The sequence below is a fragment of the Danio rerio genome, chromosome 10, assembly GCF_049306965.1.
Source record: "Danio rerio strain Tuebingen ecotype United States chromosome 10, GRCz12tu, whole genome shotgun sequence".
In the NCBI taxonomy this organism is placed as follows: Eukaryota; Metazoa; Chordata; class Actinopteri; order Cypriniformes; family Danionidae; genus Danio; species Danio rerio.
Window position 1 is genome coordinate 4508495 of NC_133185.1, and position 72089 is coordinate 4580583.

At 36.0% G+C, this 72089-nt stretch overlaps 3 protein-coding genes across 11 annotated transcripts in view; all 3 read left to right on the top strand.

Annotated features, from left to right (window-relative positions):
* ttc28 (tetratricopeptide repeat domain 28) overlaps positions 1-5317 on the top strand; it is a 501039-nt gene extending 495722 nt beyond the window's left edge. For 2 of the 4 annotated variants that reach the window (XM_073914331.1, XM_073914334.1), the window contains 5 exons: positions 2069-2145; positions 2286-2309; positions 2518-2647; positions 2724-2831; positions 2981-5317. In XM_073914331.1, coding sequence (XP_073770432.1) covers positions 2069-2145; positions 2286-2309; positions 2518-2647; positions 2724-2831; positions 2981-4572 — 1931 coding nt within the window. In that variant the 3' untranslated portion in view covers positions 4573-5317. The remainder of the gene's footprint in view (positions 1-2068; positions 2146-2285; positions 2310-2517; positions 2648-2723; positions 2832-2980) is intronic. The other 2 variants (XM_073914332.1, XM_073914335.1) reach the window with 1 other exon arrangement.
* Positions 5318-10990: 5673 nt separating this feature from the next.
* Positions 10991-52742, top strand: pitpnb (phosphatidylinositol transfer protein, beta). Of its 4 annotated transcripts, NM_001328435.1 has the most exons (12): positions 10991-11082; positions 14803-14833; positions 24890-25035; positions 25893-25984; positions 26424-26431; positions 31830-31904; positions 32002-32085; positions 38188-38265; positions 38354-38464; positions 40904-41026; positions 45051-45139; positions 50716-52568. In NM_001328435.1, the coding sequence occupies exons 1-11, from the start codon at positions 11063-11065 to the stop codon at positions 45096-45098; spliced, it is 816 nt and encodes a 271-aa protein (NP_001315364.1). In that variant the 5' UTR covers positions 10991-11062; the 3' UTR covers positions 45099-45139; positions 50716-52568. The 4 variants fall into 4 exon arrangements, with proteins under 4 accessions (NP_001315364.1, NP_957214.2, XP_073769731.1 ...); NM_200920.2 differs by lacking the exon at positions 45051-45139; XM_073913630.1 differs by lacking the exon at positions 26424-26431 and having other exon boundaries at positions 11026-11082; positions 50716-52742.
* Positions 52743-59735: 6993 nt separating this feature from the next.
* Positions 59736-72089, top strand: part of mn1a (meningioma 1a) — a 40638-nt gene continuing 28284 nt past the window's right edge. For all 3 annotated transcript variants that reach the window (XR_012386073.1, XR_012386072.1, XM_695830.11), the window contains exons 1-2: positions 59736-60335; positions 60707-63847. Coding sequence is in view for 1 of the 3 variants with exons in the window: in XM_695830.11 (XP_700922.6) it covers positions 60748-63847 (3100 nt within the window). In the remaining 2 variants the exon portion in view is untranslated. The remainder of the gene's footprint in view (positions 60336-60706; positions 63848-72089) is intronic.

Genomic DNA, 72089 nt, shown 5'->3' on the forward strand with positions numbered 1-72089 from the left:
GCAAGCATATAAGTTTGCGACAGTGTTGCCAACTTATATTTAGTGACTTTTCAGACCCATACTGTACCGTCCCTACTCTTCTTAACGAGCTGTGGGTGATGCCGCCGGCCCCTCCCCCGCCTCAGAGCACTGACAGGCAGCCCAGTCAGTCCTTGTACAGCAGTCTCTCCCACCTGCAGCCTGAGAGCAGATCACTCCTCTGCGTACCGACAGCAAATGATTTAGTACAGGAAGTGTGAGGTATTTCCATTGTAAGGTTAAACCGATCTGCTTCTCTTTTACTTTAACAATTTAATATGACCTCTTATTCTTTTCTTGTTCACAATCACAGGTATTTCAGTGACAATTTCTGAACTTGTCTGAGTTTATTACATCTGGGAGATTACTGCAAATTACCTACACATCTATATTGATATACTGTATTCAAACAGCAATACATTTAGGTAAATTGACATGCTTACCTAAAGCGTAGTGCAAATATAAATGCCCCTTTATCAACCATAGGCTGTTAAGCAAACGAAACGGAAGAACGTGATGATGTCAGTAATATGCAAATTGACTTATCTAGCAACTTTATCGACTTTTCGGGCAGAGCTTAGTGCCTTTTCATTGAAAATAGTTGGCAACAGTGGTTTACGATGCAGTTTGCGAATGTTCGTTGGAATGATGGATTTCGGAAACGGCAAATGAATGAACTGTGTTTGTAACGATAAAACTTGCGACCGTAGTTGGCTAACGATGGTTTTCGGAAACGCACCCCTGGTCGATTCAATGATCTATGCCATGCTAAGCTAAAAGGGCTCCTACCAGACCCGGTGATTGGCTGAATTCAAAAATGATAAAACTCCATCCTGTAACTCTAGGGGAGTTGTATAAATGTTATTATGTTGGCTTGAGAAAGCCAACATACTGTTATACTACTCTGTCCTTGAAAACAAACATATCTCCTCCTAGGCCGTTCATGCCACAAGGCCCAAATGTGGTCAAAATGTGCCTTCTGCATTCAAGATTGTTGCTATATCTCCTCATGCCTGTAAGACTTATAATTTTTTAAATAAAAAATGTTAAACATACATTTTTTATAATCCGGGCATATAAAAAAATTATACAAGCCCAAAATTTGGCCAAAAGCTGTATTTAGATGCGTTAGGTTTTGTTGCTATATCTTTAAGGTTTATCAGACTTATAGTTTTCCAATAAATAATTTTTAAGCATTATTTTTCTCAAAATATGGCAAGCCATTTTTGACTTAAACTCCATATTTTTTACTGATATGGCAAGCCATTTTAGCATGTATCACCTTCACACTTAAGCATTGTATTTTCAAAAAAATACAGCAAGCCATTTTTACATAATGTTCATTCCCTTAGTCCCTTTATTAATCAGGGGTCGCCACAACGGAATGAACCGCCAACTTATCCAGCATTTGTTTTACACAGCAAATGCCCTTCCAGCCGAAACCCAACACCAGGAATACATAATGTTCAAGTCCAGTTTTTGACACTCATAAAGACTGTCATAGAAACATCGGGGTTGATTTAGATCACTCATATTGCCAAGAAGCTTGGCAAATGTCTAACTAACTGTCTAACTAAACTAACCTGTCAAATGTCCCCATAGCAATAAAACAGTATAACCTAGCAACCATTTAAAAATAGCAATATCTCTACATCAGAACATCGTAGGGACCTGGGCATTGGCTTGTTTGACTCATGCTAGCAAATGGGACTTCCTGTGTATTCTAATAACGTATGTTCTAATAAAGATTAGCTACATGCTATGAATGATTATCTAAATGCAATAACATATGCTAGAAATGCCTACTAAGTATTAGCATTTGATCAAACATGTACACGAGCATTGCCATTTAGCAACTGCTTAGCAACCACCTAACAATGCCATAAACGTTTGACTTTCTCAAGCCAACATCAAAGTTTATCAATGAACTTTAGGTTCTAGTTTAGTTTTAAAATGTGTATTGTTCCTTTTAAAATAAATATCAAATAACATGACATAAAACACACACACACACAATTAACTCTGAGATATTTGTCCTCCATGTTGGCAGGTCTGCCCCCTCCTGCTCTGCAGGCATTGTGTAAACTGATCACGGCTTCAGAAACCGGAGAACAGCTGATCAACCGGGTGAGATGTCACACACCATGAATCCAAAACACTTTAATATTCATTAAGCAACACTGCTCATGCGTCTGATCTGTATGTAACAACACTGCTAACGCTAGCAACTCTCTTTCCTTCTCTTTTTCCTAAACCTACCACTAAAGGCTGTTAAAAATGTTGTGGGAATGGTAAGAGCTTACAGATCTGCTTTCAACTAACTCTACACTAACACAATACTGTCAATGAACTCACTAATAATTTTAGCTGTGATATTTCATAGCATGAGAGCTACTTTTTATATCATTGATTTGATTGATTCCCAGTTTATTACTTTGACCTTGCTTGTCTAATAAAAGCCTGTTATATATTAAACGTCATTGATTTGATTTCCTGCAGCTCCATCAGGTTTTGGTGCAGTTGCAGTCTGGAGAGAAGGAGCATGATTTCTCTCTCGCACCTATCCAAGTGTCCATCAGCGTGCAGCTCTGGAGACTTCCTGGCTGTCACGAGTTCCTGGCTGCATTGGGTAAGAGGAGTTTCGAGGCAAAATGAACAGCGTGAGAAGCTTTACTCCATTCTGATGGCTCATCTGTCTGTCTCAGGGTTTGACCTGTGTGAGGTCGGTCAGGAGGAGGTGGTGTTGAAGACGGGCAAACAGGCCAACCGTCGCACTATGCACTTTGCCCTGCAGTCGCTGCTGGCACTGTTTGGTAAGTGTACAGTAGCTTCACCCTTACACTGTTTATGTTTGACAGTAATTTAATCATACCGTGGCTCAGTGGTTAGTACTGCGGCCTCACAGCAAGAAAGTCACTGGTTCGATTCAAATGTCTGACTTATTGTCTGATGTTTCCCTCAGACTCTACTGAGCTTCCGAAGCGTCTAAGCCTGGATAGTTCATCGTCTCTGGAGTCTCTGGCCTCTGCACAGTCTGTGTGCCACCAGCTGCCAATGGGCTACCCCAACCCGCCCTTTTCCCCTCCATGCCCTGACAGCCTGGCTTCGGATGCCATCTCGGTGTACAGCCTGAGCTCCATTGCCTCCTCCATGAGCTTCCTATCCCGTCCTGAGGGTGCGTCCGAGTTTATCAGCCAACGCTCAAGGCAGCAGGAACTGGAGCGGCATCGAGGGGGAGCTGGGCTGTTCGCATCCCATCGGCACACGGTAGTTCCTCGCAGCCGCTCATCTCCACATGGAGCCGTTGGAGGACATGAGGATGAAGAGTACGAAGGATACAGTATAATCAGTAGCGAGCCACTAGGTAGCCAATGTGACACACTCCCTCGTCCCGCAAACCACAGGAATCATCGAGGTGCTGCGCGTGGTGGGGCCGGTAGGGGTTATGCTGTGTCCGTGTCCTCCAGGGGAAGTGTAAGCACCCCAACGTCTCCTGTCAAAGCCACCTTGGTTCCCAGTCCCAACTCGCCCTTCCAGAAGGTTGGGAAGGTGAGCAGCTCTGACACAGGGGAGTCTGATCAGTCCAGCACAGAGACGGACAGCACTGTGAAATCCCAAGAGGAACGCACGCCCGGAGCTCCTTTGGACCCACAAGAACTGGCGCAAAAGATTCTGGAAGAAACGCAAAGCCACATGCGAGCTGTTGAGACGTTGCAGAGAAGTGTGCCTCTGGGTGACGGGATGAGTGGTGGAGGTCCCCCGACCCCAACAGGAGGGTCTGCTTTCCGATCTTCAGAGACAAGTGCATTCAGTCGTCCCAGTAGCAGGGCAAGCATCAAGGCACAGTCGTCGCCCCTTCCAGCACGCCCCAAACCACCATCCCGGACGTCCTCCCTCCAGAAGGTCAGCTCGGGATACAACAGTCCTGCCACATCCGAAACATCTCTTAAAGAAGGCAGCCAACCTTCACCTACTTCTGACAGTCATGCCCAGTTTAAACTCAAGTATCCCAGCTCGCCCTACAGCGGCCACATCTCCCGGTCACCTAGCAACATCTCACCTAGCTCAGGTCACCAGTCGCCAGCTGGAAGCGCTCCTTCTCCAGCTCTGTCCTACTCCTCCACTGGCTCAACACGCTCTAGTCCAGCAGACGCTCCAGATATTGACCGAATCAAACTGGCGGCAATTGACGAGAAAGTCCAAGCGATCCACAATCTTAAGACCTTCTGGGCCAACGCAACCCAACAGCAGCACTCGGGACCAATGCGGGCGCTACACGGCGGAAAACTGAGCACCGCCAAACGGGATGTTCTTGGTCTTTTGAACCTCTCTCCCCGGCATGGCATGACAGGTCAGGATTCCCCCAACCAGAATGTGGCACTCGAGCACAGAAATCCACCCAATGGCCATCGCAAGATCGATCCCAAGAGAGTTGCACCTTCTCCAACAGCTTCCACCAGAAGCAGTCCGGGTTTGCAACCTATCCGACTGCCTACAGGGAACGGCTACAAGTTCTTATCACCCGGACGGTTCTTCCCTTCATCTAAATGTTGAGATTCTCTCTCCCCCATGACTGGCTTCTCTTAATAAAGGAATATTTGGAGTATTTATAACTCTTGAAAACAGTGAAAAGGACAGTCTGGGTTAGGAAGTACACATTCCCAGAAGCCTCAAACTGCCTACTGTTTTATTTTCTGTGCAGAGCATATAATCGTTATGCTTCCACCTACACTGTAAAGGACCATTTATATACACAGACTGATCTTAGACTTGCACAAGGCATGTCAGACTTAAAAAAAAAAGAGATTATACCAAAAGGGTATTTCAAGAAAAAAAGACAAAAAGGCTCGCTGTTTGTGTTAGTGAAGATGATGCGGCTTTGACTGGTTTATTTCTTTTGATTTTTAATTTTTTTTTGGTTGGTTTTGTTTCATTTTTAAAATCTAATTATTGTTATTGTTATTATTATTATTATTATTATGGATGGTAATTGTTATTACAGTTATTTGTTTTGTAAATTAAAACAATGTTTTGCAATCAGTATTATACGTTTTTATATTGTTAAAGAAGCAAACCATGCACAAAAAAAAGTCGAAAAACATTTTCATATTTTTATTGAGATGGTGACGACGCACCTGACCTGACTTCTATGTGAATTGAGTGTCAGTATTACAGCATGGGTTCTCTTGCTCTCCAGTGATTCATTGTCTTTTTAACAGATTTTGCATATGTGGACTCTCATCATGACATATCTCAGTCATTTCTCAGTAAAATGGTCTCAATAAAAAGTTTAATTTATTCTCGTGGTTGTCTGCCTTTCATTGCCATATAACTACAAACAGATTGCAACTATTATGATAGTAGAGTTATAAAAAAAAAACAAGTATAAACCGTGGCAACACAGTGGCTCAGTGCTTAGCACTGTCGCCTCACAGCAAGAAGGTCGCTGGTTCAAGTCCCAGCTGGACTAGTTAGCGGATTTTGCTCTTCCAGTGTTTGCACTCACTCCAGTGTTGAACATCACTCAATCCGCCCACTTCAGCGGGAATCAGGCAGATAGCACCACATTATCACAAAACTATTAAAATTAGGACAACCAAAACAAACAAATGACACGTTACTGTACAGCAGTACAATGTATGTCTATATGCACATGCCTATGTGTTCTCAATCATCATATTCACTTATTCGCCGATCGACTGTTGGCATCGAAATCCAGTGGTCTTGCCACTAACGGAGGGACCCAGCGCAGGGAGCGCACATCCATAATATAAAACCACATATATAAAATTCTCTATCAATAACTTGATATAAAATGTATTTTATAACATCCTCAGTTAGACAGACGCTGTCCAACATTCATCCCAAATGCTCCGGAGAGAACTGAAACATGAACTTTTCCCTATAGGCTTCATGACACTTAATAGGTGATTCCCTTTATTTAAAGATGTTGCTTATTATATCTTAAGTAAAGGATAGTGTTCAGTTTTTCAGCACGTGAGAGCAGCACGTAATAAAATATAGCCTATATTTCGCTGCGCTCAGCAGCTATGCACTAATAAAGCTTTTTATGTATTTAGAATGTCCTTTTTTAATTTTACCACGTCATATAAAAACATAAACACTTGTTAGAGGACACAGAACACATTATGAACTTGCAGTTTTCCCTGATGCGTCAAAAAAGTGCTGCGCAGCTGGAAGACAGAAAAAAAGGTCGCCTTGTTTCTGCTTTCACTCACCCCGAAAATGCTCTGTTTGCATGATTTGATTAATATCATCGTATCCAAATACTTTATAAATAATATTTAAAACATTCTCCGGTGTTTATTGTTTTTAGAAAATATCTAAAACTTTTTTTTTTCAGTGAGGCTTTTGAAAAATGAAAGTTTAATATGGTTTTAAAACAGTTTTATATAGTACCTAATTGTTATAGCTAGCTTTTGTTAGTTTTATATTGGTTTATTTATTTAATATGATTTTATTATATCTGATATTTGCAATTCTTTAAATTATTTCAATATAGTTAGGCTATTTTATCTAGATATGACACTTTTGAGCCTACAAAAGTGGACACGAAATTTGTTAAGTTTAATGTTTTTTTCTTTGTTGTATTCATATTGTAACATTATCTCCAAAATAAATAAAAACAATAAAAAATGAAGAATAAAAGTCGATCGCGGCATCAACAGAGCTGTAAAGGGAGCGCTCTTTTCCTCGGTCTCGCACACACATACAGGCATCTAAACGCGCACAAACACACCTTTTAAACTTGACAAAAACTCGAAAACCTTTACTGTCTCCTGTGTCTTTAATATTGGGTAAAGATTATCATTGTGCGTTATTGAAACATCAAGGAGGATACAGCAAAGTCACTTATATATTAAAACTACTTTATTATTTTATGTAACAGCCTTACATTTAAAAGAGAAACATAAGGGCGATCATAAGACCCCAGCCTATAATTTGTTCCAGATGTTTTCTTTCCCTTATTTATTTATTTATTTGTTTATGTGTTTGGTGCATGTACTCGTGTGCGATCGGAAAACTGTGCCCTCCTCTCCTTGCACTCCGCCCTGAAGCCCCGGCTGGCCCTCTTTGGCCCAAGGTATTCGGCGGGCCGAAAAAGGCCGGCCGCTGGCCCCAAGAAAGCCCCGATTTGGCCTGATTAGGCCCCGGAAGTGACAGTGGAAACAGGACTGGCCTTGGCTCGCCCACTTTAGGCGCAATAGTGGAAACGCGGCTATTTTTATGTATTGCCTTGCAACAGCTTCAGCAAAGAACAGTTGAGCAAATTGAGGTATTAAACCCCACTTTGTATGATAAAACCTCCAAGTGATTTAGTGGAGCGGTTAGGGTTTCTGACTACCATGCAGGGATAGTGGGTTCGAATCCAAGCTGATACAGCTATTTTGAAATGCAATAATATCAGTTTGAAATGCTTTGTTTTTGTATCGTTTTGTTTCAAAATTGGTTCGACATCTGAATAAACAATTTGTAAATGAATATGTCTTGGTCATAAAACAGGGTTGTTGCTAGATCAGACACTGTTGTGGCCAGAAGTAAACAAGAATTATTTATATAATTCATTAAATTTCCCATAGTCAAGTAGTTGACAAGTATAAAATAAAAAGGCAAAGAGCACGTTCATCAAAATGAAATGATAAAACTAAAACAGTCAACAAGCAAACTAAACAAGTATATCAAAACGTATAAGGATAAACCTGACTTAGGGCTGTGCAATTAATCGAAAATCCGATTTCGATTATGGCTTCTAACGGTTATGAAAAACCATTAATCAAGATAAACGATTATTGCATCATATACCAAAAGCGCAAAAGACTGCGTGCACACACACATAAGCACGGGGTAAGCATTCGGTCTCATTCGCACACTGAGACGAGCAGAGGAGCGCAGACATCTAAAGTCATCTTAACGTGAGCGCTTTAATGGTCAAATAGGTGTCAAAACGCGGTGATTAGTGAATATTCATATTAACCCTCATTTGCGTAATAAACAAACGAGTTGAGAATCAAAAGACACGTGAAAGAGAAACCATTAAAGTGACAGTGCGAGATGCTGCCGCCTGTTTTACCATTAATCAAACGACGAGAAAATTCCTCGCTGCTCTTGACTGAAGGATTTTTGTAGCTAAAGAGTTTTTCTTAGGGTCAAGATGCTTAAATCACGGTTTGTTTCATATTTTTATTCTATTTTATTTATTTCTCTTTCCTTTGCAGGGTGAAAAAATAACTGTATATATACAGTTGAAGTCAGAATTATTAGCCCTCCTGAATATTAGCAACCCTTTTCCTCCAATTTCTGTTTAATGGAAAGAAGATTTTTTAAACTTATTTCTGAATATAATAGTTTTGATATATCGTGTCTAATTACTGATGTTTTATCTTTGCTATGATGACAGTACATAACATTTTACTAGATGTTTTTCAAAATACAAGCATTCAAATAAAAGTGCAATTCAAAGGCTTAATTAGAGTAATTAGACAAGTCATTGTATAACAGTAGTTTCTTCTGCAGACAATCAAAAAATATATTGCTTAAGGGGGCTAAGAATATTGACCCTTAAATGGGTTTCAAAATATTTAAACCTGCTTTTATTCTAGCTAAAATAAAACAAATAAGACTTTCTCCAGAAGAAAAAAAAATATTAGAGGAAATACTGTTAAAATTCCTTGCTCTGTTTAACATAATTTGGGAAATAGTTATTTAAAAAAAATAAAATTCTCAGGAGCGCTAATAATTTTGACTTTAACTGATAATCGTTTTGAATAATCATAAATTACAATTATGATCAAAATAATCGTGATTAAGATTTTTTCCAAAATCGAGCAGCCCTAACCTGACTTGATAAACTTGCTGAGAAGACTCTTGCACATTCACTTAAGAGCACAAAACAAACTAGCAAAGACGTGAGGACAGAGACTAGAGCAGAATATAAAGTGACAAAAACACACAAGGACCAGGTGAACATAGTAAAACAAGGAATAGATAAGGGCTAAACACAAACAAAGACAAAGCAATGTTCTCAGGTATAGGACAATCAAATAAACATGAACAACACGCCTGAAACATGCACTTAGCTAAGCATCAGATTAGGAAAAGTTATTTTTGTGGCTACTAAATATAACATTCTGAGAATTAATGCTATCTACATAGAATGTTTACTGGACAAACAGCTTGAATTGTAAATTTGTCTGCTGCATCGAGTTGTTAAAAGAACTCAAATTGTTGATGCCCATATTTCTTTGGTATTCAATCAAAAATATTTAGTTTTAAGGAAAACTTAAGTAAATATTAATTAAAAGCAAAGATAAACGATAAATTTAGCAATAAACGATGGGACAGAAAGTAAAATGAATGAGTGCACAATGAAAAATCTGGTGGTAACTGGACAAAATGGCGATAGTTTATTTTTTGCAGTGCAATTTTATTATTATTTTTTTTATCAATGTCATTTTCGTAATTAAATGTTTTTTTTTTTAATTACAATGTACCTAATTTTAGTCAAAAACTTCATATTTTTGTTTAAATAATAACGACACAAAATGAACCCTGGCAGGTTCAAAACTTTCCAACCCGCAAGCAAAGATTCTAGATATGCAATAAATAACAGCAGAAAAGGGAGCAAAGTAAATGAGTCTGCAATGAAAATTGTGGTAACTGCATCATAGGACAACAGTTTATTTTTTGCAATCCAATTTTTTAAATTTGCAATTTTTTATTTTTATTACTATGTACTTAATTTTTCCCTAAAACAAAATATTTTTCATTGAATAATAAAGAAACAAATCTAACTCCATACAGCTTCGCCCCGAGGGCCTTACTTTGAAAACCTCTCATCTAGACAAAGTTGTTATAAAGTTGTTGTCATAGTCAAGATTTCAGTCACTTTTTGATGGTAAAGTTAAGTTTAGCATTAGTAAGACTGAATTAATATAGAAAGTACATATATATATATATATATATATATATATATATATATATATATATATATATATATATATATATATATATATATATATATATATAAACACTCACCGTCCACTTTATTAGGTACACTTGACTAACTGCTTATTAATGCAAATTTCTAATGAGCAAATTACATGGCAGCAACTCAATGTATTTAAGCATGTAGACATGGTCAAGACGATGTGCTGCAGTTCAAACCGAGCATCAGAATGGGAAAGAAAATTGATTTAAGTGACTTTGAACGTGGCAGGATTGTTGGTGCCAGATGGGCTGGTCTGAGTATTTCAGAAACTGCTGATCTACGGGGATTTTCACGCACAACCATCTCTAGGATTTACAGAGAATGGTACGAAAAAGAGAAAATATCCAGTGAGGGGCAAATCTGTGGGCGCAAATACTATGTTGATGTCAGAGGAGAATGGCCAGACTGGTTCCAGCTGATAGAAAGTCAACAGTAACTCAAATGACCACTCGTTACAATTGAGGTCTGCAGAAGAGCATCTCTGAACGCACAGCACAGCACTGGTTTCTTGAACATGACAATGAGTCCATTACCTTCTTGAATCTATGCCACAAAGGATTAAGGCAGTCTGAAGACAAAAAGGGTCCAACCTGGTTCTGGTAAGGTGTACCTAATAAAGTGGCCGGTGAGTGGATACCAACAAGCATACTTAAATAATGACAAACTAAACAACGCTTAGACTAGACTACTAAATAGCCTGCTTTTTAAACAATAGTTTTTTTCTTAATATGTTTATCTCTCTTCTATTGCCAGTGATTGTAAATGTTACTTTTAAATAATACACTTACTTCATTTCCAAGGGAACGCTTTGTTGTATATCTTATTTTATATCTATTTAACGCCTTCTTTGGCTGATATTCAATTTCCGTTGACATGTGTCGTGATATTTTTAACACAACTATTCGTCATTTTCCTACGTTTGGAAATGTTTGCCCAAAATGCAAAGCATGTCCCCGCCAGGGCGGAATCACTTAGCTTGTGACATCATCCGTGACGTCGGCAGGCCTGCGCGCAGCCGTAACCGGTGGAAAGAAGATGGTGCTCATCAAGGAATAGTAAGTGGAAGTCATGTATTCTTACCCAGAAATTGACTTTGCCGATGGTTTACACATGATAAATGTGCGTCTGTTCATCGCTGAGTACTTTGACAGGGCGAAATATGGATTCGCGGCGGCAAACGCGCTCCCGGGAAGTGCGCGAGACACCGGCTCGCATGAGGCCCAGCTTTAGCCGCGGTAGCATGTAGCATTGGCATGCTAGCCCAAGCGAAACCACTTGCCATTCATTTTCAACGAGTGGCGGGTTAGCACGCACTCTTAGCGGGTCGATATTAGCCTTCAAGATTAAACCGCACCAAATCTGATAGTTCCCTCAGACCAGACATATCGAAATCTTAATCGATTTATATCGGTTTATATTTTAAGAGTACCCCTGGTCCGTGCGGCAGCTCATTTTAACAACACAGGCATAATACTTTTATATTGACAACTTACTTTTCGTGATGTTTGCGGCTGGAAATGTAAGTGTGCCTGCAATGACAGCAAAACCGCTTGACATTTCAGCAACTTTCGAGTGAATCAGAGTTGAATGTCGTATTATATCTTGACGTTTTTATTACTTTTTTGGTCATATATATTGTATATAGCGTCAGACTAAAAATTTCCATCTAATTACAATATGATTTAATAGGTAATTTATATTTAAAATCAATATGTTTTTAAAAGCTGTTAACGACGGCAGGTCGGTCTGTATAGTTGAGTGTTTTAATGATGATTAAACTGTGATGAATGACCCTCTGGCTTGACATAACACGCTTGGTTCGCCTTATTAACCACTTAATCTAATTATATTCACTCGTGTGACTTGGCTATTTTTAGGGATTTTCTTTTTTAGACATTCTTTGGTGCATCCAAATAAGACTTTAAAGAATAAAATTAACAGGCGAATTGAGTTTGTGTGCGCCAGCGGTCATTCATTTCCAACCTGTCCTTGTTTCCTTTCAGGTTTTGTCTTTCTGTTCTCTAGGGATGTAGTTATCACATTTTAATTAAGCTGTCTTCTGTTGGACAGGACATGACATGCTTGAAAACAGTCGCTGTATAGCCCTTAATCTGAGAGATCAGACCAAGATTAAACCACTCTATGAAATCCATTCATTTTCCTTAACCATCTCTCGTGGTTCAACGTTGCCACCCTTTAACTTTGCAAGACAATGCAAATCTGAGCAAACCTGCTGCACTTGACATAATGAAATTGCAATGCAACAGGTGTGCATGGGTTATATTCCAGAAATGTCTCTGCCAGTTTTAAAAAGATCAATACAAGGTACTAAGAAGACTCTAGATCTCTGATTTCACAAGCATCGGCCTCTTGTGGTTTTTAAGGCAGTGCACATATTAAGGAAATGTTATGTAATATAGAAACTGATGTAGGCCTTCCTTTGACAATGGGTGTAGTAGACTTGTGCGATTTGCATGTCTGTAGATGTATTTCTTCATTTTCAAGATTGATTCACACCGAGGGCTGGCATTGCTGTATTAGATTATTAGATCATACGATGATATTGTGCATCGAGGAGAGACTGATTGGTCATCTCCGTCTGGTTTCCATTAACACAGCTTCATATATTATTTAATGTTTTCTAAACAAAATGACCAGCCTGTGAAAATGAACATTATTCATAGCATTTAATCCACATCCACCTATCCGTCTGTAATGCATATTCTGTAATAGAATGTACAGCAAATGAGAATTATTGTTATTAAAAAATGTTAACGCATACTAAGGCTGCGCTACATATTGCAACTTTGTTTTAACGAATTTAATTGTTTTAACATCTATGTCCCAATGTGTGCATTCACAGTATCCGCAGTGTTGAGTTGCGATTATTGTTGATCAGCAATAAAGACAATGGCTGCGTCCTAACCCGCCTACTAAGTAGGTACTGCATTTGAATTTAAACGTACTACTCAGCCGTTAGAAAAGTACGTTCTATACAGTATGAACGTGAGAAGTATGAATGGAATTCGGACGTACTACATCCGCCATTTTGTCATGGTCACGTGACCTACCTGCGTCAGTTGCGTCACTTTGGCTGCGTCCGAAACCACATACTTCCATACTATATAGTACGCTAAAATCAGTATGCGAGCTGAGTAGTATGTCCGAATTCATAGAATTCGAAAATCAGCATGCGAGAAGTACCCGGATGACTTACTAGTACAGAGTGAGATTCTGGAGTGCGCATCCCATGCATCCCATAATGCCCCGCGAGAGAATTCATGAATGGAATTGAGGCGACGCAACTGACACAGGTAGGTCACGTAACCATGACAAAATGGCGGATGTTGTACGTCCGAATTCCATTCATACTTTTCACATTCATACTGTATAGAACTAACTTTTCTAACGGCTGAGTACTACGTTTAAATTCAAATGCAGTACCTACTGAGTAGTAGGCGGTTTCGGACGCAGCCCTTATTTCCATTCATGAATTCTCTTGTGGGGCATCATGGGATAGCGCAGCGTGCATGGGATGCACACTCTAGAATCTCGCCGGAAGTAGTAAGTCATCCGGGTACTTCTCGCATACTGATTGTCGAATTCTATGAATTCAGACATACTACTCAGCTCGCATACTGATTTTAGCGTACTATACAGTATGGAAGTATGCAGTTTCGAACGCAGCCTATATGTTGTTTTCAATCACGTGGTTCTGGTGACATGCGAAAGTCAGATGGAGGGCAGGGAGTAAAAATCTGAATAGGAAACACAAAGAAAAAGTCCCTATTTTTGCAATTTATACCATATTTCAAAGGAGATATAGGTTGCTTTCACACCTGGGAATCGATTCAGTTGTTCCGAAACAGAGATTACAATTGTTACATTGTTGCTCTTTGCTCTAGAGCGGTTCGCTTTTACATTGCAAAGTTTCTAATCGTACCAAAAGACCTCAAACAAGTCACGTGTGCATAAACTCTCCTCGCATTGGTCAGAGTGTCAGGGTTTATTTTGCAGCATCCCGCTCAGCTGTCAGGAGAGGTGGTGGTGATTGACAAGGTGCGTGAGCTTGCGACGTGTCTGAGGAGAGATGCGGTGGGGAGGGGTGAGAAGGGCCTATTTGAGGACCGTGAGGGAGACGCAAGATTACCGGGAGATCATCACTCGTTTGTGGGCATCCGGAGACTCGCGAAACTTCTCGCCCTAATCATAATTCTGTCTTCATATCGCTGTATGCCTATTACATATGCATAAAACACTGTGATATAACCGCGCTCGGATCCGATCGCTTTCTCACTGCAATCGAACCGCTCCAGGGTTCGTTTCAATCGAGCCGAGACCACCTCACTCAGGCGGTCTCGGAGCCATTACTTTGGCGCGGAACAGAGCGCGATTGCCCTGTTCACATATGCTAAATGAACCGCGCTAACTGGGCAAACGAGGTACGTTCCGAAACAAAAGTGTAGGTGTGAAAGCACCCATAAATAGAAAATGTTGGGCAGGATTCTTACATTATGAAGAAAGAGTTTTCTACTGAACTAAAATATATTTGCCTGTCATCAAGGCGGTAGATAAATCGTATACTGTATACGCTGTTACGTTACATGAAAAATACTATAGTAAATACTATAGTATTTGGAAGCATACTAATTACTTGGTTTAAACTATATCTCAGAATTATATTGTTGATGTGGTACAACACAGCTGAAGTAATGTTTGTGCGAAAAGTTGCCCGTTTTCTCTATTTACATTTCTTCTTTCTTATTGTTTTTCAGTCGTGTGGTTTTACCATGCTCAGTGGAAGAGGTGAGTGCTACTTCTACACTTCTTCCAGTTCTAATAAGTTACATATTTAGTGTAAAAGCATAGCTTTGCATTTACCTTGGCCCCCTATGTTGTGGATGAATGATGATTAAAGTTTGTTATTAGTGATACTTTCATTTTATGATGCATTTGGCTGAAAACCAAAATGGAAAATATCCTTTTTGTAGCTTTAATTTTAATATAAAAAAAAATACAACATAATTTTTTTAGTTTTTAAACATACATAAAATAGTGAAGACATTACAGGTTAGGGTTTAATGTGAATTGGGTAATACAATCCATGTATTCAGCAAAATGCTGCCTTTTTTCTTATTTACTGACAAGATATGATTTTGTATATTGGCTTTTCTGAGGCAAATACTTTCAAGCTTTTTTCTTTATTCAGGGTTAACTCTGATTGTTCAGTTACATGAGACATGTTGCTCTTCAGTCATTTTGTACACTTTTTTTTTGTCAACTTCTGATAGAACTGGTAAATATGACAATATATTTGGTGTGGATAAAAAATTAAATTCAGCTTTATTTGTACAGCGCTTTTACAATGTAGATTGTGTCAAAGCAGCTTCACATAAATGGTCATAGTAACTGGAAAAGTGTAGTTCAGTTTTTAGTGTTTAAGTTCAGTTTAGTTTAGCTCAGTTCAGTGTGATTTAAAATCTTTACTGAGAGTTCAAACACTAAAGAGCAAATTCAGCGATGCGTAGCTCTACCAATCCTGAACCATGCGAGCCAGTGGCGACAGCGGAGAGGGAAAAAAAAACTTCACCTGATAGGAGTGAAGAAAAAAAAACCTTGAGAGAACCAGACTCAGTTGGGCACGACCATTTTAATTTCTCCGCTGGCCAAAAGTCTTGTACAGAGCTTCAGTCACCGTGGTGGAAAAAACAAGTCTATCATTTCATATTATGCACTCATCACTCATGTTGTGGTGTTGCAAAATAATTTGTTTACGTTAATACTTTTCCTAATTTATATGAGCGCAAAATCACAGGCCATTATGAGGATGCACACAGAAATACGAATAACCGCATCTTAAGGAAGTTGCAATCTTGAAAGTACAATGTTTACATTTTGCGTTTGATGTAGCAATAGTTTACACTGGCCCTGTAATCATTAGTTATTGAAATATGTTTTATATTACATTAATAATAAGCAGATTTTTAAATAAATACTTTTAAAAAAAATAAATCAATGGTCCATTTTTGAAGCCAAGCAGGGCTGCGCCTGGTCAGTACCTGGATGGGGACCACATAAGCTAGGTTGCTGCTGGAAGTGGTGTTAGTGAGGCCTGCAGGGGTCTCAACCTGCGGTCTGTGTGGGTCCTAATGCCATACTATAGTTACGGGAATGCTATACTGCTCAGTGAGTGCCGTCTTTCGGAGAGACGTTAAACCAAGGTTCTGACTCTCTGTGGTCATTAAAAATCCCAGGATGTTCTTCGAAAAAGAGTAAGGGGTTAACCCCGGCATCCTGGCCAAATTTGCCCACTGGCCTCTGTCCATCATGGCCTCCTAACCCTCCCTATTTCATAATTAGCTTCATCTCTGTCTCCTCTCCACCAATCAGCTGGTGTGTGGTGTGCGGTCTGGCGCAAAATGGCTGCCGTCGCGTCATCCAGGTGGATGCTGCACACTGGTGGTGGGTGAGGAAATTCCCCCCATTGTGTAAAGCGCTTTGAGTGCCCAGAAAAGCGCTATATAAATGTAAGGAATTATTATTATTATTATTATTATTTTGAAGTTTGTAAAAACTACATGTATTTTTGAATGTTTTTGTTTTAAAATGTGAACCAAATTGAACAATGGGTGTTTATCGAATACTTAGTGATATTTACTTCACAGAACATTAACACAAATAAGCACAGATTCCATCCTTGAATTTAATAATGCATTTCAGTATTGATTAAAGTAGAGAAGTTTTAAAATGGAGAAAAATATTCCACACAGCGGACACTTTTTAAACAAAAAAAGATCATGGTTTAGTTATGTTATGTGGATTCAAAAGACGCTAAATAGTCAAAATGGGTTTGGTGAATGATTTTGACTGACCAAAATTATATATTTTTCATCAAATATTTTAGAAGCTGAATTTTCTGGGCTATTAGTTCCATTAATAGGGCTGTTTGCACCTCCTCAATACAACGCTCAGCAACAACAATTGCGAAAAATCTGTTTTGAGCTTGACTGAAACGTTGAAGACTTGATCAGAGCACCAAGGACAAGATAAAGCATGTCATGCATGTAGAACACGCTTGCCCTCGGGGAACATTTGAGTGTCATGCTCTTGAGAAAAGCAACCTTGATGCAGGCTTGATTGGCATTGTTTGAAGTTTTGCATTTAGGATGCTGCTGATTCATAGCACACTGCAGTCAGACTACTTTTATGAAGTACTTTTGCTGCCTGACAGCTGTCAAGCAGGCAGGCTTTTTTTTTTGTGTGTGTAAGTGATTCAAGCTGCAGATGGCTTCATATGTGATGCATAGATATACCAGGATCTTCTTTCAGAAAAACACACTCTAGGGCTCTTTTCCAAAACCTTGTGAGCTGCTTGATGTTCATGCATATTATGGCATCATGGTTGTGCTTGTCATTTAGAACGCTAGCTCCGAATGCTTTGCAAAAAGCATGAGTTGGTGGAAAATGCAAGAATTAAAAAAAAAAAACTGAATTTTTTTTTTATAAACCATCTGAAGCTGTATTAATTTAGTATCTTTAAAATTGTGTTATACAGGGTGTCCATGGATCCTTAAAGCCTTAAATGCCATAGTATAAAAATAAGGCCTTAATTAGTCTTAAAATGTATTACATACACATTTCAGTCCGTCATGTACCTGCAGGAAGGTAAGAGAGACTCAAAACATGATACATCTTTATTTTATTTCTTTTTAAAGGGCCATGAAACCCCCTCATTTCAGCAGGGTGTTTTCACACCTCTACTTTGGAAAAAGTCAGAAAAGTGGGCGTGTCCAGCTCTGTTTAGGGGGGAGTGTCGGAGGAAGAAAAGAGGCATGGTGTGGGAGTGTCTATTTGGGTGCGCTGAATTTCAGAGTCAAAATACACACACACAGGGAACAAAGTGACTGTGTTTACATGGACATCTGTAGTCAAATTATTTGCCAAATTATTAAATGGTGGACTTTAACTGCAGTTTGGCTCTTTCATTCAGGGAATTCATTCATGCCCCTCACGACAAACGAGATATTTAATTCGAAGAACTGATGTAAGGGTGTATTTTTTATGCAATGTTTGATCCCACACGGCAAATGAGAGAAAAAAACACCTCAGCATTTCCCGGAAACATAGATGCACACGGCAGATAGTGTCAGAAAGCCGCGTGTGTTATTCCGGTCACTAAATGCGGTGAAAATCCTACACGAGTTTGGTTGTGGTGCTAACATGTTTACACTCTGTGCAGTAGTTTGTTCGATACAAACAAACTGAATAAACAAAGCACTGGTCGCTCACTTACCAAATCTGTAGAGACAGGACAATCACCAGCAACTAGAGCCGCGTCTTTATGAAGAGGAGACTACAAGCGAATCCGGATCTCAGCGTTTGCAGATGAGAACAGCTCTCAGGTAAATAATAATCCTCCTTAGACAGGCAAGTTATTGTTGTCGAGCGTCGCGTACACTGTTAATCCACGCGTGACTCCAGCTGCGCTCTCACAGAGAGAAAATGAAAACAAAACTTAACTGCAGCAAACTATAAAAGCAACACTTCACGCTTGTTTTGCCAACACAACATGGCGTCTCTGTCGCCTAAACACTGTGACAGTAATGAATATTAATGAAGTTGCACAATAGAGTGCGCTGATTGGTTTGAACCAAGCTTTACTTATGCATTAATGCAGCACACTGTAAGACGTAATAAGACACACTCTGGCACAGACGTCCAGTCTGCACGCTGGAATACACAATATTATCTCATGACCGTGACGCAGCTTCAAAAATTCGTTTCAAACCAGAAGTACGAATTTGCTTGAAATAACGCAAAAACAACCAATTAACACTTTTTAGTGAAATATAGGCGTCCTAATAGTGTTTTTAGCAGTGTGGGACACATATACGACTGTCAACAGCTCAAAAAATGTGTTTTGGTGTTTCGTGACCCTTAAAAAATGCAATCGAACCAGCCCCGTAAAATGATTTTGTTTCTGTTTTGAAATCTACTTAAATATCTTCGTCTATCTTCATGCAAAACAACATAGGCGGAATCAAAGTCCATTTATAGTCTTCAGCAGAACCCAGTAACATACACACTCGCTGGGGTTTTGTTTTACATAATTAAAGGTTGTGAAGTGCTTTGAAATGTGCGTTTTTTTTATTTGATGTTTGTCTTAATTTTAACTTCAATATGAGGAGAGAGTGAGACAGAGTGGCCCCTCCCCTTTAAAATAACATCCAATAGCATTTTATTTTTATCACAGTGGTTGAGCTCAAGCTCATCAAATGAGAAATGTCATGAAGTGGGCGGGGCTTGTCAGATACTAGATGATCGGTCAAGATGAGGTGATGTGAAAACAATCGTTTATGCATTTAGGCGGATGTGACGAACTGCAAGCTTGGGTATTTCGTTAATGATTTTGTCATTCAACACTTGAAGTACCACATCTAGACAACATAACTTTCTATCAGACAAAAACACTGAAATCGCCAGCCGTGGTTTTCCGAATATGAACCATTTAAAATACAGTAGTAAAGTAAAAGATCTTTCAAAATTTTACAATAAATTACCATACATTGTTTTTTTTTTTTGTGGTGAACTAAAAAAAAATGTTGATCCAATAGACCAGTTACCAACCTACATGACGTCACACGGGTCCCGGGTTGCAAAAAAACAGACAGGCTACAATGGGAAAGATGTGGTGTTTTGCGGTAGAATGCCGAATTCGAGTCCAAAAATGGAAAACTTAACTTTTACCATACACCACACACTGCTTTAATACCGACTGCAGACGTCTTTGGCTAAATGGGAGCTGAATGAAGTGAGGAGCTTATTAGAAATGCTGGACTCTGCAGTTCTCATGTCATATCAGGTCAGTTCACGCTATGCTGAATCATACACATCACTCGTTTTTGATTGCAGAAATGATTTCAGCAAAAACAGTTACATGTGGTTGATTAAACTGCTGACACTGAATGCTGAGAATGAAACTTTAAAGTTACTTTTACAGTAAACTTAGTTTTATATTGACACATTCATTCAGTGACAACGTGTGACAAACTCCCTATGCTGTTTACCACGGCACTTTGAATATTCGGTCTGAAATAACCTGCAAGTGTGACTTGAAAACAACATTAACACTGGTTGTTTGACTGTGAACAATGTTGTACTTTGATAGTCATTGGCTGCTGCTAATATGATTTCACTATTTAGAGTTTGCAAATAATATTTTTATGAAATTATATTATTAAGGAGAAAGTCTGAATGTGCGATTACAAAACCGACTTTACCTCTATGTGTAAGTTCACATACTGCCATACAGGTGATGTTCACTGTCAGAATGCAGTTTTTTTGCGTGTTGGTGATTAATTACCCAGGCCTTGTATAACGTTAGCTCCGTCTTGTTTCCTTGTCTTTAGCTAGGTGTAATCTCGGTGTTTAGCTCTTGAATCTGGTCAGCATGGAGCAGTATTTATTGCACATGACCTCAAAGAACAACATTGTTGGCATCCAAAGACTTGTAGACCTTTAATTTATCTCTTGTAAAATCACTCAGAGCTTCATTGAGATTGTTTATTTCGGGCTGGATGCTCGGTCACTTTGTCCTATCCAATATTCATTGGGCGGGTGCTATCGCAAATGGAGCTGTCAGATGAACGCCGCTCACTTTAACGTTAATTTTGCTGAATCACTGGGCTTGTCACTGGGTGACGAGCTGTTATAATATGCTGTAAGCATTATGTAAATAATATATATATAATATGTAAGTAATTTATCTTATTTTTAAGACAACAACAAACTCTGCACCGTATCTGATGTCATTCCCTTGCTGTTAATGCTAGCGCTCCCGGTTGCTTTCTGCCACCTCCCTACGCGCATCCTGAATGTTTACAGACATGGTAATTGGTCTATTAGGCGGAAGTGACAGACTGCAAGCTTTGAATGTTTATATCAGTTTTATATTTTCTAAACGTGAATTTTGTCACTGTTTTGGAACACACTAGCTAATAATTATCCTCAAAACTAACTGACTGAAACTTACAAAAATGTTTTTTAAATTAAAACAGCTTTTATTCTAGCCGAAATACAACAAATAAGACTTTCAAACAAAGGGGGGCTTATAGTGTGTGTGTGTGTATGCGTGCGTGCGTAATGCCTAATATTAGATCGCCAGAAAGTGAATAATTTATTTATAAATTATAATTAAAATATTGGTGTCTGAGATGCAGCAAGTCCAGAGACTGATGTGTACACCATGGTCATCATGATTTTATATAAAATTCACTTCAATGTGTAATAGTACTAAAATGTGGTTACAAACGAATACTTTCTCAACTCAAATGAGTAGCTGCTTGGACCTAGAAGCAGTATTTCATACGTCACCGATACATCATGATTTAACAAGCGGATAACAATGTGAAAGTGGCACTGTGGTATTAATACAATCTGTAAAACACCTTAAAATGCAATTTAAGCCATTTTAACATTTTCTTTTAAGCTATTTTTAAAATGTTTGCTGCATAATAAAAAAAATGTACACATCCGTCTTAATTTTTTTAAAGAGAGAAAACATCAGTCATGTCGAAGTTGTCAGCAAATGCTTTACCAGAATAAGAATAAATCCAAAAGTAGGTATCTATAAAACAGTAATAAAAAGCTATACATATAAAATATTGGTATATTTAATTTATAATAGGCATACGTTATTGACATTGTTAAAATATGTTTTGTTAGTGTTGTTAATGCAGTTTGAGGGAACTGATGTAAATTATTATTATTATTATTATTATTATTAATAATAACAACATGGATGATGATAATAACAACAACAACGTGGATAATGAAGATAATAATAATAATAATAATGTTTTGAGGTTTTTCACACTTAATGTATAGGTAACCATGTTAATGATGATCAATAGTTGTTGTATAATTATTATTATTATTATTAATAATAATAATAACAACAACAACGTGGATGATGAAGATAATAATAATAATAATAATAATAATAACGTTTTGAAGTTTTTCACACTATATGTATAGGTAACCATGTTAATAATGATCAATAGTTGTTGCTTTTTGTAAAGTCTGAACATATCAGTATTTATTGATGGTACACCATTGTCATAGTTTTCTTAAAATGTGGCTGCTGAGCATGACATGCATATAAGAGCGACATGCAAACGTGACGCACGTGCATTTTCCTGGTGCACCAAGTTACAAATATTTCACATTTTTTGAATGCCACAAGCACACCGCGATTCATGCAAGTAGAACTAACCTTAAATGCTTCACACTTTGTGTGGAATATACACAATTTAAGAATTAACGGCAGACTAATTACCCCAGACAAACACAGCGCTTTGTGCTTTCCTCCATAAACTTGTATCAGTGCTGCAGCAAAAAAAATAAAATAGGTTTTAAACTACTTAATTTACACTATAAAATTGGTTTCAGATTTCATTTTGTGTGGTATTAAGAAGGTCTTAAATATAAGATATATTAGAATCCTCCACCCTCTTATAACTTGCCATTATAGTAGCTGTTTTTATTAATCTTATGTTGTTGCCATTTTTATTGAATGTTTAAAAGTAATTCAAGTATGTATTTATTTAACTTAATGTTTATTTTTACTATAATTCTAATAACATTTATGTGGGGATTAGTTTAAGTAATCTATGCATATATCCAGGGTTGTTGGTAAAACCGGTTTGGCAGCATTATGCCTCTAAGGCATCAATCAGTCACACAAATGCAAAGCTTTGTCTCCATATCTAAAACTGCTGGAAGGGACGTATTTTAATTATGTGAGAGCTGTTTAATTCCCCAGACTCTCATTTAAGTTCCTTATATGTAAAGTCTGTAGGGTTTGTTAATGCATGTGTAACTGCCAGCATACCTTTATGCTGTAAATTATGATTTTTTGCAAATTAACTTGTAAGATATACTGTGTGTTTGTGTAAATGCATGTATATGTCTCTCTAATATGATGTGTTAAAACGGTTTTATTAATATTTGGCCACATAAAGATTAGAGGTGTGAACCTATACTGGTCTCACGGTTCAGTTCGGTTACGATTATCATGCATTCGGTTCAATTCGATATCTGGGTGCATCACGGTGCATTGACGATGCTTTCCATATACAGTGTTATATTTTAGGGGGGAGGCTATAACATGCTGTCTGTTTAAACACACAGCACCACACTGTCTCTCATTCAAACACATACACAAACATAGACAGCACCAAAGAAACAAACACACACACACACACACACACTTTAGCCCTCGCAACAGGGAGAGCTCGCGCTGAGCGCAGCAGAAAAACTAAGAAAAGAAAAAAAACGTAAAAAAGAAGCACTTTTCCGACGGTCCCTTACTGAGAGCTCCTCTCAGTGCGAGCTCTCCCGGCTAAACACATATTGCGAGGGCTTAAACAGAGCAGTGCTCGTAATGTCGATCGAAAAAAAAAAAAGAGAGACAACTGTGAAACATAACCAGCTTTGTCTTTTTGTAGGAAACACACTAGATCTTTTTAGGGTAAGAGTTTTTTGAGTTATTGCCGTCTATAACTGAATGTGTGTCAGGAATATCGAAAACAAAACTAACTGAACTGCGCTCCTTTCTGGCGCCCCCCTGGATGTACAGCGCCCTTAGCATTTGCCTATGGTGCCTATGCCACGGGCCGGCCCTGAGTTGGCTGAGTGTTGTAAATACTCGCGCTCGCCTCCCTCGCCACTGAGCGCATAGGAGATAAATGACGTCAGTACATAATAACCGGTTATGATTATTACTGAACCGCGTCTGCATCGCGGTGCACCGAAGAAACAATTAATTTTGACACCCCTAATAAAGATATCTCCACTTAACCGATTTTGATCTTCAAATCAGCTTTAATCAAGTATTAGATAACACTGTATTTTATTTAAATAATAATATTAGTTTTTTACAGAAATGACAGTGTTGGCTAAGTTAATAAAAAAAAAGAAATTACATTGCAAATGTTTTTAAATTACTAGATCACTTGAACCATATGTATAAATCTCCCTTTAAGGTAATTAGGCAAGTCATTGTATAATTTTGTGATTTATTTATTTTTATTTTTTTCTTAATTTTTTTATTTAATTTTTTCAGGGTTTTTTTATTTACAAACATACAAAATGTGGAAAAAGTAAAGCCCTATGTATACTTTCCGGATGCACTATATGTGTATTAATGTTTACTAATAGTCAGAAGATTTCAGGTACCCAGATGAGCCTGTGTCATTAGTTTCAGTGGATGTTATCTGTGAATAGATTACCTTGGAATATGGTGATTGACCAATCAGGATCAAGTATTTCTGTGCTATGTTTTATACATGTATTTGTATTCATCTTTTCATTTGTAATTGATGAGAAGGGGACCTATTATGCAGAATTCACTATTATAAAGGGGTTATATTACAGTGGCGTGGCAACAATGTGTGAATATAACAAGCTTCCAATTGTAAAACGTGATTAATTTTATTTTTTTAAATTTACACTTCATAACAACTGTCTGTAGATACACTTTGACATCTCTCCCTCATTAGCAAAGGACATTAGTTATTGTTGAATCTGCCACTGTGCTTACACTATTCTAGGAATTTGTGGCTCCACCCTCTTTTGAAAATATCACAGTATCATTTGAATTTAAAGTGACAGTCTCCAAAATCGCACAATTACCGCCAAAGCCTGAGGGGCAGTTTCAATGAGTTCTAAATGAATATTTGTGGACTATTTTGAGCTGAAACTTTACATACTCATCTGAGACTTAATTTACATCTTATAAAAAAGGGCCATCCACCATCCTACCTGTCAAATCTCACCTATTTCTTTTCTCTTCTACTTTAGTATCAAGTTGGGCAGCTTTTCTCGGTGGCTGAAGCCAGTAAAAACGAGACGGGTGGCGGAGAGGGCATCGAAGTACTAAAGAATGAACCATATGAGAAGGAAGGAGAGAAGGGACAATACACACACAAAATCTACCACTTAAAAAGGTAAAAACAAGGTCGACATCTTTAAACTTAAAGGGTTTGTTGACTTAAAACTCATTTAATCTTCCTTGGCTTGTTCCAAATCTGTTTGACTTTCTTTTCTTGAGCACCAAAGAAACAAAGTTTGATGAACGCTCAAAACCTGTAACCATTGACTTTCATAGTATTTGATTTTTCCTATTTTGGTGTTCGACAAAATAAAAAAAAATCAAAAAGGTTTGGAAGTACTTGAGGATGAGTACATTTTTGGGTGAGCTATCCCTTTAGCCAGATTTTTATTATTGTTTTGCACCCTTGTCATTGTTTTTCATTCATTCATTTATTTTCTTGTCGGCTTAGTCCCTTTATTAATCCGGGGTCGCCACAGCGAAATGAACCGCCAACTTATCCAGAAAGTTTTATGCAGCAGATGCCTTTCCAGCCGCAACCCATCTCTGGGAAACATCCACACACACATTCACACACACACACTACGAACAATTTAGCCTACCCAATTCACCTGTACTCCATGTCTTTGGACTGGCGGAAACCAGAGCACCCAGAGGAAACCCACGCGAACGCAGGGAGAACATGCAAACTCCACACAGAAACACCAACTGAGCCGAGGCTCGAACCAGCAACCCAGCGACCTTCTTGCTGTGAGGCGACAGTATTACCTACTGCGCCACTGCTTCGCCGTTATTGTTTTTTACATTTAATTATTATTTTTTTATTAAATACTGATGCCACTTACAATTTAGTGTGATGTGACACATCTTAAGGCTTTCACAACGCCCCATTGACGAACTGTTTATTTAACACAGAGCTGTTCATAATTACTCTTGTGGCTTTCAGCATTCTTGTGTTTTGTGTTCGCATAGTAAAGTGCCAGGTTTTGTGAAGATGATCGCACCCGAAGGAGCTTTAGTTTTCCACGAAAAGGCCTGGAACGCTTATCCATACTGCCGCACAAGTGAGTGGCAAACCTTTCCAAACGTTGTAATTCACAATCCATCAAAATCATATTTGTATTATCTAAGTCAATATGTAATGAATTGCATATTGGCATAGTTGTCATGCATATACAATGTGTTTGATCATTTCATCTACTACTCATATTCGTTAAAGTATTGGGCCAGAAACATACACAGCAAGGATGCAAACATAGACTTAAATGCATCATTAATAAACAATATTATTTAGATTGTTAGTCCACAGAACGAGAACACATTGGGCTCTTGTGATGTATTCATTAGCTATAATATTTTGCATCCATGCACTTGGAGTGTGTTTCAGCCCTAGGCTTTTGAGTCAGTCGTATTGGATTTTTTGACAGTGGAAATGTGAATGTTTTCTGTGTCACCTGATTATTTTTCTTCTTTTATTTTTGCATGCTGCTCCATTCCCTTCAGTTGTGACTGTAAGTACAAACACTAGCTGCCATTATGACTAGCCTAATGTGTTAGTGCATGATCATTTAATATGAGGTGCCTGCTGTTTGCATTAAAGGTGCTGTATGTAGGTTTTTGACTCTTCTGTAGCATAAAAAATACCATAATATGTTTGCAGATATTTAAAGGATCATGACACCCCCCACTTTCAGTTCAGGTCTACCTCAGAATTTTTTCAAAAGATGCACCATAATGGGCGTGGAGCTCCACGAGCAAAGGGCAGGAGTGGGCGTGGCCAGCAGGGGAGAAGGAGGGGAGCAAACGACTGTCGTCAGTCGGCTCACTAAATGAGACACAAATCGTGAGGAGACGCATGATTTTATGATCCGCCCCAAAAATCATTTTAAACCGAAAGCTGAAATTAGCTGACAAAAGCTCAAAATTATCCTGTTTTCCTCACTATTAAAGCTGACAGGTGCTAACTAGTGCTGTCAATGGATTAAAAAAAATTAACTAATTAATCACACCTTTTTAAAAAAATGTATCGCGATTAATCGCATTTAAAAGACTGAAACTTGTAATTTTGGCTATTCAAATCTAAAATTAATGTAAACGCAAGACAAAAACTATTTAAATTCAAAATATAATTGTTTATTGGATTTTTGTTTAACTTTTAACACAGATTTCTTCATGTAAACAACATACCCACAATAAACCATCAAGATCCTGGCTTGACAGCCATATTTATTACAGAAATTAAAACAAAGGCATGTTAATGACATTTAAATTTCAAAACAATCAATGCCATTAAAGAAAACATTGATTTCCATGTTGGATTCTAAGTGGACTACAAAAAAATGCCAAAATACAGGAATTGCAGGAAAATGAAAAAATATAATAATAAACTATAGAATACAAACTGTTGCACTCATTGTAAAGTTTTATTGCTGTGAGTTGAAAACATTAGTTATAGAGTAGAAACAATTTTGCTTAATCCTCCTTTACATTCATCCAGTTGCTAAGACTAGGAGTATCCCGCAAGTGCACAGAGACTCCCAAATGCCCGCAAATGAATGATGATTTCTCGCAAACCGGTCGTTAAATACATTGCACACCCCTCTCGCCCGCATCCCTCCTAGCTCTTCAGGTAGCCTATGTCGCGCGCAACTCACCCCCACCATCCTTCAGGTACGTCTCGCGCGCACACGCCCCTACTCAAATACGTCGCTCACTCTACCCCTGACACCCCTCAACGGGCCTGACACAGACACACACACAAGGCGCTGCAGACGTTTTGGCCCCAACAGCCTTCCATACTGGAGCGACTCCCCTCAGATTCAACACGCATGATCACGTTCATCAAATTTGCTTAAACTAAGCGTCCTAAAGTATTACTGTATTTCACAAGGATTCTGACACAACAACGCGAAGCATACGCTTTCGTTGCGTTTAATGAGGAAACACGCTAAACTTGGAGGGCTCATGCTGAAAGGCAGAGTAATGCCCTGTCTTTGACAGCTCACGACTTCACCAAAGACTTTCTGAGTACATTCACATAAGACACCAATACTCCGATTTTGATATGATTAAGATTATATTCTTATTAAAATTCTACCGTGTAGCCTAAGCAGTGATTTATTACCTTAAAGGAACACCTAGTCACGAAATGCGGAGGATTTTCTTTCTGTTCGCCATGCGGTATCAACTTACAACAGAAGTCGAAAGTTAAAAATAAAAACACCCGAAATTGCATGAAACTTTGGAGAGCCTGGTGATGCGACTAATTGTTTTGTACTGAAACTTGCCTTCAAAAAGTGCTTCCTTGGTCTTATCCACATTTCTTGCATGTTAAACACACGTCCACCACAACAGGAAGTAAAAAAAACCTGCAACTGCGTCAATTGCGTTAATTTTTTTTAACGCATAAATTATTTAAAATTAATCGCATGCGTTAACGCACTAATTTTGACAGCGCTAGTGCTTACATTATCTTAACTGATGCTCAACACACACAAATCTGTTAAAATACTCGAGGGTTTCGTGAACCTTTAAGAAACATGCCAAGTGAACATTCTTGTTTATCTTAAAAACAATGCTGAAGTCAGATAATCTGCTTTGAAAATGTGTGTTGCGTACTGGAATGGCTGTCTTTGTTTTGGTCTCTTTAACCCGCCCAATGCCAGTTTAGCCAATTATATTTCTGAGTTGCCTTGGTGGAAAAAATGGAGGCTGTCAAAGCATGCGTCTGTGACCAAAATGTGACCTCCGGTGGACAGTAGCAGACACTGAAATGAGACTCAGATTCAGAGTTCCACATGAGGTGGTTTTTAATTAGGAAATAATATAAAATATTGCAAACATAAACATTAGATGAGCAAGTTACATTGTAACCCCTATACTAACAGTACATTACGTGAAGAGATATCCAGTGATAAGCAATTTGGCTGTTTGCATCAGATGAAACACGACAGAAATTTAAATAAAGCCAGAATAGTGCACTCACTGCACTCCAACGAAATGTTAGGTTTTATAATCTAATTAATACATATTAAACCTCTTTAACACTATTAAATTTGCATGCTGAATCACTGATATGTGTTGGCTTGCAGTTTTAAAGTTTAATTTCAGATAGGTTATTTTTTATTTACAAGATCTGAGGTGAAATATCGGCTGCTGCTTTCAGTAGTATGGCAATAAATGTCATGTAAAATGGCATTCAAACTCACATTATTAGCATTTATACACTGAATAAAGCACATGAGGTGTACCTGAGGTGATCGTTGTCAGTTTATCCAGTTGTTCAATCGCAAGAAATAGAAGCTGTTTCTAAAATCTAAATTTTTTAGGTGTTGGTTAAAACAAATCTCCTTTTAAAATGGGAATTATTCCATCTATCGGGGGCTGTCGCTTTTATTTAGAACATGACTTAAATTAGACTTTAGGCTTGATAGTTATGCTATTGATGTCGTCAATCTGGCAACCTGTGCATGTGTGCATTTTGAACTAGGCATCCAATACCTAGTTCAACCACTAAGTGTCAAACTTGCATACTGCACCTTTAATGGACATTTTCTCCTTGTTTTTTAGTTTTGATTTTTGATTGATTCTAAAGGTGTAATTTACACTGTAAGCTTCAAGTGTTCAGAGTACTGTGTAAATATCATTGGATCAGAATCAAGCTTGATTTTTGTCATGTTTTGTCTGTGTGCTATTTCTTATGTTGGTAATTTTTTTTATTAAGTGATATAAATTAGGCGTACTTATCTAAACATCACAGCTCTGTCTTTTAGCAATTTCCATTGATTTATAAATAAAAATAAATATTAGTGAATATTAAAATACCAATGTTTATATACACTATGTATAAAACAAATCCTAAAAAAAAAAAATCTAAACACTATTAAAAAGGGTCATGAACTGCAAAATCTGCTTTCACTTGAGCTTTTGATAAATTAGAGATCATCACTTTAAAATAATATCCAGTAAATTTCAGACCTGAAGTCGTCCTTGTTAATGAAATAAAAGCTTTTATTGCCACCAGGCCAATAAAACGGCAGATTATGGATCCACAGTTTCACATTCAATTTTAATTGAGAGCTCACAGGACAACTAGGCCAGATATATATTTCTGAAGAGAACAGATGAACACAGAGAGTGCGTTTATAGCAGTTATGGAATATATTAAAATCAGAATCGTTGGCTTGGTTGAAATGCAAAATGAAACGCAAACAGCAGCACCCTAAACGCATACTAGTTATACCTGCTGCACTTTTGTGAAAGGCACAATATAATTGTTTATATGGTTTGACCACAAATGACCACACTGGAAAGTATTGTAGGCACTATTGTACAAATAGAAATTAATTGCAACATCAACCCACACTTAAGAAAATATTTAGGCCTAACAAATAAGATTTATCTATTCTCATTGCATATACAATTTCCACCCATTTGGATTACATACTTTTAACATAATTGAACTAATATACTTTGTGATTTGATATCTGTTAGACAAACATAAATGAAACGAATAAGAACAAGATTTATGTAATAACTAAAAAAAATCCAATGTGTTTTTAAATGCTTTTATTGTGTGGAGTATGGAGCTGCATCAATTCAGCCCCCCGGATATTAAGTAAACCAATCTCATAGAATAGGCATTTTCTACAGCTAGATATATTTAAACTGTATTCATATATTTTATCTGATTAAATGTAATCGTATTGGATTTTTAACTCATTTAGATCGATTCTAAGAAATCTTAGAACTTAAAAAAACTGACTAAATAAAATCAAAATAGTACAAATAGTTTATAATAAACTTCATGATTCATTTTTTTTACTGCAAACATATATGAAAGTCCTTTTTTTATTGTTTTAAATCAGTAATGACCAAACTGTTTATTCTAAATACCAAATTGGTCAGTGGACTGTTGCCATTGGCTTTAGGTTGACACACTTGTATTTATTGAAGAAGGATGTACAAACATGTAGCCAATGCCTCACTCACCATAAAGCATGTTTCATTAGTATGTGAAGTTTTCACGACTACAAGACAAGATTTTTATATTGAGAGCATCATGAATAGATGTTTTTTTTTTAATCCTCAGGAAGAATTTTAAATTACGTATAATTTAAACTTAATTGTTTTATCAATTTGAATAAATATAAGTAAATAAACAAATAAATACCTCTAGATTTTGATGTTATTTAAAATTAAGTGAAAAGTGAAACTCAGACAACAGAATAAAATAATTTTTAAAGATCCACTTCATGACCCCTTTAAAAAAATCACTAGAGTTAATTTTATGATTCATTAGTTCAATTAATTAAAAATACCTTTTGATTACTGAAATTGTAACCATTGAAAAAGTCCAAATGGAAAAAAAAAAAGTTAGACCAGTTTATGTGTATTTGCTTTGGTTCAGCACACTAAACATAATGCCAGTTTGCTTAGAGTATAGCTGTTTTATTTGGAACATGTTCCTTTTGGCATTAAAGCCGGTTTAAAAACATGCAGTTTGGACTATTCTGAAACTGTTGAAGTTCGGGACACTTTATTTGGTCACACTTTGCAAAAAAGTTTCATTAGTTCAAGTATTTACTAACATTAATTATGAACAATACTTATTGCATTAATTAATAATAGTAATTGTAACCGTATAGTAATTGCATTTTCATTAACTAACATGAACAAATACTGCAATGCATTGTTCAGTGTTTGATAATGTTAGCAAATGCATTAACTAACATTAATTAATGCGACCTTATTGTAAATCGTTACTAAAGTGTTGCTCTTTCATTTTTAAAAACCTACACTTCAATTGAATGTGATATTTGCATTGCATGTGCAGCTAGACCACAGTTTAAAATAGGTTAGGCCGCTGTGTGATGAAACTTCAACCTAAATCTAACTGTTTCTTCTCAGAATGAATACATGAAAGATGACTTCATGATTAAAATTGAAACGTGGCACAAACCTGACACGGGCGCTTTAGAGAATGTGAGTAACTGATTCTTTGTCGTTTGATGTTTCGAGTTCTTGTGCAATCTCATGATCTAGCAAATATGACTTTTGTGTTGTTTTTGCACATTGCCAGGTACATGATTTGGATCCCATCACGTGGAAGACAGTGGAGGTCGTGCATATCGATATAGCTGACCGGTCTCAGGTTGAACCTGGGGTGAGTTCTCTCCTCTGTGATTAGTGCATCATGTTTATTGTTGCACACACTATTTGTGCTTTTACATAACACTGACCACTTTGACTATAATGCTCATAGACTGTCCCTGCTGGTTATCCTGTGGTCGTCTGTCATGCAAAAATACGAAATAATTTACATGACTCGGCCTTATTCTGCAAATCTAAGGGTGCTTTCTTATCTGTAGTTTGCTTCATTTGCTCCGTACCAAGTGCAATAAATGATACATTGTTGCATCTTCTGCCATCTTTGGGTCGTTTTCACACCACACTGATTGCTTTGGTCCGAACCAGTTGAAACGAACCAAAATGCAGTCATCTGAAAAAATCAACATCTCTCAATGGCCAGATGTTTTTGAACTTATTTCCTAAACTGCTTATTGATTGGTCAGAATTCACATGAGGGAAAATGCCAGTGAACTCCCGCAGGTAAACAAAACCTTTTACTCTGGAGGGACGACTGCGCTGGCTGATTGTATCCCTGCTTTAGACAAACTATACATTACGAAAATGATTTCTCCCCTCTTTGGGATGGAACCACGAGGCGACGTTCATTCACAGAACGCAAGTTTCTGGAGGGCACATAAATCTGCAGAAGTGAGAGCAGATAAGAAGGAGCAAAGCCAGAAGTCGCTTTCTAAGCAAACATCAGAGCTTTGAATTTGATGCGAGCAGCAACTGGCAGCCAGTGCAAACGGATGAGCAGCGGAGTGACATGTGTAAATATATTAATATTTATGTATTATTTGCAATGCAATATTGTCTTTTAATACAAGCTGTAAGATATATAAACTTTACCTGCTCAATACCTGTTGAAACGAACCAAAATGCTGTCATCTGACAAAATCAACATCTCTCAATGGCCAGATGTTGTTGAACTTATTTCCTAAACTGCTTATTGATTGGTCAGAATTCACGTGCAGGAAAATGCCAGTGAACTCCCGCAGGTAAACAAAACCTTTTACTCTGGAGGGACGACTGCGCTGGCTGATTGTATCCCTGCTTTAGACAAACTATACATTACGAAAATGAAGTGCGGCCGCGGCCGGAAAACTGTTTAATGCATCACTCGTCACTTCATTAGGAGGAGTGAATTAGTTTAGCTAAACTGCGACATGGTCATCTTGCGTAAATATTACCAACGATCCATCAGGTAATGTTCCCCCCTCTCTCTCTCTCTGTTGGTAAAGCGCTGTCAACAAATATTTTTCCTCCATATCCCATAATGCACAGCGCATCGGCCTATGGCAGCTGAATTAGTCCAAAACGCGCAGTACTTTTTGCGGTTGGACCTGTTTTAGTACGGATCATATTCTCATTACAAACGAACCGCTCCAGGGTTCATTTGAAAGCGTACCGAGACCACCTCTTCAAGCAGGTCTCGGTACGCATATTTGGTCCGCTTTTGGTGCGCACTCGAGTATGATTGCTGTATTCTCACCTGCCCAAACTAACCGCACCAAAAGGGGAAACGAACTCTAGTGCGATTCCGTCGAACTAAATAAGGCAGGTGTGAAAGCACCCTAATAGAGATTTTGGCTTTGGATAAGTGTATGTGATTTTTTTTTTTGGTAAAAGCATCTGCTGAATCAATAAGATGGCAAACAGAAGTGGGCTGCACGTGTGTGTATGTATGAAATTGAAAAAAACTTGTTGGTAATAGTACATTAGGGGTGTGAATCTACACTGGTCTCACGGTTCGGTTACGGCTATGATGCCATCGATTCGGTTCAATTCGATATCTCGATGAATCACGGTGCATTGATGATGCTTTCCATGCATTATTAGATTTCTACTTCACAACACAAGAATTTTTTTTATTAAAATCTACATTTACATTTAGTCATTTAGCAGACGCTTTTATCCAAAGCGACTTACAAATGAGGACAAGGAAGCAATTTATACAACTATAAGAGCAACAATGAATAAGTGCTGTAGGCGAGTTTCAGGTCTGTAAAGTGTAAGAAGCAAAACTTTAGTCATTTTTTATTACTATTTTTTTTATTGTAGTACTGTTAGCGGTGGAGCCAGAGAGGCAATTGCAGATTAGTAAGGAAAATGGAGACTAAATAGTTGAGATTTTAGTCGTTTCTTGACAGCGAGTGACTCTGCCGTTCTGATGCAGTCCGGGAGTTCATTCCACCAACTGGGCAGATTGAACGCGAGAGTTCGGGAAAGTGATTTCTTCCCTCTTTGGGATGGAACCACGAGGCGACGTTCATTCACAGAACGCAAGTTTCTGGAGGGCACATACATCTGCAGAAGTGAGAGCAGATAAGAAGGAGCAAAGCCAGAAGTCGCTTTGTAAGCAAACATCAGAGCTTTGAATTTGATGCGAGCAGCAACTGGCAGCCAGTGCAAACGGATGAGCAGCGGAGTGACATGTGTAAATATATTAATATTTATGTACTATTTGCAATGCAATATTTTCTTTTAATACAAGCAGTAAGATATATAAACTTTACCTGCTCAAGTAAAACACTCTTTTCGAACGTTTCAAACAAAACACATGCACAGAAGACAACATGAGCATTTATAGGAAATAAACTCGTAAATATTATCCCACTTCCTTTTTGAGCGCTGTCGTACACCCTATGATTCATAATGTCTTCACCCGCTCAACAGAAAGGGCTGGGATTGGCTTTAGAAATGAAAGCACTGTTCACGATGACGAGTGACGCGGGAAGAACAGCAGCGGTTACAGTCTATATGCGCATAATACGCGGTTATGACAGGAAATCCGTAACAGACACAGTGGAGAACTCGCAACTCACGCACGTTCGTGTCTGAATCCACAAGTATCGCTTTAACAGCCAAAAAGTTAGCTCACAAACAGGCCAGCGCAGTGGGTCAGATGTCCAAAGTGTGTGTGAGAGACAGAGGCAGAGATGGATCTCTCCTTAGTAGTGAAATAGCGGCTCGTGTGCTGTGTCTTTTTTTAGTGTCAATGAAAAACTCACAAGCAGCTGAACTGTGCATACTTATCTACCTTTTAAGTAGTTGGACTGTTTTATTTATTCGCCCTTGCCTCCTTCACCATATTATTCTACTTCGACATTGCGCATAGGAGATTAACGACGTCAGTATGTAATAACCGGTTGTGATCTATTACTGAACCGATATCGAATTGTCCCCATCTGCATCGCAATTAATTTTAACACTCCTATAGTACATGCAGTGTTTATAATGAAGAGATATGTGATAAATTAAGTATCATGCCAAACAGTCTGCCAATGAAGTAGGCAAAATAATTTAGTTTTTTTCTTTTGATATAAGATTATGTTGCTCACCCCATTGGCAGATTATTTTGCTTGTTTTAAGGAAAAACGTACTTAATTTTGGCATGTTATTTTTTAAAACGACATTGTTTTGCTTTTTTCTTGATTTAAGTATTTTTAGATATTTGGACTAGAAAGAAAAAAAATGTGCAGTGTAATGTATATGCACAAATATAATATATAATATAGTATAGTTTTCTATTGAAAATATTAATTTAAGCGATAGACTTGTGAAGGGTGTACTCGTATTACCTGTTTGTTGTAGTATGATCATTACATGTATAAATGACCAAAAAAGCTAATAAGACTAGCATTTCTCAGGTGAAATGAAGTCTGATGATAATTTTGAAAAACGTTTTTGATCTATTATTTATGTTATAAAATCATCTTCGACTCTAAATGCGCCGCAATGTGCTGTGATTTTAGATTGCCTAATCTTTATTCTGCACAGTATTTAGACAGTGTGTGTAACTCGGGTTTCAGCCTTTAGCCTGAGAGTTACATAAGGATTAGGGTAGAGTGACATTAGTGTGAACCATTGCCCTTCTAACCTACATTACTCGAGGTTCACTAATTTACTAATATGCTGCCTTATCTCTATTGTGTCCTGAGCCTTCTGAAAGTGATATATTTGTTTTCATATTTACTCTTCAAATTGGTCTGTTTGAAGCTGTTGACAACCCAATCCTCAGGATCAAACAACAACAAATATCAGCTGAAATAAATAAGTCAAAATGTGTTTCCATGTGACCTAGTGCCGAGTATATAAATGCAGCTGCGTCAGTTTGACTGGAGTCCAGTTTTGTGGTGTGTTGTCAGCTAGCAGGAGTGCATCGGTTTGTCTGCCACTCTTCACATCCTGCTGACCTGCTCGTTGTGGAGCGCTGAAATGAATATAATTCTCAAGCCCGAGTACTTTTATTCTTTGTATCTTTAATTGGTTAAGTGGATCAGTCCTGCTTCAGGTTAATCCGTATTCCCATATGCTCACGGTTCTCAGTTCTGAGGTTTGAGAGATTAAAAGGTAGTGTGCGAGTGGGTGAAAGTGGCTTTTTTTTTTAAATAGCTTCAATCGTTGTTGACCTTTTAGCAACTTGTTTTGATCCTGAACTTCTCAAATATAATTTTCTGTAAATGATTATTTAATTGCTGTTAATTAAACAGCGTTTATGTAATTAGTAATTCATATAATATTTAATATCTACCAGTTTAGATCAAATAGTAAAAACGTCTTGTCCAAAAGAACATTTTTTTTAAGCAACATTCTGTGGCTTCTGAAATATCAAGACATAAATGTAAATCTCATTGTTAAATATAGTAATGATGGATAAAATTATTTATTAATGATTATTGCTTTGCATTTTTTTAAAACACATTTTGTAAAATATGAATGTCTTTTAATCGGTTTTTTATTAGGCAAACGGTCCCTAATTTAAAAAAAAAAATACTTGCAAGGTGGCGGTCCATTTGTGAAAGCAGAAATGGAGGCGAAACCGATTAGAGAGAAACTTAAAAAAAGGAGAAGCGTGGGAGTGTTTTAGTGAAGTTGTTAACGAAGATGAATCAAGTGCAGGGTATATGTAATATGCAACGGCTCTATGGTGTTGTATGTAAATGAAAGCCAAAAGACCGGTACCTCAAATATGAAACATCATGCTAAATTGAAAGCATAACATAGCTGGCGTTTAGGATGAAGTGGCACTGTTTTTGTTATTTTTCTTGCTGTAACAAACTTTTGTATATATACACACACACACACATACACGCCCCCCTTTGATTTTATTATTTTTTTCTTTTTAAATATTTCTTAAATGATGTTTAACAGAGCAAGGAAATTTTCACAGTATGTCTGAAAATATTTTTTCTTCTGGAGAAAATCTTATTTGTTTTTCTCTCAGCTAAAATTAAAGCAGCTTTTAATTTTGTTAAAACCATTTTAAGGACATGATTATTAGCCCCTTTAAGCTATATTTTTTTCAATAGTCTACAGAATAAAACCATCGTTATACAATAACTTGCCTAATTACAATAACCTGCCTAGTTAACCTAATTAACCTAGTTAAGCCTTTAAATGTGACTTTAAGCTGTATAGAAATGTCTAAATAGGGTCAATCATTTTTCAAATGTAATTTCAATATTATTCAAATGATGTTTAATGGAGCTAGGAGTTTTTACACCGTTTTAACATTTTTTTTTTGTCCTGTTTTTTTAGCGTTTTTTTTTTTTTTTTTTTTTTTTTTTTTTTTTTTTTACATTTTAAGGACAATATTACCCCCAAAAGTAATATATTTTTTATATTGTCTACAGAACAAGCCATTGTTATGATGATTTGCCTGATTACCCTAACTTGCACAATTGACCTAGTTAAGCCTTTAAATGTCACTTTAAGCTGAATACGAGTGTCTTTAAAAACATCTTGTCAAATATTATTTACTGTCATCATGGCAAAGATTAAACAAATCAGTTATTAGAAATGAGTTATTAAAACTATTATGTTACATGTTTCATTACGTTAAACAGAAATTGGGGAAAAATGTACAGGGGCGGTAAAAATTCAGGTGGGCTAATAGTTTTGACATCATCTGTATATGTATCCTTGTTTATTTGTTTCAAAAATGAATTTTAAAAATAAATAACTACAACATAATTACTGTACTATATTTTTTATCAAGCAGAGTGCGAATGAAATGCAAAAATTGAGCTAAATATATGCATAAAAATATATAAATTTGTATGAGATACATATTCGTGCCAATTGTGGAGGAATATTAGTAAACTGAAAGTAACTCAAACTTTCCATCTCTCAGGATTATAAGCCAGAAGAGGACCCGGAAATCTTTCACTCAGAGAAAACAGGTCGGGGACCTTTAGGACCGGACTGGAAGGTGAGCAAATTCATTAATCTATCAGAGATTTGAGCTTCTTGTTAAGTTCATGTTTTGTAAAGATTATATGTGATTTCTCTCTGAACAGAAAGAGCTGTTGGCCAAGCCGGACAGTCCTCGTATGTGTGCATACAAACTAGTCACTGTCAAGTTCAAGTGGTGGGGCCTTCAAACCAAAATAGAAAACTTCATACACAAGGTTTGTTATTTTGTTACATTTTTTTTTTTTTTAGAATATAATAATTATAATATATTATTATATTACATTGTTTTTAATAAGGTCTTACAACAGCTTTGTTTGTTATATATATGTGTGTATGTATATATATATATGTATATGTGTGTATATATATATATATATATATATATATATATATATATATATATATATATATATATATATATATATATATATGTGTATATATATATATATATATGTATATATATATGTATATATATATATGTATATGTATATATATATATGTATATATATATATGTATATGTATATATATATATGTATATGTATATATATATATGTATATATATATATATATATGTATATATATATGTGTATATATATATATATATGTATGTATATATATATATATATATATATATATATATATATATATATATGTATATATATATGTATATATGTATATGTATATATGTATATGTATATATATATATATATATATATATATATATATATATATATATATATATATATATATATATATATATATATATGTATATATATATATATATGTATATATATATATATATATATATATATATATATATATATATATATATATATATATATATATATATATATATATATATATATATATATATAAAGATTTTTAGTCTTGCTCCTTGTTTATTTGTCCCATTCAACAGTTTGTGTATTGATAATTATAATAATGATATGTTATTATTATAGTTTTTTTAAATAAAGTTATATAATAATGTCTAGCAACAGCTTTATTTGTTATGATAAAAAAGATGTCTGTGCATTCTTAGTCTTATTCCATATTTATTTGTCTCACATTAATGATATTTGGATTATTATATTTAATATTATTATTATTATTGTTATATTAAGTAGTTTGATAATAATATTTTATAATAAGGTGTCACAACAGCTTTGTTTGTTATAAAAAAGATTTTTAGTCTAACTCCATGTTTATTTGTCCCACATTAATGATATTATTATTATTTTATTTTTTTATTTTTCTTATTATATTAAATAGTTTGATAATAATATTTTATAATAGGGTCTTACAACAGCTTTGCTTTGGAAAAAAAAAAGATATCAGTGCGATTTAGGTCCATTTATAAAAGTGCCATTCAACAGTTTGTGTATTTATAATTATAAAAATGATATATTATTAATATATTGCATTGTTTTTTTAATAGTTATATAATAAGATCTTACAACAGCTTTGTTTGATACAAAAAATAGAGCTCAGTGCATAAAAAAATATGCCAGTGAAATCTTAGTCAAGTGTGTTTATTTGTCCCATGAAATAGTTTGTGTATTTATAATTACAATGAAAAAATAATATTGTTATTACAACAACTTTTTTTGTCATGAAAAAATGTATGTGCAGTCTTAAGGCCTGTTCACAGCGGGATGCTTTTGCTTGCATTTTCCGTTGACGTTTATTGCCTCATAACTAAATAAAGGGCGGCAATTTAATCATGTACACCAACACGCAAAACGGCAGGCGTAAAAACGTCATTTTTAAAGAAACGCCTCATGCTCGTTCTTTTTTTTTCTCCACCAATCAGATTGGCACTTTTGTTCACGTGCACGGAGCTGCTGAAGTTACAGTAAACAGCACTTGGAGGCGCTCAAGCACAAAACTGTCAATGTGAGCGCACATTGATGAAGATGCCCAGTGGCGATATAAACGTGGAGCTGCTTTTTGCACTGGTTATCAATGATCATTTCTTCATAGCTAGAGTTGGAGCTGCTACTTGCACCATCCATGCTTGTTCAAATCACCAGTAACTTTAACAACAAGCGTGTCAACTTTCTGCCCTCTTCTTTGTTACAAGCAAGTGTCAGAAGCTTAAAGTTGTTTAGCGCCATCTAACGTCAGTGAGTGCTTTTGCATACTCTTTTGCTCGACGGTTGTGAAAATCGCTCGGGTTTGAATTCGGAAAAACACAAACGAAAAGCGTCCCGGTGTGTACGAGCCTTTAGTCTAGTTCTGTTTATTTGTCCCATTCAAAGGTCTGTGTATTATTAATTATTAATATAATAATATAATAAATATAATAATAATAATAATAATATATTGTATTGTTTCATAATACTATTTTATAGTAAGGTATTACAACAGTTTTATTGAAAAAAAATGTCAGTGAATTCTTAGTCTAGTTCTGTGTTTATTTGTCTCAATCAACAGTTTGTGTATTAATAATAAACAAATAATAATGTATTATTATATTGAATTGTTTTATAATAATGTTTTATAATAAGGTCTTATAACTGCTTTGTTTATGAAAAATGAAGATATCAGTGCATGTTTAGTCTGGTTCAGTGTTTATTATTATTATTTTTGTTATTATTATTATTATTAGTATTATTTCTTTATAGTATATATTTTTCTTTTTTACTTTTAGCAAGAGAAAAGAATCTTCACCAACTTTCACCGTCAGCTGTTCTGTTGGATCGACAACTGGGTTGAGCTCACCATGGAGGACATTCGCAGGATGGAGGAAGAGACGCAGCGAGAGCTGGAGGAGGTGAGAATGATGTTTGCACAGAAAGCATGTATAGTCATTCCCACCCATTATTTATTGGCAGATATTCTTATTTCCAGCTGGTCAGATCATAAAACGCTATTCCTTCCATTTTGCAGTCCATTCATGAATGCTTTTAAAGGGTCAAGGATGCATTTTTTTCTGAGCCAAGTGACTTAATAGTGTCTTTTTTTACTGACCTGATTTAATATCAAACCTCATAAATTAAAAAAAAAATATATATATATATATATATATATATATATATTTATATATATATATATATATATATATATATATATATATATATATATATATATATAAAATATTTAATGACTAGGATATTACTGGCTTTTTACATTTTAGTTCAAACAATGGTTAAAAAAAATTATTTCAATTTGACCATTTTAATGCAAATATAGACAGGGAAAGTAGATGGTTGCGATGGTGTTTATTCTTGGTTTTAAATTCAAACTGAATCTTACAATTAGGCCTGCACCATTAATCATTAAACCTGAAATTACGGTTTGAAAAGCTGCGATTTATTTAGTTTATTATGCTGTGCTTAAATAGCTGTAAATAGCTGCGTGAACATTTGAGTTTACTCGCTTCATTTGCGCGTCAAACCTTGCTTCATTCGCATGTCAAATGCACATCAGAACAGGATGATGGTGGTGATGGGCAGGGCTTCTGTCTGCCCGAAGACTCTAGCTTCATAGCTAAATGGCTAACATGGATTTTATGAAGAAAATAACAGTGTTTATGTGCTTTATGAAGACTGAAAAACTGCGTCGATACGTTTAGGGTCGTGTCTGAGTCCACTACATCCTTTCAGAGGTGCATCCAGCTCTGTGAGCTCATAAACTCCTTCAGAAACTGAACTTGGATGATGGAGGCTTTCAGCGGTGCTTCTGACTGAGCCAAGCCCAGTTTGATGAACTGTTGTCGGTGAAGGGTGGAGGATTTCCCTCAGAACACCTACAACAGGTTCTACGTCACAATCACGCCCCCACAAGAGCAAGCTTCTGATTGGTTAACGCGGCGCGAATGTCCGCTGAAGTTCAGATTTTCGAACTCGAGAGATTCACGCGAAACGCTCGTTAAGCGCGTCAAACTAGCAAAACGCTCAATTCGCCCCGCGCCATCCGCGCAATTTGCATAATTCGCGCCGCAGGATGTCTATTCACGTTTGCATTGACTTAACATGTAAATCCCTCGCGCTTGACGCGTGTTCCGCGTCTGGTGTGAACGCAGCATCACTTTGTACAGGGAGGTTAAAGCAGTACTGGTTGATCCAGACACACAAGCGTGTGTGCTGAACGGATTTTCTCTACCACATCTATCATGGGTCAGCTGTGATTACTAGGGATGTAACGATTTACTGTGAGCTGGTTGAAAATCGATTTAAATACGTGACTTTACTTCGGTAGAAGTGTTGAATGAATCACGATACATGTTTTGAACCAAGAAAAAAGGTTAATTTCAAACCCTGCGACTGGTTAAAACCAGTGGTGATGAGGTCTTAATGTATGCAAAGAGTCTTAAAGGTGTTAAAAGCTATTGAATTTCAATCCTTGATTCATTTATATACCCTCTGTAAGTATATATGGCCCTAGATTAACTCCATAAAAAAATGTTTTTAAATAAACAGTAGTACTTTGATTATTAATCCTCTTTATGTCTTAATCCCCTTTAGTCTTTCTTATGTCCTACTAAAACCACCACATAAAACCTGCAGCTCTTTGAAGTTATAATAAATTGCGTTTTAAATTGACTGATAAAAAACTGATAAATCGCAATTAGTTTTTTGTTTTTCTCAAATCGTGCAGCCCTACTTACAATTATAGCTGTAGGTCAGTGTGCTATTACAAAAACACTGAGTAAAGACTATTTAATAGTGTACATGCACAAGCTGTACATCATCAGCCTCCAGCACACATCTGGACCATTTTTATAGCGTAACGTGGGCGTTTATATGTGTGGAATAAAATGTTAGTACCTGTAATATTAGCACCAGGGGTCATAATTTGACTGTAGACATAAAATAGTAGGGTCTGTATTTGAATTGACTACTGGACTCGGTTCTTGAAGGGGTTACAGATTTCAGCTCGTTCTGATTTTTCATTATTATTATTCTTTTTCTCTCCGCTGGTTACTCCTGGCAAAGTGCTAATATTCTCTATTTTCAGTTGTGTGTTTTTGTTGAACGCGTACCAGCTCAAGTGTATAGTATTTGGCCCAGATTCTTTCCTCTACCCAGTAAATATGACGATCCAACGGCACGCAGTCTCTCCAAACTCTGACACGCTCTGTGATCACTTTAAGCATGCAGCCAAAGAAAACCACAAACTCCTCACTGCCTGGGAAATATCGATCAATACATTCTCATCCAAATCCCGAAGGCGTAGTCGCTTATTAGTTTTATTCTGCAGCGGTGGCTTTGCCAAGACCAATAAAGTGATGGCTTAACCGTCAACCCATCAGTCATGTTAAAAGTTCTATCTTTCTTCTAACCGGTTGATCTTTAATTGCCTTCTGTTGTAAAGACTGGCATTTTTTAAGCGGTTTGTATATGTAGCAAGACATTATATTAAACAAACAGCTTTTTTTTTGTACTTGCTACTGTCCAGTTGCCAGGAGAAAGTATGTATTTGGACTAATATTTGATGAATCAAGTTTACTTTGGCTTTGCAGGGCTTTACAGAAACCTTCCAGGGTATATATTTTTCAAAAACCTCATTTATGGAAATGATGGTGAAAATGTTTCCAGAGAGGATTATGTCAACGTTAACCCATTCACTGCCACTTTGCTGACACAGACGTTTGTTAAAATGGGGAATTCCCTTTATAAAAGTATAGTTATAGTTTATTTTACCTGATGAATTATGTTTCTTTTAGTGTGGCTGAAATGAAAGCAACTTTAAAATTTTTATAATTTTGTTTTCATTGAAACAATGTTATTGGCTACAGAAGGAACTACTGTTTTGTAATAATTGGTAATAATCGAATTAACCTAATTTGCCTAGCTAACCTGATTAAAGTAGTTAGATCTTTAAATGGCACTTTAAGCTTAATAGCTAGTAAAATATTTTGTAGTACTGTCATAATGACAAAGGCAAAATTAGTATTAGATATATATATATATATATATATATATATATATATATATATATATATATATATATATATATATATATATATATATATATATATTAGGGATGCAACAATACAGTTAGCCCACGATTCAATACATACCTTGGTTTTTTTAACATGGGGTTTGGTTCTCATGGCTTTACACGCGTGTTTTTATTTTATTTTATAGGCAATAGGAATAGTAAGAGGTTAAGGAGAAAAAACAAATACAATTTATTGCAATACTCATTTTGTTTTACTTAAAAGCCACGAAAAGTACACTAGCTCCTAGTGTATTGTGATAAAATGAACACTGAAATCTCACAGCTTTTGGTAGCCCATGTACAAACTGGGCAACACGTAAAATCCTACACTTTAAAAATAATCATACATATGAAGTTAATAAAGATAAATTGGACATTTCAAATAAACATATTTGTACTTAAGTAAAAATAAATGAACCATCTTAATTATTTTGGTGCTGAAATGACAACAAGTCACTATATATATATATATATATATATATATATATATATATATATATATATATATATATATATATATATATATATATATATATATTGTTCACATTTTAAGATTAGAAGACTGAAGGGTAAGAGATCTCTCAGTATTTCTCACTACTTTACGAAAATTAACCCAGAAAAAGCCAAAGCATTTAGTTTATTTATTTAGTTTAAAAGCATTTTGGCGTCCCAGCTTTATATTCATAGACCTCTATTAAAAGGTGGATCCCTGTAAATAAATACGACATTGTATTGTCCCTGTTTTCTTCCATATGCTTCATGTTCTATTATTTCCTATTTGACACTTACCCTCTAGGTGGACAGGTTAACCAAGTGGTAAGATCGCACCTAATGGCATGTTTTGTTTCTAGATGCGTCAAAAAGGAAACGTACGAGGCACAACAGCATCTGAAGAGTAGCCGAATCCTTTTTAGTAACCAGAGGCAGGTGATGAGATTGTGTAAGTGGTGCAGGGGGAAAGAAGTGTGTCCCGTCACACATTCATTTCTCACGTTCCTTTCATCTGCCGCCGCCGACTAACCCATCGCTTTCTCTGCCATCATTTCAGCTAACCACAACTAACTCTTCTTCTTCTTGTGTTCTCCTTAAACTGACGTGTGGACGAATGTAACCCGAGTAAAAGTGTTAGTCATTTCAGACAAACTCTTGGCTGAACCGCCCAATTGCGTTCGCTCAGGCCAGAGGAAAATAGTGCCTCAACGGCTCAAATTAAAAGCAGGTGTATGCAGCTCCTTGAAAAAAACTCCTCTGCAAGTTATAATGGTTTTAGACTCCAGTTGAAAGGTAGAGGTTTTTTTTTTTTCTGAGGCGTTCTTGATGTTTGAAGCAAGTTTGGTGGCCAATTTTTGTAGCTTCCAAACGCTGCGTTTTTCTGTTGAGTTCTTGATCTTCTCTCTAAATGGACACAGGCTGCAATGTTTATGAAATGGCCATCTTTTTTTTTCAGTTTTCTGTGTACAACAAAATGCAGTAATTTACTTGCCATTGTGTTTTTCCAAACACCTATAATTTGCTTTCTTTCATGGAGGTTTTTTTGAAGCATCTCCATACTCATTTTCTATATGGTGCACACAAACTAAGAGTGACCACTTACTATCGAGGTTTTCCCAAAAAAACAAAAAACAAAAAACTTGTATTTACTATTTACAAACTTTATTATTATTTATTTATTGACTCTATTTATTAACTTTAGTTATGTATTTAAAGGGGACCTATTGTTCTGAATAGGGAAGAGCCGTATTCCATTAGAGTTTTGAATCATCCACCATGGTGAGTGTTTATTGCTCCACCTCTTTTGAAATGAGGGCTGAGAGTACAATCTCATTTGAATTTAAAGCGACAGTCACCAAAATGGCACAGTTTGGATCAAAGTCTAAAAGGGCTGGGTTCAGAGAGTTATAAAAAATGTTTGTGGCTTATTTTTGCACTGAAACTTTACATGCACATTTTTTAGGCTGTGTGAACTGGAAGTTTATTTAGATGGCTGTTTCTCAATACAAGGTACACAAAGTTCGGACTTGTGTTTTTGGAAGTTCAGACTTTCCAAGTTCAGAATTAGAAAAACAAACTTCCGAACACCCATATCGCAATGCTACGAGAGTGATATTGCATTTATACGACAGTTCGATGGCATAATTGTGTATGTAATAAAGAAAATCAAACACGAGTCAGTGCTGATCTTCTTATGCGTTCTCAAATTGCTGAAGTGCGATTTAGTGCGTTTATGTAACGAGTATGTCTCCAGCATTTATTAGATTTGCTAGGAATATTTATAATGTCTCCGGTATGAATGCGTCCTGAAGTGAAACGGCTATACGTCATGTTTGCTGGCCTCTCACATCACGCATCTGTCAGTCATCCAGTCAGTCAGTAAGTAACCTTAAAGGGTAAACAAATAAGGCACAGCACTACTACGGTTAGAGAAAAGTTTGCGCTGTTATAATTCACTTACCTTTTAATATGTTTTGGTGCGATTTATTACCCGCTATTAAAAATAAAATGTTTTGAATGAGAGTAATGTAGCCGTGGCGGGATGAATCTTGGTGTGGCGCCCCTCAATGAAAGAATAAATGTAGCGGAAACCATGCAAGTCTCAACAACCCTTTTGTATAAGGAACTACTTCCACCATTTGTTCACATCTACAGCTGACAGTCAAAACGGCAGAAACCATAGTTACTTTACCAACGTAATAGTACTAGAACTAGTGTTCGAATTATGTCTACGTGATGACAAAACAGATGACTTTGCTCACATTTTAAGATTAGAAGACTGAACGGCATGAGATCTCCCAGTATTTTTCACTATTTCACAAAAATGTACCCAGAAAAAGCCAAAGCAAGGCAAACATTACTAGATTACGATGGTATAAATACAACAATATAAAATACAAAGGAAAAAGTTTGACATAGAATGTAACTTAACTGTTTTATAATGATTTGTTCAGCTTTAGTTTTAAATTCACAGAGTATGCGAGGACACAAGTCAGGTACTACTTTAAATGGAATGGCAGTGTACTTTATAACATCACTTATCTCACCATGGATTCATTGGTTTTACTGTACATTAACAATAAAATGATTCAATTGTATAAAGTATGGCCTTATATTTAAAACTATATTAATATTGTGAATAAATATTTTTGATTTAAGAAAATATAAACAGGTTATTATACACAGACTCCTGCATAATAAATTACAATGGACATTATACAAGTATGCAGTAAAACAATAGGTCACATACTGTACACTGTCACAGTGTCACATACTGTATTCATAAGGTGTAATTCACCCAGAAATGTCATATCTGTCTTCATGTAATGATGTATTTGCGGCTACGAGCTGACCACGAGCTGTTTGTTTACTGCCGAGAATGCTTACGCACGCCAGTGACGGCTACTTTAGTTAACACAACCTGCATAGGCTGTGAATAACAGGTAATAAAGTTGTAAATAACGTTCAGTTTGTTGCACAGAGCAATTGTTTGAGAGCTGCGCTTAAAGAATGATTTGCATATGTGTGTTTTTATCACAATGATGGCAGCCGTGAGCCGCACTCGGAAGTGAAAATGAAACTGGCCGCACATCATTTAAATGATCGTTTCGCATTTTACAGTTACGATTACAAGCGTTTGATATGTTTTGTCTTTCATAGCTAACACACAGTGTTGTGCATGAAAATAAATGTTTAACTGTCAGTATAACTACTGTAGACTACAGTATATAATGTTGAATATAATGCAAGAGGAAATCTGATCATGACAAATGTCTGATTTTACCAGGGAAAACAAATGGTCTAATAATGTTGTCAATGACAAATGACAAGCACATGTCTCAAACATAATAATTCAACTTAATAATTATGAATAGTTGTATTTAGATGTCATCATTTTACTGTGAATTAACAAACAGGACATATTGAAAGTCTGTTCAAGTCCACCATAACGACTGTACAAAATGTAGCGTTTTAAGCAATGGTAGACCTACACATAGGCTTGACATTGTTGTTGCACCATTTGAGAATTAATAATATTAATAGCCTACTCGTATTAACCTTTATTTAACATCTAAAGAATCGTGAGAAAATCGTGATCTTGATTTTAAGCCAAAAGAAATTCATGATTCATATTTTAGCCACAATCGTGCAGCCCTTGTCATATTGATGAGTTCCTATTTGAATATTCTTTCATTTTGTTGAAACAAGAAGCCTCAATGTTTTGTTAACTTTTTGTAGGGAAACGACAGAAGGGTAAATGAAAACAAAGCTTTTGATTTCATGTGAACTATTCCTTTATTTTGCTTTTGGTCATATGTGTTGAACATCTTGAGTCGCGTGTTGATCTAGCAGAATTTCTGTAAGGCATTTATGAAGTTCATTTTATAGACTTTTTCTTCTCGAGAGAAATTCAGCGCCTGTCGAGAGTCAGAACGGAGAACAGCCGCTTCATATTTGTGTTTTTTTCCCTCCCTCTGTGTTTGGCTCTGCTGTAAAACGATCTGGAAGAGATGAGACTCTCCTCAGCCGCTCTTTCCAAGCGTCTCTGCCCGATTATGTTTTTTTTTCTCTCTCTTTCTCATTTCTCTTCATTGCTTCTTCCATGCACTGTGTTCTTGGTTTCTAATCACCGCTTTTGTGTTTGTTGATTTTTCCACAAGTGTGTTCGCACTCCGCACATGTGAGCATGTTTCTGCTCTCTTTGATTTGAGTGAGCGTGCGTTCAAACACGTGTGAGTGTGGACAAAAAAAATCACCTACAATGAATTGAATTCACATGGTATACTAACCTGGTGCAATTTTGGTAACAATGTAACAAGTTCACGGCTGTGCAGAACTTTGGCGTTTTCTAAGGCATTATTAACTAATTGCATGTCCTAAATGTTTCTACTTTTATGTCTGTCATTTCATTTAAATTGTTTATATGTACTCAAGGTACCGACAGGGTCATGGAATTTTTGAAATATCATGGACTTTGAAATAGTGTTTTCCAGACATTGGAAATCAGGAAGTTTACACTACCTGACAAAAGTCTTATCGTTGATCCCAGTTGTAAGAGTAACAAATAATGACTAGTTGATTGTTTGGAAAATTGGCAGAAGGTAGATTTTTCCCATGAATCATCTGTTGAGCTGCATCCCAATCATCACCAATACTGCAGAAGACCTGTTAGAACCCACATAAACCCAAGATTTCTTCAGAAATCAGTCAAGTTTGGTGAAGGAAAAATCATGGTTTGGGGTTACATTCATATTGGGGCGTGCGAGAGATCTGCAGAATGGATGGCAACATCAACAGCCTGAGGTATCAAGACATTTGTGCTGCCCATTACATTACAAACCACAAGAGAGGGTAAATTCTTCAGCAGGATAGTGCTCCTCATACTTGAGAGTTCCTGAAAGCAAAGAAGGTCAAGCTGCTCTAGGGTTGGCCCGCCTAGTCATCAGAGAGTCAGAAACAATATTCATTCATTTTCCACTGCAGCATGAATTTATATTCTATACTGGACAGTATTTCTGTTAAGTGACAAGACTTTTGTCTATAAGCAAGGTCTTACATTTTGGTCCTACTTAAAAATTTAAAATGAAGGCATGATCATATTTTATTGTGGTAAAATAAGCGTAATTAAGAGGCTTTTGCCGTTCATATAAGCCACTTCTGATACCAAATGATCTACTAGAAGTCAAGTTATTTGTTGTTCCCAAAACTTGCCAACAAGACTTTTGTCAGGTACTGTATATAATTGTAAAAAAAAAAAAATATATATATATATATATATATATATATTTATGTATTTATATATATATATATATATATATATATATATATATATATATATATATATATATATATATATATATATWTTTATATATATATATATATATATATATATATATATATTTATATATATATATATATATATATATATATATATATATTTTATATATACATATATATATATGTATATATATTTATATATGTATATATATATATATTTTTATATATGTATGTATATATGTATATATTTATATATATGTATATATGTATATATTTATATATATGTATATATATGTATATATATATATATATATATATATATATATATATATATATATATATATGTATATATATATATATATATATATATATATATATATATATATATATATATGTATATATATATATATATATATATATATATATATATATATATATATATATATATATATATATATATATATATATATATATATATATATATATATGTATATATATATATATATATATATATATATATATATATATATATATAAATAAATAAATATATTTATTGTCCAAGGCATGCAAAATTAGAGATTTGCTTGTCATTTAAAATTTTACCTCTCATTTATCAGAGCATTATGAAATGCCTAATTAGTAGCAATTGAATAATTTGTTGATTTATTTATTTTTAGGTTGAACTCGAGCATGTATAAAAATGTTTTTGAATATGTTTTTTAATGGTTGCTGTTTTCATTCTTGTAGCTTCGTAAAACTGGTCAGGTTCGAGGCACCAGTGCTGCTCACGAACAATGAGGCAAAACTTCAAGAAATCTTCTACGATGACGAAAGACATCAAGACCGCATCCAACCAAACCAGCCAGCGGCAACGCCGTCCTCCACCAGACTTCAGAATGACACAACGATCAGTAGTACTGTAAAACAGGTGGACACACTTTTTCACTGGACTAGACTTGACCTGTTTTCTAGATTCAGGCCGAGTGTCCCAGTGACTGTTAACACTTTAAGACTTTTAGAAATGTCAGATTATTGCTGTTTGGTTGTGTTATTCCATCTCAGAAAAAAAAAAAAATTTTAATTTTGGCAGGCATCGGACCAATTGTTTGTTTCTGTTTGGTTTTTATCTGTTTGTAACGGTTCACGTCTTTTCTTTTCTGTTTTTAATTTCCCCCCTGATAAAGCACTTCTTTTTGGTTTCTTTGAAATTTTAAATCACGGTTAAGAGGGTTTTTATTTCTGTAGTTGGCGTTATCAGTTTAGTCCTGCCTATCATGTCTTGTTTTTGTAGGAAAAGGTGCAACGCTACTGCACAGCATGCACATGTGTGCACACAAACACACATCCACCTCGCAGAATACTTTTCAAAGCAAGTGGCTTTTGCATGAGCTCAGGCATGTTCTTATTAGCGGCTGTTTTTTGGAGGGTCTCCGAGACCCTTCAACTGAAGCAACCCCTCAGGACTCACCCAAAATCCAGACTAATTACTAGAGCAAATCTATGCTGCTGCTGCTTTTTTACTTTCAGAGTTGCTTTTAGGCCCGGCCAAGTGCTTTTATATCGCTAATCTACCTGTAATTCTCTCAGGGTTCCCACAGTCACAGCAAACACCTGGAGATATCAGGGAAAAGTTGTGATTTCCAGGCCTGCTTCATTACACTTAGTATTTAATTTAGCCCCTTGTTGTTTTTAAAGCAAGAATCGCTGTTAAAGTACATATTAGGTTAGGTTGAGCTTAGGTTTTTGTCATTTTTTTGAGGTGTAACTACTTTTCCAGTTGGTTGAATCTCTGGTAACTGACATAACCACATGTGAACGGCGCTTAACTGATCCCCTTTTTGGTTTCCTTGTGCATATTATGCAAATGATACTGGCGTTGTCATGGCGACAAATTTATTCGGTGTCTCTAAACAGGCACAGTCGGTAAGATTCTGTCGCACAAGTCTCATGTTTGTGGCTGTAGTTTTTTATTATGTGCTCTTGAATCATTGAGTCACGCTGCATATTTGCAATATTATTCAAATCGAATACTGTAACTCTATTTTATTTATATTTTTGCTCTACTTTTTTTTTTTTTGGTAAAGCTAACTGGGGAAACTGAAAATTCTCTGTCACATAATGGCAGTAGAAATCATACTGAATCCAGAAACTTTTAATTCAATCAAAAAACTGAAGTTCTTTTAACATAATAGTTGAATGTTAATAAAATACAGCTTTCTTTGAGATCATGTGAGGACACATTTTGGTTCGTTTAGATTTTTAATGAGTAAATAAATGTTAAACATCAGCTCTGCGTATTGTTTTAATTCTTAGTTCACTATGTAATATAATGGTAAAGCAGAAACATAACCTTACTGTAAAGTGTTACCCATTGATTTATATTAAAAATATATATATATATATTTGTATAATGAATATCACTATGATTTTTTTTGGTCTAATTTGATCAAGTGTGGGAACCCTGACCTCTGCACCTGAACGTGTGCATAGACACCTCAAGTGATGCTTAGGACAGTTTAAAGAGCTTGATTTTTGTACTGTTTCTATATCGTACCAGGTCAGAGTTGCAGGACGAGGCTATTCCGTCCTGCTCTCTGGCTGTCCTGCACCAGCTCAGATACAATTCAGCCTAGCAAAAAGAGTCGCCTGACCTCCCCTGTGCAGGGCTGTTTTTTTTTCTTTATTTTTGTTCACAGTAACAGGTTTTTAACGTGTCTCATGTCTATGCTTCTCAGATCTCTGTCCCGCAATTTCAATTACATAAGCTGAGAGTATTGTCGGGTCTGATTTTTTTTTTTTTTTTTTGATCATACTTTGTGGCCAGTGCATTAGTATAATTCTAATACACTGTGAACGATATCTGTAAATTAGCAGTTTTAGCTATTTGTTTGATTACGGATTGCATTATGGGATCTTGATCTTTCTTCTTACAGCTCAGCAGTTCGAACTTTTATTAACATTTTTAATAGTTTAAAGTGATAGTCCAGGGGTGCATTTTCCCAAACAGCGACGTAACTCGCGGCTGAACTATCGTAGTTCGATGCATTGATTAGGAAAAGAACGATTTTTGTAACGAGTGTTTCCAAAAACATATAGTTTCTCTGTCGCAGATCCATCATTTAAACCACAACATTTATAATGTAAAACACCCATAATGATGCTTCAAATGGGGTGGTAACAGCTTCTTTAAAAAAAAAAAACCCATAATTTCTTTGTGCAAATGATACTGTTTTACACACACATGCATTTAAAAAAATCTATATTAGTTTCGGTGAAAACTTGCACTTGCTTTCTATATTAATTAAAATATATGTAAACAGCATGTACTGTATAGGGCAAGGGTGGGCAAACTCGGTCCTGGAGTACCGCTGTCCTGCATAGTTTAGCTCCAACACTAATCAAACACACCTGAACAAGCTCATCAGTGTCTTCAAGATCACTAGAAATCAATTAGCAGGTGTGTTTGATTAGTGTTGGAGTTAATCTGTGGAGGACACCGGCACTCCAGAACCAAGTTTGCCAACCCTTGGTATAGGGCCTGTGTTTCCTTTACAAATATTATTAAGAACATTACATATTTTATTGTGAAACATAAATCACTTACAAAAGCTAACACGTATTCTAACCTCATATATAAATCATATAAATGAATAATGAGGCTATATTTATTAAGAAATGAAATGACATTTTTTTTATTTATTAGGAAATGAATAAATCCTAGTTTAATAATAATATTAATGATGATTATTATTGTTGTTATTATTATTATTATTAGGCAGTATATATATATATATATATATATATATATATATATATATATATATATATATATATATATATATATATATATATATATATATATAAATATTTTTTTTTTAAGTCTACTTTTAATATTTGACACATGCAAACCACCGCAGAAATGTTCTAACCAGATTCTTAATAAATAACTTACTATAAATTAAAAGCATTAATGCATGCTATGTTTTTTGTTTTCACAAGCTTTGGACATGTAACATAAATTCAGCTTTTAAATAATAGGTCACATAGCTTTCGTCATGAGCCACGGCTGTGTTCAAAATGGCATCAATGATTTCAAAGTGCACTGCAAAGGGAGCGTACTTGTAAACATGAAGATCGCTAAAACTGAACTGTAAAAATGTGTTGAAAGCAAATTGCACCTAAGAGAGATGACTTTAATGCTTTTTTAAATAATTCCAAGTTTAAATGTTATAAAAGTTCTAAACAAATAGGGCAAAGGGGGGATAACGGGGACTAGAACACAGCCAGGTCTCAATTTGTGCCATAACACGCCGGATCCAGATCCGGCACCTCTGAAATTTGATCCGGCACCTCATTTTACCAATCCCCCTGCTCAGCCACCCTCCTCCCCCATCCTCTGTTCACTTTCACTTTTCACATCCCCAACCCTCTTCACCTTCGCCCGCGACATCCCCCCACTCTTCACTTTTGTCCTTCGTCTGAGACACCCCTCCATCCTCGGGTAGCATGCCGGATCCGTTACCCTGATCTGTTCCGGGACATCGCAATTCACAAATTAAGCTAGTTACAGCTCTAGAGGTGTAGTTGCAAGCATATTAGTTTGCGAAGTATTTTGCGAATGTTCGTTGGAATGATGGATTTGAATAATGCCAAATCAACAAACTATGTATGCAACGACGCAACTTGCGACCTTGTTTTCAGGTGGTTTTCGGAAACGCACCCCTGGTTGGTATTGTGGTTTACGGTACAAAAAACTGCCAGTACATTTACAGATTTATTTCTTTGCATATTATTTCTTATACATCATATTATTGATTCATTTTCCTTCAGCTTAGTCTCTTTATTCATCAGGGGTTGCCACAGTGGAATGAACCACCAACTTATCCAGCATATGTTTTACACAACGGATGCCCTTCCAGTGGCACTCAGTACTGGGAAACACCCATACACACTCATTCACACACATACCCTACTGCCAATTTAGTTTATTCAATTCATCTTACCGCATGACTGTGGAGCACACAGAGGAAACACATGGAGAACATGCAAACTCCACACAGAAATGCCAGTTGACCTAGCTGGGACTCGAACCAGCAACCTTCTTGCTGTTAGGTGACAGTGCTAACCACTGAGCCACCGTGTTGCCTATGCTGAAAAAAGTGTTGCATGCAGAACTGTTGCAAACAGTTTGTTGAATTTAAACAAATTAGGTTTAATAATGTTCAACTTAATTTGTTTGTTTAAATTCAACACAAATTGTTTACAACCATTTAATGTAAAAAAAATTAAGTAAATCTTCTCAGAATATTTTTTTCAGTGTATTATATTATTTAAAACGACTAAAATTTTGCTAAAAGTCACTTTGTCAAACAGTAGTTTAATTTTCGACACAAAGTCGACAGAGCAAAGATCAAGCTCCCATAATGCAATTCACAACCGTAAATAAACAGAAAAGACAAAATAGGAACACCGTTAATGAACAGATGCCGTTTTCACAGTGTAGTTGGGCTTTCATTGATGGCTGAAGTTTGCACTTGCTTGCAAACTAGTGCCTGATGTCTGCGTCGAAACCTGTAGAATCGTGATCGTCGAGGTAGAATTGCACATTTACGATGACTTTTTGGATCGATTTGCTTCTCATGTCCCTCCTATTTCAAGGTCCACGAATGTTCACACAATCACGCAGCTTGTCAAACGATGGGCTCCTTCATGTAATCAAAACGATGTTACCTGTTTGTTTTCTTTATCAGTCTTGGTGTTCTGATTGGGAGGAAGTCAGGTTCCCCTTCTCTCTTTTTTTTCCCTCCCTTTATGTTTTCTAGATTATAATTAAGCAATCAGTGCACTGACGTCTGTTCACCAGACTTGTCTACAGAAGACTCTCTCGAGTCTCACGGATTGTGTTTACTTTTGTACTCGTACATAGCTTTTAGGCTAGCAGGGACCGGGTGGGAGCGATGGGAAGAGGTTCAGATATTATAAATGAATCCTATATTGTAATCTTAAGTATATCTGCGCACTTGGGATTAATCTACTGTTTTAGGAGGAGGGAATTCCACAATGCTGTTTACTGTCTTTTTCTGATTGTTTGTTTGAAAATCAGGGGAAATATCAGTGAATGTACAATCGGTGTGCTTTATTGTCTTGCTTTTCTTTTTTTTCCCTGCAGCTTTTGAATTGGTTATAAATGTAACGATTAACAGTATATCTAATAAATTTTTGACATCAGTTATCCCTTTTTTTTATTTGTTTGTTTTGTTTTTCATCAGTTCTGTTTATTTTGTCTGTTTCTTTAATGCCTGGATTTTTTTTCTGCTTGAAATCTATTTAAGTTGGATCGTGTATGGCAGGGGTGTCCACACTCGGGACTGGAGGGCCGGTGTCCTGCAAAGTTTGGTTCCATTCCAAATCAGACACACCTGGGCTAGCTAGTCAAGCTCTTAAGCTGCGGTCACACTGCACTTTTCTTCCCCTAGACCAGGGGTGCTCAGTCCTGTTCCTGGAGATCTACCCTCCTGCAGATTTCAGTTGCTACCCATATCAAACACACCTGAACCAATTAATTAGGACTTGAACACCACTTGATAATTACAGGCAGGTGTGTTTGATTTGGGTAGCAACTGAAATCTGCGTGAAAGTAGATCTCCAGGAACATAATCGAGCACCCCTGCCATAGACTCAAGTTCAAGCTCGCTGAACTCTGATTTGCGAAATCGGATCACTTGACTGCGTTAAACGAATCGAGGATCAAAACATGACCTCTCCGGACAGAAATTTTAAAAAGCTGGACCAATCATTCGCTTTTTCAAATGTCTAATCTTGTTTAATCCCGCCCCTTTTCGCAGCGCAGTAGGACAGAATTTCGCACGCACAATCTCTAGTGTGGTTGTGGCATTACTAGGCTTTCTAGAAATATCCATGCAGGTGTGCTGAAGCAAGTTGGAGCTAAAATCTGCAGGACACTGGCCCTCCAAGACCGAGTTTGGGCACCCCTTGTGTATGGGGAGTAGATTAGTATAAATGTATTTGGAATTCGAATAGTATTTTATTTCTGTAACTATTTTTTATTGTTTTACATTATGCAAGAACGAACATTTACAAAGGTTTAATATGAACAAAGAGACAAAAATGGTTTCATAAATAAAATTCCAGCAAATTCAAGTTTGAATGAAGAAAGAGGTTTACATGCAATGTAATTATTAGAGTCTTTTAAGGATATAAATCAAAATCCTTTCAGAAAATAAAAAGAGTTTCTTTGAAATCATACGTTAATGGATGTAAAATTTTATCCTGAAAAAGCAATAAATTAACAATGTAGGATTTAAGTTCAGAGAACATTAAAATAGTTATTTCTGTAACTACAGTTGAAATCATAATTATTAAAACCCCCTTTTATTATTATTCTTTTTAAATAATTCCCAAATGATGTTTACAGTGTGTCTGATAATATTTTAAGTCTTGTGTTTTATTTAGGCTAGAATAAAAGCAGTTTTTAATGTTTTAAAATCTATTTTAAAGTAACAATTATTAGCCCCTTTAAGCTATTATCGATAGTCTACAGAACAAACCATGAATAACTTGCCTAATTACCCTAACCTGCCTAGTTAACCTAATTAACCTAGTTAAGCCTTTAAATGTCACTTTAAGCTGTATAGAAGTGTCTTGATAAATATCTAATCAAATATTATTTACTGTCATCATGGCGAAGATAAAATAAATCAGTTATAAGAAATGAGTTATTATAATGTTGAGAAATGTGTTGAAAAAAATCTCAGTTAAACAGAAATTGGGGAAAATGATTAACGTGGGCAAATAATTCAGGGGGTTTAATAATTCTGACTTCAACGGTATATCTTAATAATTAAATGATATTTAACATAAATATACATTTGACCACCCCTTTAATGATTCATACCGTTGTGATCGCATGTTTGCGCCAAAACTATTAATTAAGCGGCAAATCTAGAGCAAGTGTTCACAAAACATGTTTCTTGTAAAAATAGGGGTTTGTATTGCAGGTGTCCTATTAAACTTGATGCATAGTTGGTATTTTATTTTATCTTATTTTTTATATTTCCCAGATAATGTTTAACAGCAAGGAAATTTTCACAGTATGTCTGATGATATTTTTTTTCTTCTGGAGAAAGTCTTGCTTCATTTTGGCGAGAATAAAAGCAGTTTTTAATTTTTAAAAAACATTATGAGGTCAAAATGAGCCCCATTAAGCTTTATATTTTTCGATAGTCTACAGAACAAACCATATACAATAACTTAATAGGTGCAGGAATGTAAACCCGTCACGTAAACCTTGTTATTAAACTATTTCATATCTGTAACAAGTGGCAATTCAGCCAAAACTTAATGTTGAAACAGTTATCATAACATCATTTATCAATATGTGGCTCTTTTTGGATTCTCGGAAGCTATGGAAATTAAAAATGTAAAACAGGAAATACGTTGGGACCACTGTTTTTGTTTACATCCCTCAAAATGGTCTATTGATAATCACAAATGTCATTGAGAACCACTCAAAATCCGGCAAAACACCGAAAACAAAAGCTTTATTAATAAATTAGATGTTATTGAATTAAATAGATAGCCTAACTTTCGTTCACTGAGACATGTTACCGAACAAAACCGAAAAACTTGACACCCCCAATCGTCAATGTACAATTCGCATTCTGGATTTATTGGCCAGAGAAACACTGAAAGCTGAAGTTTAATCTGATTTACTCCGTTTTCATCATGTTTGTTCCCGATATTAGCACTAGATGGCACTGTTTCGCTTTGTCAAAGATATCGACATGGAGACCAGTGATCTACAAACGCCTTATGAAGATTCTCCATTTAAATGTCTTATTATTAGTTTAATTTCTTCACTTATACCTATTAATAAGCGCCCACTTATCCTATATTCAACCATAACACCCCTTTTAGTTGTCTAATGGTTGTACCGTTGCATAGTTCTTGGTAAAAGCAATAGTATAATGTTTTCTTATTTCTACAATTTTATAATGACTCTTCGTTTAAAAAAAAAAAAAAAAAAAAGCTTTTGTTGCAATGATAAATAATTTGACCCATGCTGCAGCAACGAGGTCTAAAAATACACCACAATCACCGGTTACTTACAGGAAATTAACCCCGAAGACACATTCATTATCTCTGGCTGCCATTCGTCACAGCTTGAAAATGAAGCCTGTTTCATGCATCTGCTAATTTACTAATTAACTGCTGCAGATTTGCTACAGTAGCTGTGTTTAAAGGAGTATAGCTGGGAGATTTGGAATGGCTGAAAATTCTCATTGAAACGTTTACAATTGGTCTGTTTCAGCATATTTCATCAAATATATGACGTGTGAATAAGAGGCCACATGTTTTACATGCACAATAAATACAGATGCTTTTCTTAGATGACATATTGTGTGCGTTTTACATTGTTTCATTGTACGGAACAAATAATCTTAGGCATCTATTTATATTTATCTAGCCTACTATTTAAATAAAGAGTTTTGATAATTAGTAGTCTACAACCTTTTAAGAAAACAATCTACATTTTCTTTCCTCTAAAAAAATATTCTATTATTAAAGATTAAGCCACTGTGTCTTGTTTTATTATGTATCTGTTTATATTGCGTATTAATACGTTATATAGATCTCTTTTAGACTCCCTTAAGCGAATGCCCGCCTCTTGTGCGTCAGACCCCGCCCTGGAGCTCGAAACCCCGCCCCCTGCGCATGTGTGCCTGTGTCGGCATTGGTGAGAAATCAGCGCTGGAACAGATGAGGGAATGTCAAACTTGTTGCCGATGCCTGCGGCTCAACACATCTAACACAAAAATAAACGGGAAAACCGTCCAGGATTCAGAACTATTTGATGGAACAGTGCGGATAATATTATAGAAAATTACTATTCGTTTTGGTATTTGATACAATTCATGCTGTGACAACAAAAGGGATCCTGGGCTCTCCAGTTTATACCAGCGCGCGCGCACCCACAGCAGCGTATTGAGTCTCCTCACAGGACTGAACGCTTGCGCGAAGTTCTCCTCGTAAGGCCGCCGATTTAATGCACTTATTCGTGTGTTTTCTGTTTTTGAATTCATCTAAGTGTGCGTGAATGTTTTATTAGTATTGAATAAAAGAATCAGTCGGGATCGCTCGCATTGCTATGGAGATATGAACATGGGACATGTGCTCCCCGAGCTGGTTTGCGCTCTTCTGGATTTGTGTTGAACGACTTGGGGACTTTACGCATCGAATAATGATGTAAACGAGGATTTTGTTTTAAAGATGTGCGTTTTTCAGGACCGTCGCTATAAGGATATACAAAGAGGAGTTCGCGTTTTTACGCTTGCGCTGGAATTAAGGTACTTCCGATTGTTATCTGATCTTTTACTTTTGCATCTAATATTTATTAAAATGCATATGCATGTAAAATTAATTGTAACATTTGTAATTGTGAATTATTGTGCTTTTTTGAAATTATTTTTGTCTAAGTGTGTGTGTGTGTGTGTGTTTAAATTGCCTCCAACATGAGACCCAGAGACACAAAAGAAAGAAATGTACATACATATATATGTGTGTGAATAAATAAATATATAAATATATATTTATATTTATATATATATATATATATATATATATATATATATATATATATATATATATAGTTTGAAAGTTAATAAAGGAGAATTGTTTGACTTTAGTTTTAATTGTACTTTATTTTTCTTTTTTGCAGTGAGAAACAAATAAAAGGAATTTAATCCCAGTGCACTGAAAATGAACTCTAATTATAACAGTGCTGGATTCCATATGAAAGGGCCGTCGGTAGCTGTGGAGCCAATGATGGGTCCCCTAAATGAATCCCCTATGCAGGGACTCAACTTTGTCTCGAATAGAGATCAGTATGGGTTCCAGACTCATGGCCACGGGGATATGCTCGGTATGGGAGTTCAGCCACAACATCAGCTCCACATGCAAGGACCATTCAACCATCAACCTCCTAACCACGACCAGCATTCACATCTGTACCAGGACAGCGTTCCCTCTTGCCTGCACGGCGACAGGCACATGGGTTTCAGCAGCACCAACGCGGGCCACCCGCATATGTTTGAGGGGGGATTCAGTCAGCAGCTCGCAGAGCCCCAGTCGCGAGAATGCATCTCGCAGCAGCAACAACAGAGAATGGCTGCGATGCCTGAGTTTCAGCCGCACGGCCATCCGAACGGCAATCATGCTGTTCCAGCACCATGTCTTCCTCTAGACCAGTCACCAAACCGTGCTGCTTCGTTCCACGGCTTGCCATCTTCATCGCCTGAAACCCATAGACTTGAACACTACAGGCTTTTCCCACAGGGCAGAATGGGGGGATCAGAGCACTGTTTTCCCTGTGATCCTCTGACTGGGAATTTTGACATGACAGGATTCTCCACCGCGGACTCTTCCGAGCACAAACTGCCCTATTGTGAAACAGGGAACCAAGTAGTCGGGGGTAATTTTTCTACTTGTAATCGAAGTGGTTCCCGAGGGCCCATGATGGGCAGCTCAAAAGTTGACCAGCAGCTACCTCAGCAAAATGTGTTTTCTGACCGATTTGGAAATAGGGGCAAAATGGATCCGGGGGTTAATACGAGGCACCACCTCATGGCACAGCAAAGACCAGGACCTGTTGTCAGGCAGAACCCTGGTTCCCCTGCCCTCCCTCGATTTTATCACACTCCAGACTTTGTAGCAAACAATACAGATGTTCAAGGCGGTGGCCCAATGGTGCACGTTCAGCACGGCCACCTGGATCGGCCCATACATAGACTGAACAACCATAACATGCACCCTTTCGGGGAGCCGGTGTTCGATGTCCCCCAACTAGCCCCTCAGCCCCCACATCACCTCAGCTCACTACCCTATTTGAACATGGCTAAAAGGCCACGGTTTGATCTCCCGAATGGCTCCGCTGGAGAAAGCTGCAGCCCCCTAAGCCACAGCTTACATAATCGGCCCAGTCTTGAGAACCACCTCTCCCCCTCGGCATTCCCCTCTCCCATGGGGGACTTTACATCTCATGTGACGGATGGGTTTCCATCCGGCCCCCTACCCTTGAGCTCTGGCCCACAGCAGCAGCAGCAGCAGCAGCAGCGGCGACAGAATGCAGCAATGATGATCAAACAAATGGCATCCAGGAGCCAACAACAGAGAATGAGGCAACCTGATCTGCAGCAGTTAAATCTCCACGGAGATGTCACTTCAAATGGCATGGTCTGTCGAGGGCCTCTGGGCAGTGTGTCTCAGTCCAATTTTGAGAAGAAGCATAATTTTCACGGAAACTTTGACAGCCCCCACCTACCTCAAGAAAACTCATGGTTTCCTGAGCCACAGCAGCACTGTAGAGAAACAAACACACATGCCTTGGAGCAGGCAGAAAATGGACACAACATTATTTTTAGACCAAGCGTCACAAGCATGGACATGCAGTCTTTGAATTCTCCTGGAGCACATCATCCGTTCGAAAATAATGTCAGCAATCCTCTGCAGATGCAGTCTCCCGATGAGAGCAACATGCAGTCGGGCGCACCCACAGACAGGAGGCCGGCTGAATTCGGAGGGATGGTGATGAGGAGGCAGCACAGCTTCCCTCCTGGAGGGCCAAGTCAACAGGGAGCCCCCCAGAGCAATCCTCCAGGATTTAGCTCCTCTCCAGGGAACTATCCCGCCCATCCTGAGTACCTCTCCAGCCAGCACCTGTCAGTCAATAAGCTTGGGGCCCTCTCTTTGGGGAATTTGAACAAAGCCAGTACAAAAGACAGTGTGTTTGGCCAAAGCTGTCTGGCAGCTCTTTCCACTGCCTGCCAAAATATGATCGCCAGCCTTGGGGCCCCGAACCTCAATGTGACTTTTAATAAGAAAAGTCAAAACGAGGCCAAACGCAAAGCAGGTCAGGTTGAGCAGGACATAAATAGCAGTGGCAGTAGCGGCCCAGGGGCAGAGTATTTCCAGAGCAATGCTTCTCAGAATAGTCAAACGCCTTGCTCTGGGAATAACAACAATACGATGGTGGGTCAAAGTGGTACGGGCCAGATGGTGAAAAGGGAAGCGAGCACCCTTTCCCCAAATGACAGCATGGAGTCTGGATGTGAGGGGAAAATGGCAACAGGCAACGGTAAAGGGAGGGGGAAGAAGAGACGAGACAGCGGGCACATCAGTCCTGGAAACTTCTCACCTCCTAGTGGCGGTAACCCCGTCGTGAGCCCAGGTCAGCAGGGCTCCAATTTGAGCATGGGCATGGAGAGTCGAGGTAAGACCCCAGAGAGGACTCTAGTCTCCCCTTCTTTCGGTAAGCCGGACCTCGCCACCTCTATGGACAGCGGAATTCAAAGCGTGGGCAAGTCGGACGGCGTTTCGCCATGCATGGATTATTTAGACGATGCCAGCCCTAACTACAGCACCGAGGATCCAAGGCCCTGCAGAGCTGGTGTAAAGTGTAACTCGGAAAACAGGGCCAGCTATGCTGATGCTTCATGCATGGAACAGGTGCGAACGCCATTGAGCAACACAGGGCAGGATGAGGTTCATCCTCTGGAGATTTTGCAAGCTCAGATCCAGCTGCAAAGACAGCAGTTCAGCATCTCGGAGGACCAACCCATGGGAGGGAAAACAAGCAAAAAGGCTGACTGCCAGGCCAGTCTAAACGGAGAATGCACCCTGGCCAACTCTAGCCCGGTTACAGGCAAGAGCTCTGTGAATACCATTGACCTTGACTCTCTTATGACAGAGCAGCATGCCACCTGGTATGTCCCTGGCAATAAGGCTCTGATAGAGGACCCCAGTAACGACAAGTGCCTGGGATACTGGGAGCGAGCACGGGGCCAGAGTGACAACAAAGAAGGTAAACTTCATTGACTTGCAGTGAGAGCATGATGAATTGCTGTTTTTATGGACTGTTGAGTTTACTTTGATGGCTTAATGGTTGAATAATGAACAACCCAAGGTAGCTTAACCTCAGGCGCAGGGACCCATTTACAACTAATCTGTCACCCAGAAGTGAGCTTTAATTAGCACTCTTTAAAACACTCCGTCTCGAGCTGACAGAAAACAGGATGCAAAATAATAATTAACCCACTGAAAACAGAGAAATTTTGTTTGGCTCTGCAGTTTGCAGCATAATAAATCATTTTCTTTATTGTTATTTAAACGTTTAAACTGATTTGTTTTTAGCCTTAAATTTGATAATTCCGTGCGTGTCTCTTAAATTTTTAACACTAGCAAAAAAGGCATATTTTAGCTTTGTTTTTATTTATTTTTTTAATAATTGCAGTGATAAACACTATAAGTAGTAGGAGCATCTCTCATAATATTTCGTATTTTACACAACACATATAAAGGACTACAATTTCCCTAAAAACTCTACTTTTTAGGGATTAAATATTATGTAAACTGAATATTTTGCTTCTATTTTAATTGCACTCGTGATTAAGTTTTATCTGACGCCAACAGGATCTGTAGTTAAGATTTTAATGAGATTTAAGTACGTTCAGATCTGAACTACATGCTAGATTAAACCTAAATATACAGTTGAAGTCAGAATTATTAGCCCCCCTGAATTATCAGACCGCTTGTTTATTTTTTTCCCCAATTTCTGTTGAACAGAGAGCAGATTTTTTTTCAACACATTTCTAAACATAATAGTTTTAATAACACATTTCTGATAACTGATTTATTTGATCTTTGCCATGATGACAATACATAATATTTGACTATTTTCAAGACACTTCTATACAGCTTAAAGTCACATTTAAAGGCTTAACTAGGCAGGTTAGGGTAATTAGGCAAGGTATTGTTCAACAGTAGTTTGTTCTGTAGACAGTCGAGAAAAAATATAGCCCAAAGGGGCTAATAATTTTGTCCCTAAAATGGTGTTTAAAAAAGGTAAAACTGCTTTGACTTTAGCCGAAATAAAACAAATAAGACTTTTTCCAGAAGAAAAAATATTATCAGACATCATGTGAAAATTTCCTTGCTCTGTTAAACATAATTTGGGAAATATTTAAAAAAGAAGAAAAAAAAATCATAGGGGGCTAATAATTCTGACTTCAACTGTATATAAAAATAAAAATATTCACTTTTAAATAGACAAGCAGTTGTGTTCTAAAAAAACCGAATGCTATTGTGTGTCTGCAGTGGTTAATATTTCCCTTGCGTTTTCACCCCAGGCTTTCTTATCAAATTATTTACTGGCAACTTTTGCTAGGACTGTTCACATATATTGTCAATAATATAAAATATAGGTCAAGATTATCGTAGGTCACACAGCTCCAGTTCCTTGAATTCCCTATTGGATACACACAGGTCTCACTGCATTATTTTGGAAACACTATTTTGTCTAAGGACGTTAGTGAGCCAAGTTTGCAATTAATTTCACTTTAGGCATGATAGAGCTCGCAGTGACATTATTAACCCATGAGGCCTGATAACAGGGCTGCGTGAGGGTTAAATGAACACATCAGACATGTGGCCAAAATTCAGAAACTTCTTTCAGGTCACTTCTTGAGTGTTTCCCACTGTCCTGTGATTGTGCGCCTTCTGGTATGCCATGTGGCAGCATATTCATGTTTGATTTTCATGATAGTCAGAATAATTTTTTTTTATTATTTTTTTATTTGTGACAGGAATATCTCAAGGACAAGTAACTTAAATTTCCCAAAACTTTGAAACCTCTAGTTAGCATTGCATTCCCATATATCGGTTAATAAATAAATCGTTTTTTGCCTTAATCTGCGTCAGATCCCTTATTATTATTATTATTATTAGCATCATCATCATCATTATTATTATTATTATTATTATTATTATTATTATTATTATTAAGGTTATTATTATTATTATTATCATTATTAATAATAATAATATTATTATTACGATTATTATTATTATTATTATTATTATTATTATCATTATTAATAATAATAATAATAATAATAATAATAATATTAAGATTATTATTATTATTATCATTATTAATATTATTATTATTATTATTATTATTAGCATCATCATCATCATCATTATTATTATTATTATTATTACTATTAAGATTATTATTATTATTATTAAGGTTATTATTATTATTATCATTATTAATATTATTATTATTATTAATATTATTATTATTATTATTATTATTTTGCATTACATTTATTCTCAAAAGCAGTTGCTTTATTTTTGTAAACACTGGATTTTTAAAGAGAAAAAAATAGTTGTGTTTTATTTGACTTCATTTTACTATAGCTACATTTTTAGCTATATTTAATTATCTGTATGCAAAATTTTACATATATAATGTTTGTATATATAATTTTATTTTCCATTGAGTTGCTAAAATTAAATAGTTTGTGTTTATAGTATTAATATTTATAGTATAATATATGTGTGTATATATATATATATATATATATATATATATATATATATATATATATATATATATATATATTTATATTTATATTTGTGTGTGTGTGTGTGTGTGTATATACATATAATGCTATAAATATTAATATTATACCTATATATATGTATGTATATATAATATTTGTGTGTGTATGTATATATGTGTGTGTGTGTGTGTGTGTGTGTGTGTGTGTATATATATATATATATATATATATATATATATATATATATATATATATATATATATATATATATATATTTATAATTTTAGCAACTCAATGGAAAATATTTGACTTTATTCAACTTTTTTAACATGCGTATCGATTGAATGTAAAACAGATGTAAGCTGCGGCCTGTTATCAGAATGCAATCTGATCAGAAACTCCTAGCTACCTCAAACTCTAGCGTTTTCTTCTTCTTCTTCTTTTTCTTTTCCTCTCGCTGTTTTGCCTAATAAATGGAGAAGGTTGTCAGATGCAATTTTTCAGACGGGGCTGTCGGATATTCTGACAGCTTTGTGGCTCTGAGAATAAACACTAAAGGCCAGAACAGACAGAAAACAAAGGAGAAGATGCAATGGTCTCATGGGAAAACGGCTCAAAACAACACTCTGAGAACACAGGTATAGGGATGCGTTTTTGTGTGGAAGGGATGCGAGGAGAAAATAGGGCTTGATATCTATGTGGAAAATATCAGCAAACAGTGTACACTCCAAACGCTGTGTAACTTGCGGATCCTTTACTGAAATGAGCTTCCGTGTCTTTGAACGTGTCAGAAAGCAAGATTTGTCAGTGGCTCTATAAATACAAACTTGTAAACCGTGTACTCTGTGTGCAAGTTCCGCGTCCTAAAATAACCATCCATACCTTTGAACATTTATCAAGAATAATTATAATTGTGGTCATCGTCTGCGTGCAATTTTATAGAAAGATTTGGTCAACTGTGCTGCTAATTTCTCTGATGAATTGCAATTTGAGCGTTGCCTGCGCAGATACGCACACCTTTATACGGGAGTGCTTGTTTGGCAGGCAGAATTAATTAGCGTTTTCTTGTGTCCGTGTGATACACTGCATTTTTCCGCGAGGAATGTCAGGGTGGAAATGGAAAGGAAAAAAAGAAACAGCATGATCTTGTCTTGGCATGTATTAAATTCCGCTTTCACGTTTTGTCATGGGACAGGCCTGTGTTGTCAGAGAATCATCGCTTTGATTCATGCATCACCTCTCCAAGCTAAACATTAAGAAGCAGTTACACCCAAACATGTAGATTCCGTCATTGTTACCAGAGAAGCATAGCGGAGATGTTATGCAGAATGTCCAAGCTGCTCTATTCCATAAACAGAAATGAAGAATAAATTCTGCCGTAAAAAGATCAAATTTGCTTAAAAGATTCATCTGTCACCTTTCTAAGCTAAACGTTAAGAAGCAGTTACACCCAAACATGTAGATTTCGTCATTGTTACCAGAGAAGCATAGCGGAGAGATTTTGCAGAATGTCCAAGCTGCTCTATTACATAAACAGAAATGGAGGTGAAATCCATACTGCTGTAAAAAGATCTAATTCGCTTAAAAGATTCATCTGTCACCTCTCCAAGCTAAACATTAAGAAGCAGTTACACCCAAACATCTAGATTTCGTCATTGTTACCAGAAGAGCAAAATAAAGATATTATGCAGAATGTCCAAGCTGCTCTATTCCATAAACAGAAATGGAGGTTAAATTCTGCCTTAAAAAAGATCAAATTCGCACAAAAGATTCATCTGTCACCTCTCCAAACTAAAAACATTAGGAAGCAGTTACACCCAAACATGTAGATTTCGTCATTGTTACCAGAGAAGCATAGCGAAGAGATTTTGCAGAATGTCCAAGCTGCTCTATTCCATAAACAGAAATGGAGGTTAAATTCTGCCTTAAAAAAGATCAAATTCGCACAAAAGATTCATCTGTCACCTCTCCAAACTAAAAACATTAGGAAGCAGTTACACCCAAACATGTAGATTTCGTCATTGTTACCAGAGAAGCATAGCGAAGAGATTTTGCAGAATGTCCAAGCTGCTCTATTCCATAAACAGAAATAGAGGTGAAATTTATACTGCGGTAAAAAGATATAAGTCGATTAAAAGATTCATGCGTCACCTCTCCAAGCTAAACATTAAGAAGCAGTTACACCCAAACATGTAAATTCGTCATTGTTACCAGAAGAGCAAAATAGAGATATTATGCAGAATGTCCAAGCTGCTCCATCCATAAAAAGAAATGGAGGTTAAATTCATACTGCTGTGAAAAAATCAAATTCGATTTAATGATTTATCTGTCACCTCTCCAAGTTAAACGTTAAGAAGCAGTTACACCCAAACATGTAGATTTTGTCATTGTTACCAGAAAAGCATAGCGGAGATATTTTGCAGAATGTCCAAGCTGCTCTATTACATAAACCGAAATGGAGGTTAAATTCATACTGCTTGTAAAAAGATCAAAATTGCTCAAAAGATTCATGCATCACCTCTCCAAGTTAAACGTTAAGAAGCAGTTACACTCAAACATGTAGATTTCATCGTTACCAGAGAAGCATAGCGGAGATATTTTGCAGAATGTCCCAGCTGCTCTATTCCATAAACAGAAATGGAGGTGAAATTTATACTGCGGTAAAAAGATATGTCGATTAAAAGATTCATGCGTCACCTCTCAAAGCTAAACATTAAGAAGCATTTACACCCAAACATGTAGATTTCGTCATTGTTACCAAAAAAACATAGCGGAGAGATTTTGCAGAATGTTCAAGCTGCTCTATTCCATAAACAGAAATGGAGGTTAAATTCATACTGCTGTAAAAAGATCTAATTCGATTAAAAGATTCATCTGTCACCTCTCTAAGCAAAACGTTAAGAAGCAGTTACACTCAAACATGTAGATTTTGTCATTGTTACCAGAAAAGCATAGCAGAGATAATTTGCAGAATGTCCAAGCTGCTCTATTCCATAAACAGAAATGGAGGTTAAATTCATACTGCTGTAAAAAGATCTAATTCGATTAAAAGATTCATCTGTCACCTCTCTAAGCAAAACGTTAAGAAGCAGTTACACTCAAACATGTAGATTTTGTCATTGTTACCAGAAAAGCATAGCAGAGATAATTTGCAGAATGTCCAAGCTGCTCTATTCCAAAAACAGAAATGGAGGTTAAATTCATACTGCCGTAAAAAAATTCTAATTCACATAAAAGTGTTATGCAATTACATTTTTATTGTAATTTTCGTTCTTTTTTTTTTACTGGAAGAATATTTGAGAGCCTTTTACGTGCTTAACTAAAAGAAGATAGGAATGAGAAAATAAAAGGTTTATTTCTATCAGGCTTTTCAACAGTGAATGCTTGTTTTTTGTGTTACATTTAACAGCTTAAATGACTGTATGATGAGTAATATATTGCATACGATTAATTAATTAATTTGGTCACATTTTCCAATAAGCATTCGTTAGTTAATGTATTTATTAACATGAACTAATAATGAACTTCACTTATACTTATACATAACATTAGCTAAAATTACATAGCATTACTAACATCCAAATTCATGGTTGGTAAGATTAGCTTGTGCACTGCGAGTTAACATTAACTACACTGTTAATAATTATACAGTACTTAAATTACACAGTATTTCCGTTTAATTTTTTCAACACATTTCCAAAGATAATAGTTTTAATAACTTTTATTTTTGCCATAATGATAGCACATTATATTTTACTAGATATTTTTCAAGACACTTCTATACAGCTTAAAGTGACATTTAAAGGCTTAACTAGGTTAATTAAGCAAGTTAGGGTAATTAGGCAAGTCATTGTATAATGCTGTTTGTTCTGAAAAAATATAGCTTTAGGTGGCTTATAATTTCAACCTTAAAATGGTTTTTAAAAATTTAAAAACTGCTTTTATTCTAGCCGAAATAAAACAAATAAGACTTTCTCCAGAAGAAAAAATATTATCGGAAATACTGTAAAAAAATCCTTGCTCTGTAAAACATCCTTTGGGAAATATTTGAAAAAACCTATTCAAAGGGGGGCTAAAAATTCTGACTTCAGCTGTAAATGGTGCTGTAAATTTAAATACAGTACTTTTGCTGTAATTGATTTACAGTAACTGCTGCCAGTAAGTTCTCGTAGATTCTACAGGAAATTTTTAACAGTGTAACAATGAGAAACTTTATGTATAATTACTGTAGTAAATGTATCATTTGCTGTTTGTTCATGTCAGTAGATGTATGAACTTATACAACATTTGTAACACTTTACAATAAGGATTTAGAAAGATTAAAAAATACATAAATGATTCAAAAATACAAAGATAACCATGATACAAATACAAAATAGGATTAAAAAATACATAAATTATTCAAAAATACAAAAAACACCAGACAAATACAAAATATGATAACAAAATACATAAATTATACAAAAATACCATGATAAAAATGCAAAATATGATTAAAAAATACATAAATTATACAAAATACAAAAAAACATGATACAAATACAAAATATGATTAAAAATACATAAATTATACAAAATACAAAAAAACATGAGACAAATACAAAACATGATAACAAAAAACATAAATTATACAAAAATACCATGATCAAAATGCAAAATATGATTAAAAAATACATAAATTATACAAAATACAAAAAAAAAATGATACAAATACAAAATATGATTAAAAAATAAATACATAAATTATACAAAAATACAAAAAACATCATACAAATACAAAATATGATAACAAAAAACTTAAATTATACAAAAATACCATGATAAAAATGCAAAATATGATTAAAAAAATACATAAATTATACAAAATACAAAAAAATCATGATACAAATACAAAATGAATAAAAATACATAAATTATGCAAAAATACAATGATAAAATTTCAAAATATGGTTAAAAATACATAAATTATTCAAAAATACAAAGAAAACCATGATACAAATATAAAATATGATTAAAAATACATAAATTATACAAAACTACGAAGAAAATCATGATACAAATACAAAATATGATTAAAAAAATACATAAATTATGCAAAAATACCATGATAAAATTGAAAAAATATGGTTAAAAATACATAAATTATACAAAAAAACAAAGAAATTCTTGATACAAATGCAAAATATGGTTAAAAATATATAAATGATACAAGAATACAAAAAAACCTATGATACAACTACTCAGTATGATTAAAAATACATAAATAATACACAAACACAAATAATACCATGATACAAATACAAAATATGGTTAAAAAATACATAAATTAAAGACAAAAATCCCAGTGCTTTAGAATGTTTGTGGCAGACCGCTCATGTTCAGAGGCAGGAGATCTACTTTCGGTGTTGTTGTAGTCATACATGATCAAAACAAGTCAAAATTATTCACCCTCCTGGGAATTTCGTTTTCTTTTTTAAATATTTCCCAAACACTGACTAACAGCGCAAGGAGTTCTTCAAAGTATTTCCTATAATATTTTTTCTTAAAAGAAGTCTTATTTGTTTTATTTTGGCTAGAATGAAAGCAGTTTTTAAGGTTGATATTATTAGCTCCAATTTGATTGATTGTCTACAGAACAAACTAATGTTATACCACTTGCTTAATTACCTTAACTCGCCTAATTAACCTAATTAACAA

Bases quoted from the DNA above. Each gene is read 5' to 3' on its own strand.
- pitpnb (NM_200920.2), top strand. From the start codon at position 11,063: ATGGTGCTCATCAAGGAATA. The intron at 11,083-14,802 runs GTAAGTGGAAGT...ATTGTTTTTCAG, and splicing joins ATGGTGCTCATCAAGGAATA to TCGTGTGGTTTTACCATGCT. The intron at 41,027-50,715 runs GTGAGAATGATG...TCATTCTTGTAG, and splicing joins CGCAGCGAGAGCTGGAGGAG to CTTCGTAAAACTGGTCAGGT.